This window comes from Urtica dioica, chromosome 6, assembly GCF_054948205.1.
Source record: "Urtica dioica subsp. dioica isolate 48M chromosome 6, U.dioica_male_clone48M_v1_H2, whole genome shotgun sequence".
NCBI classification, from domain to species: Eukaryota; Viridiplantae; Streptophyta; class Magnoliopsida; order Rosales; family Urticaceae; genus Urtica; species Urtica dioica.
Genome location: NC_142761.1, coordinates 8,249,796 through 8,313,521, shown reverse-complemented (window position 1 = coordinate 8,313,521; position 63,726 = coordinate 8,249,796). Strand labels below are relative to the sequence as shown.

Below are 63,726 nucleotides of genomic sequence, written 5' to 3'. Positions count from 1 at the left end.
GTTTTTTTTTTTGTTTTTTTTTATATTTAAAGATAGAGTTTCTATTTATAGAAGAGTCAATCGGAGAACTCTTTTAGGAGTAGTTTCAATTTTCATGTTTCTGGCTGCTAGAGTCAGAAAACTCACCGGACTTGGGACGGTCTCCAGCTTGCTCGTCAAACTCAGGACTCTTAGTCTGACTATACCTAGCTTTGCCGCTATACACTCCAAGTCTGATACGGACTTGGATGCAATGATTGAATTACCGTTACTGGTATTGAATCAGGATTCAGATTTTATGAGTATACCGGAGAATATCGAGGGTTTACTGGGGTATTTCGTGAACGATATACTGTTATCGAATAGACAAATCGATAAATACCGGATTCACCAAGGGGTTTTTAGTGACAAATAATAGGGTCCCTTAGATATTTAGCCTTATGTATAGTTTTAGTTTGTTATTTAGTCAACTTTAGTAAGTTTTTAGTAAATAGGTACGACCAAATATTTACACGCGTAAATTGATTGAAAAGCTCTATCAAAACGTTGATTGTTTATCTAAAATTTACCTTAAACTTAAAAAATGATAAATTAAATATTAAGATATATATAATTAATAATAATATTAAAATAAACTAAATATTATATTTACATACGGTTATCATTTTCTAAAATTAAATGATCATATATAATACAGGTTTTTTTTTTATGTTTGATGAGAAATTATCATATTGTTAATTAATTAAGTGAAAAATTTAAGAGTTTACAATAATTATAAAAAAAAATAGAATAATAACCAAACAAACATTGATAATAATAATAATAATAATAATATAATAATAATAATAATAATAAATAATAATAATAGTAAAGCAGAAGGAAGCGAATATTTATATATATATATATATATATATATATATATATATATATATATATATATATATATATATATGTGTGTGTGTGTGTGTGTGTGTGTGTGTGGAAGAGAATTGTGAGGTCATATATGTTATGTTACGCAAATAGACCAGAAAGCATGTCCATCAGTTTTCTTCACTACGCTTTAAGCTGTCCTTACACAATGCTAGTGGATTTTCAGCAAGATCCGCATCAGGGGTAAAACACCTGCCCCACACACGTGTATATATATATATATGTATATATATACATATACAAATAAGAAGTTAATATGTGTCCGGAATGAGTAAAGTAACAAGAAACAATAACAAATGACATAGTAGTATGCTGCACATTAATTTACAAATGAAAATAGTAAATTAACAAGAAACAAACACAATGACATATTAATATGAGTAACTATTTAAACAATATTAGATATTTAACTACAACTAAATGTTAATTGTGATATGCTGTGATTTATCACTGGAGAAAGAACGTTGAATAAATATAAATTTATCAGTACATTGGAAATAAAGTTAGAATTATGGTGATAGAGACGTTTAATATTGCTCCCCCACCCTCGTCAAAGTCTCTAATAATTTACTATTGTTCCTGCCCCACACACATTTACTAATTAACAACACGTACGACACGACAATATTTTTGTGCATGTGTTATTTGAAGTTTGTATTTTATGCAGTGTTTGTATTTAATTCATTACTGTAACTGAACCTGAGATATTCACACCTACTATTTAATAAATATGGGTAGCTAAATTAGTATAGTTTCATCAACAGATCATCGATACAAGCAAGAAGATACATACTGAACTAATCAAGAGAGAAGATGTACGGAAAAAACTGTTGCTGTATGCGACAAATTCATGTTGAGGCGAAGAGCTGCTGCCCTACCCACCGTGCCAGATATATTACAAGAACAAAAAGAATATAAATTTTGAATATTCTACAACTTTATATATATATAAAAAAAAAGAATATTATTAATCAATGGAGAATGAACGTCAAATAAATATAAATTTAATAAATCATTGGAAACAGAATTAGAACTAATTATTTTATAGGAAAAATGGTATGAAATAGCCAATTCAAACTACGACTTTTGCAAAATAGTCATAGTTTCATTAGGTATAGCAAAATAGCCAATTGAGAGTACTACGACTTTTAATCCTGCCTCGATTAATTTTAATCCAGCCTTCATAAAACTTACATTTTGTCTTTATAGTTCGTTGAGATTAAATTTAATCCAGCCTAGATTAATCTTACTTTGACTAGTTTGCATATAGTTGACAAACTATGACTATTTTGCAAAAGCTTAAGTTCTAATTGGCTATATAGCCGCTTGATCCTATTTTATATTCTTATATGAAATAAATATAAATATATATATATATATATATATATATATATATATATATATATATAGGAGGAAGATAAAAGTTCTAAAATCAAGGTTCGATTTCTAAAACCCAGCGTATTTTATATAAGAAATCGTTTATGTACGTTTGAACGATAGGTATAGTCATAAACTCTTCGTTCAAATGATATGTAAAATAAACGTTGCACTAAAAATAAGTGACTGTTTGAAAGGCAACGGTCACAACGAGAATCACCACGAAGTGTGCTGTTTGTTGATCTCGCTACGATGACGTCTACGTGGTATTGTGCTAAAGTAATGTGCGCCTACAAAGAGCCACTAAAACCTCTGTGCTCGAGCCCAACCCCGGCGTAAGCGTGTTTGAGCAAGCAACGTGCGAGGGAGTGACAAGTGACACTCTCATGAATCCATAATATTTAAAGATTGCTATTTCTTTGAACATATGTAAAAAGTTCACCTTCTTAGTATTTTTTCTATGTGAGATTTTTTTTCCACTTACATATGTTTCATCCACAATATATCGTGCTTGTCTTTTAGTGAACAATCAATAACAAAAAAAACTTCCTTTTCGCAAGTATCACTTTATATTCCCTAATTGTTTTTCCTACAAAATACTCACACGAGGTGAATGTTATTGACGAAGCCAAGCCATTGTGGAACGAGAAATACCCGAGGAAACAACATCAATAAATATAAAAATCGGAATACATATAAACCAAGGTTTGAGTTACCGGGGTAATTGGTGGGTTATCGCACAGTATACGGCTTACTGTTAGATCTCGGTAACAAAACCGTGAAATACATAAAACCGAGGTTTTACCTCGCCGATAGAGAATTCGTTATGCAAAAAACCGGCACGATCCAGTTAAAAACCGGGGTTTACCGCGAGAAAATCGGGGTTTACCGCAATTCTAAATAAATATATAATTAAATATAAATAAAATTAAATAAAAAAATGTATGAAAACTTATTTTATATTTATCTATTATGGAAAATCTAATGATTTCTTTCTCGGAAAACCCATAATAAATCTTTGCGGGTAAGGGATATACTCATAAAATATGAGTCTCGGTACAATAACGATAAATGTATCTCAGAATTTGATATACACGAGTTATAACGTGGTCTAGAGACAGGAGATAAAGGTCCTACGATAGACCATCTTTTTAGTAGGCCTCTTCCCCTTTTATATATAATGGAAGCACACAGGAAACTCTCCTAAACGTGATCGTTACTCAAACACACATCACTTCGTCTCCAAATCCAGTGGACAAGTTCAGTGTCATACTTGTTTAGTGCTTCATAATTTTCTTTTTTCTTGTCTTCACATAAAACATGGACCCAAACTCCGCACCACCGGAACCCTACGTAGAAATCGACATCCAGCCTCTGTCGTTCAACCACGCAAGGCTTGTCGAAGTCATGACGGAGAAGAGCCTCTCTCGGCTCCAGGAAGAATTCGGGGGCGTCGAGGGAGTCGTGGAGGCTCTCGAGACCGACCCTGGGCGCGGGATTCAGACCCTAGGCGGCGAGGTGAAGCGGAGGAGAGATTTGTTTGGGTCGAACACGTGTATGAGGCCTCCGCAGAAGAGTTTCTTCCACTTCGCTTGGAAGGCTTTGAAAAGTTGGACCGTAATCATCCTCTTCATCTGCGCCGTTTTGTCTTTCATCTTCGTCGAGGATGGCTGGATGGACGGCCTCAGCATCATCACCCTCATTCTCATGGTCCTAGTTCTCTCTACCATCAGTAATTACAGGTTAGGATGATTTCATATAATATAATAGTAATTAAACATTCAACATAAATCATAATATAATGGTAGTGATTCAGTTTATACATAGAGAAGGAAAAATTGTGAGTATGAACTGTTAGGCCATCTTTTTCTTATGGTAAAAATGACACCCCAATTGCAAAAACGACGTTACAATATAAAAAGGACAATTTAGTCAAATGCTAAAAATACGCATGACTAAAACCAAGCGCCAAGCGCCAAGCGCCAAGCGCCAAGCACCAAGAGCAAGCGCCAAGCGCCAAGAGCAAGCGCCAAGTGCCAAGCGACAAGCACCAAGCGCAAGCGACAAGCGACAAGCGCAAGCGACAAGCGCCAAGCGACAAGCGCCAAGCGCAAGCGACAAGCGCCAAGCGCAAGGGACAAGCGCCAAACGACAAGCGCCAAGCGCCAAGCGACAAGCACCAAGCGCAAGCGACAAGCGACAAGGGACAAGCGCCAAGCGACAAGCGCCAAGCGCCAAGCAACGATTTTTTTCCTATAAATAGCTCATTCATTCTCAACTCAAAACTCAATTCACTTTCAAGTCATTCTCTCGACTCAAAATATTCTCTCAACCCCAGAATTCTCTTAGCCAAATACTCTCCCAACTTCAAAATTATCCCGGATCATAAACAAAGACCGAGAGCCACCTCTCGACGGGAGGAAGAAAAACAAAAATCCAAGAATCCACTCACATAGCAAACACACTCGCCCTGAACTACGTCATGACCTGATCTCGCAAAGCGGGTACGTAGGCAGCTCACGAAGAGCACGGTCACACCCCCCATTCACCCTACTCGCTCCTCAAAAAACACAAATCCTCTTGAGAGCCGAGGAAACGTGACCCTGACAACAAAATATCGAGACACGTCGCAAGCTCGCACCCCGACACGTGTCCCGTAAATGTTATCCGAGAAATCGCATTAACATGAACTAAGCGTTCTTTAGTTATGCAAAGTAGAATGATGCCTAAGCTGCCAAAGAAAACACCGCTATATGAAATATTCATTGTTCTATTGTTCTGAAGAGACAATTATTTTATTGGAAAAATTAAGAAAATAACCAATTTAAACTTTTGATATTACTAAATAATCAATATTTGGTAAATATTAAGTGAATAACCAATTTCATATATTTACAAACGTAAATTATAAGTAAATAGACACTACCGTATATCAAGTCACGTGTATATATGCTTTTCTAATTTTTCGTTTAATGATTTCTATAGCATTATCTTCATAAAAGTCAGCATATTATGACGAATTCCTTGTAAAATCTTAATATTTCTTAGGTTTTCCCTTTTTTATTCAGACCAAGGTATGTTTTTTTCGTTTTAGTTATGTGTTTTAAAACTCCAGGATCCATAAATGAGTTCAAAAGATTGGAAAATAATACTGTGACACTTTCACGATATCTTTCTTAAAAAATAAAATCGTTGAAAAATTTGTCTTTGTAATTATACCGAGTCATTTTAAGTTGGATACATAAAATTGTAATGACTTTGAATACTCCACCGCAAGACAGTTGACTCAGATGTAATCCGAGGCTCGGAGCCATCTGAGTCCTTCCTTTTAACATGTCTCGGATTCTTATGGAAAAATGATGTATGTAGCCCTGGGTATAAGTGAAATATTGCATTTGTATCTTTAGTTTTCAGAAATGACATGTTTCAATTTTATAAATATGACGACAATAGACTTTAAAATACAAAAGTATACCATATTTATTCATTTTGTTTACTTTTGTTTGGAATAAATGAGACATGATTACGTATTCTAAGGTATAATATCGTCATTTTCATAAAACTAAAAGTATGAACCCGACATTTTTTAAAACAAAAAATATAAAAACCACATTTCACTTAAACCCGAGAGATATATGTACATCATTTTTTTTTCAAGGCCAATATAAGTTCCGAGTCTTCTCATTTTCTCGCTAGTTTGGTTTTCAATCAAAGTCTTCCAAGCAACAATTTTTTCAAAAGCTTCATCTTTTGTTCTAGAAATAAATCCGGGTTTTCCTAGAGAAATCATCTACAAAAAAATATGAAAAAGTGAGACCAATAAATCAGAATGGACATAGTCCAATGTTATCGGCATTCTCAAAAAACCCGAAACATTAAATTTCACGCGACTTGCGTGAAATTTCGAATTCTGATGGGCCGGGTCACTAAAAAACCCATAAATGCCCTCGACGGCTAAGGCCCACACAAAACGGTCTGAAAGCACGAGAGTCCGAGCTCACACACGAAGCAGAGCTCACCGTCGTACGCTCCTCCAAGGAAGCGCGTGCTCGGCGCGCAGAAGACATGACGCGCCACGCCATCTACCCGGCGCGGCGTGCCATTGCACGCTCCAAAATCGCCTCGCGCGCCCACATCTTTGGAAGTATATAACAGATAATATTGGAGAAAGCCACAAGGATAAGTATATTATTGGCGTAATAAAGAAAGAGTATGCCAAAGTAAAAGGGCGAAAAAGATAGGAGCGGACATTTTGCTTTATAGAGCATCTTACACGTATATCTATGATTATTATATCTTAAAAGTCATCTTCATATAATAAACTGTGCTGGAGAGCACAATCAAAAGTAAAAATATAATAGATCCCACTATGGGCGGTGACGTCGAATTCAATGCGATTTCGGAAAGATAGAAGATGCTCGTAGAGGGAAAGAGCTCTTTTTCTGATCGTCCAATGAACTTTATGCATTGAGAAACCCTAGCCAATGACACTCATCTGTGGTGTCTTATAAAAGGAATATTTTTCTTTCTTTGTGGGGTTACACACTTAGATTCGTCATTGCCGAAATACCTGGTCTTAGGTGTGCCTTTTACTCAGAGATATTGACAACCATTGTTAGAGCTTAGTCACATCATTGTTTTGTTGTTATTTTGATTATTGTAAAAACATGTATTGTTATGAACATTGTTTGAAATATTGGCAGCGTGTGTGAGTGGATAGTGATGGGAGTTCAAACCTAGGGGGAGCCTGAGTTAGAAATCACTGGCGTAGTCTTAAAGTTTAAGAAACGTGGAAAGTGATCATCCATGGTTTTCCAAAGTTGTACTTATTCTACCGTATAGTGAAGTTCTCTTTCTACCGAGACTATCAACCCTCAGAAGCAGGCACGATTGGCCGAACTGTGTCCAACTCTTTGTTTCTTTACTTACAGTTTATTTATTCTCTATAATATGCTGAACTACTAAGTTGTTTTATAACATGTTATAACATCTTTAGAAACATCACAAAAAACAGTAGATCTACTTTTTCAAATGCAATTGTGAAGCGGAGAATGACATGAAGGTGAGTGAATTATTCTGGACATCTACAAAAAGATGGGATGCTCAAAAACTCCGAAGATACATGGAGAAGGATGTGGTAAAATTGATTGAGCGGTTGAGAATTTCATATGAACTGAAGGACAATAAGTTGATCTAGTATATTGCGGAGAATCTAGTACAAATTCGGCCTATAAGAAAAATAAGGGGCTAACTTCAATCCTAAAGATATTCTTATGGCGGTTGCGTCATAATAGTTTCTTCACTAGCACAAGGGTTGTTGTCAGTCATTTTCGGAAGACTCGAAAAGTCGAGAAGACACACCGTTTAAAGGGCCGATGGTCAGGCCGGAGGTCCTGAAGAGCGGCAACCCTTCTGGCACGAGTCGACTAGCAAGTCCTCGTGCCGAATTTCGGCTCAACGAGTAGAGTCATTGTACTCGAATCGAGCGTTGCCCCTCAAGTCGAGTTATACCCCTCGAGTCGAGATAACTCCTTGAGTAGAGTCGTGTGTCCACGAATCGATTGCCGGATCCTCGTGTCGACCATGATACCTTATGTTTCACGCGGCTTGCGTGTAATCCCGAGTCCCGAAGGCCGAACGGGCCTGGTCATCGAGGGCCTCCAAGGCCCATAAACGGTCGACAAGTTGAGCCATATGCCCCTCAAAAAAGGGCACGCGTAGGCTCCCTAAAAAAAGACGCACGCGAAGGAACCTACACGCCACCAAGGAAGGGCGCGCGCCGGGCCAGGGGTCTGCGCGCCGCGCACCCCTGAACTAGCGCGTGCGCGCGCCGTCCGAAAGGCACGGCACGTGCGCGTCGCACAAAGCCTCATGCGCGCCGCACACCTCGTGCCGCACCTCCTTTCGAGCAGAGCGCGCTCCTCCTTGAGGGGAGCGCGCCTCCCAGTCCCACATGGACGAAGTACAAGCCTCTTAAGAACATCCAACTACTATAAATACCCCCTCTCATTGAGGGGGAAGCCATCCTATTCATTCCCATTCATTCTCTTGAATACTCATTCTTCTTTTTGCTTCTCTGGATGCCATCTTTGGCTTGAAGTGCTTTCTACAAGTTTTCTCGCTCTCAGAGGTTCCGAAGCACTCTCGTGGACTCTCGGACGTCGCTCCCTCTGATCGAACGCTGAGTTCAGTGCCCAAGCGCGCTCCCAGGGTTTTTCACTGAAAATCCCATGCGCGTCTAGCACACTAGACACGTCCGCGATTTTCGACAGAAAATCGCCTACGCATCCCACGAAGTTCTGAGACGTCGCCGAGGACTCCTCCGCGCTCCATCTCCTTCGTCGAGAACGCCATCTAGGCTTCGCGCCTCATACTGCGTTACATACGTCTTGAAGTACGTTCTGACCTGATCCCACACACGGGTACGTAGGCAGCCTGCACAAAAAGGCACGGTCACTCCTCCTTTCCACCATTTCCCTCCTCTGAGAAGCGCCATCCGAGTAGATGAAATCCAGCTCGAGACTTTCGAGTTCACACCTTTGGCTCGGGTGCGGCCACTGGGTCCGGCCTTGGGTCGAACCGCCCGAAGTTTTCAGTAGTTGTTCATTTTCGTGCGACAACATTTTGGCGCTAGAATGAGGGGTCGAACCTCCGCCTTCCCGACTTCTTCAGCCCGAAATCCCTTCTGTCCACCTTCTTCTTTTCTTTTGAAAGTTCAACTTTCTCGGACTCGGGAAAAGATGAGTAATCAACCACCCATACGTTCTATGGGCGCTAACAACCCTGATAACGCTACTGGGACCAAAAAATATTTCTTGCGCTCCCGAGCGCATGGTGACGAAGAGTCGCTCCTTGAAGAGAGCTCGACCCGCTCACCATCTTCATCTCCAGATAGCAAGGACGACCGCATCATGGAGTTGGAGGAGAATATCTGTCTACTAAAGGCAAAGAATGCGAGGTACCACAGCCGACTGGCTGCGAAACGACCTACGCATAATGCGGTAATCCTTGATGGGGATCCTGAGAACCTCAATGAGGAAAGTCGCAACCGCGACCCTGATTACGAGGGTACTAGCGATTCGGAGGATATCGAGACTTCTCTCACAAAGGAATGGGAACTCCCCGCTGTGAATGAAGGCGGTCCTTCGAACCCCTCGCCCAAGACAGGGGATGTACCTCCGCCCTCCCAAGATGGGAACCCCTCGTCAGGGCACGCGAAGAGCGCGCCATCGTAGACGAAGCCTGCGCCTCCATGTGGCAAGCCCCGATCTCAGGGATCATCTTACTGCTCAACGCAACGAGCGTGGAAATGACCTGAAAGAGTGACTAAGCTCTCGGCCAAACATCCCCCTGGTAGCCCCAACTAACGGGAACCGCCGCACGGGTCAAGGGTCTAATGAGAGGCAATAGATGACTCCTCTCGAACAGGGAGTTACTTAGACTACCGGTCTCGATGTGGTCACTATGATCCACAATCGTCGAAATGAAGTACGAGATCTCCGAGAATACGGAATAGGCGGAAGTGCCTATGGGGTCGTTGAGGAGAATTCCTTGCCTTTCACGGCTCAAATATTGGCCGAGGTATATACGGAAAATTTCAAACTCCCAAACCTCGTCCCCTATGATGGAACAGCGGATCCCGCTTACCACATCCAGCATTATGAAACTTGGATGACGATGCAGGGTGTCGCTCCCGGCCCCATGTGCCAAGCTTTTAGTCTTACCCTCGCCGGACTCAGTTTCGAGTGTTCAAGAACTTGAGGCCAGGAAGCATCCACTCGTTCAAGGACCTAAATGACATGCTCCTAGCACGGTTCGCCACATCTATGGTCCAAAAGAAGACCAAGATGTACATGTGGTCAATCAAGCAAGAGAGCTTAGGCGATACCTCGCCCGATTCATTGAAGAATCGAACAAGGTCAACCGCTTTGACGACGGTGATGCAATTGCCGCTATCATTGAAGGCTTGCGCATAAGTGACTTCCTCAAATCCGGCATCGGCTGTGTCCCTTCTACCATGGCCGAGTTGATGACTCGAGCCAAGACTTTCATGGGAATCGGAGATTACCTCGACGGCCGCAAGGGCAACAATCAAAACTCTCGTTGTCGAGACGAACCTGGCCACGAGCAAGGCGACTCCCATAAAAGACGAAATAAAGGGAGTCAGGCTTCTAATAGCCAACCCCACGTACCCCAAAAGCCGCGACTTGCGGAAGACTTTAAAGGGTATTCGTCGTTCACGCCACTGAACACGACACCGGATCGGATCTTGGCTTTGGCACGTGACAAGTTCACTCCCCCGGATCCAATGAAAAAAGATCCCGCAACTCGCGATCCATCTATATATTGCGAGTTCCATCAAGAATACGGCCACCTAACCTCCGAATGCTACAATCTTAAAAGGCAAATCGAGGCTCTGATCCAACCGGGTGAGCTGAAAAAGTACGTGTTGCGCATGATCAGCACTGCGGGCCCCACCACAGGCAGACCACAGTCTGGCAAAGGAGGAGGAACATCCGCTTCTGCCGACCGAGCCGCAGCTACTGCCGACGCCAATCCGTAAATCCACATTGTGACCACCATACTGGGAGGTCCACAAGATGGAGATTCAGCCCGACAATGGAAGAAATTCGTAAGGGTCGTGGCTCAAGAAGACGCTGCTATGCATGTCAATCTTACTTACAAGGAACCTCCGTCCGTGCCTCACGAGATGATGCACTTCACCAACGAAGAGGCCAAGCGAGTTGTGCATCCGCACAATGACGCAATAGTGCTCAAAGCCCTAGTGGCTAATAACCTGGTGAAAAGGGTTCTCGTGGACAACGACAGTGCTGCCGATATAATCTTCAAGACCACCCTGGAGCGCATGAAGCTCGGGGGGCTACGCCCAACTCTGTCCCAAAGGCCCTTTATTTGGGTTCACGGGGGAGAGAGTCATGACCGAAGGCATCATTGATCTGCCGGTCACCTTCGGGACTCCCGGAGGTATTGAAGTCGTTCACATGGTCCCATTCCTAGTGGTCGATCAGGAGTCACCCTATAATGTCATCATTGGGCGACCCACGCTGAACCGACTGAGGGCTATAACTTTCACGTATCACCTACTGGTGAAATTCCTCACTGAAGAAGGAATTGGCATCATGGCTGGAGATCAATCCCAGGCCAGAATATGCTACGTGCAAGGAGTCGATGGCAAATCCGCCGGAAAAATGGTTAACACGATCTTCCAACTGGAAGACGATTGTCCATGCGACCTAAGGGACGCGAGGAAATTCGGAGAACTCGACCCTCGGGACGAAGTTGAGAGACTTAAAGTGGAAACCTCCGACGATCTCACGCCAGTCGTGCTAGACGAATCTAAACCTGACCAGGTTGTAAAGTTCGGCATCCGACTTCCACTCGCCACCAAGACTCAACTCACCGCCTTCCTCTGAGAGTTCAAGGATTTATTCGCATGGACTCATGCGGATATGCCCGGAATTGATCCTGAAATAATAGTGCACCGATTGAACGACGACCCAAAGGTCACCGAAAAAGTGCAGGCTAGACGAACGTTCAATCCAGAACGATACCTGGCCATAAATGAAGAGGTCGAGAAACTTCTCACCTTGAACTTCATCCGAGAAGCTAAGTACCCCAAGTGGGTCACCAACGTGGTGATGGTGAAAAAACCTAATGGAAAGTGGCGTATTTGCATAGATTACAAAGATCTTAACAAAATGAAACTCAAACCCCAACAAGTGCATGTTCGGGGTTGAATCCGGGAAATTCTTAGGATACATTGTTAGCCGACGAGGGATAGAGACGAATCCCGAAAAGATCAAGGCACTCCTTGAAATGAAGTCCCCAAGACGAATTAAAGAGGTGCAAAGCTTGACCGGTCGGATTGCTGCTCTGACGCGCTTTGTGTCGAAAGCAACCGACAAGTGTCAACTGTTTTTCAAAGCTCTAAAGAAGGCGGACGGCTTTGAGTGGACTAATGACTGCAAAAAAGCCTTTCAAGAGATGAAGGCTTACTTCGGGTTCCCACCGTTTCTCTTCAAACCAAAAGAGGGCGAGGTGTTATATGTATACCTCGCCGTCTCTGAAAGAGTCGTAAGCGCCATTCTTGTCCACGAATAAGATAAGGTCCAATGGCCAATCTACTATGTGAGCAAAGCCTTACTTGATACGGAGACGCGCTACACCGAGATAGAGAAACTTTCTCTAGCTCTTGTGACGGCAGCTAAAAAAGCTGCGTCCGTATTTCCAAGCTCACCCTATCGCAGTGCGAACTGAGCACCCGATCGGTAAAGCTCTTCAAAAGGGAACATCGACTCGCATGGCGAACTGGTCCCAAGAATTGAGCGAGTACAGGATTAAGTTCCACCCAAGAGCGACTATAAAGGGTCAGGCCTTAGCCGACTTTGTGGCAAAATTATCCTACACTCCTGATATGAGAAGAGTGAAAAATGACTTAACCAATAACGCAATGACGCGGAAGAGAAAGGTCGACCCAATGGGTCCCATCTGGGAGTTACACGTAGATGGAGCATCTAATACTCGGGGGGCTGGCGCCGGAATCATTTTGACTAACCCCGATGGGGAAAAGTTACGATACGCCCTCCACTATGGATTCCAAGCCTCCAATAATGAGGCCGAATATGAGGCCTTCATTGTTGGGATAGAGCTAGCCAAAAGCTTGGCGCAAAGAACCTGTGGATACACTGCGACTCGCAGTTGATCGTAAACCAAGTTAAAGGTGATTACACCGCCAAAGAGCCTAATATGGTTGCCTACCTAGCAAAGATAAACTCCAAACTCGATGCCTTCTCTTGGATCGAGATTCTCCAAATCCCGAGAGAACAAAATTCAGAGGCTGACGTACTTTCTCGCCTCGGATCCGGCATTGACGAAGATGGATTGGGAACCATCCCTATCGAGTTTCTTCCATGGCCATCCGTCTCCCGGGATGAAGTCGGGACTATAGAAGATATGCCTCAGTCAACTTGGATGAACCCAATTATCAAATTTCTGCGAAGAGGAGAACTTCGCAAAGACCGCAAGGAAGCAGATAAATTGAGGGTCCTAGCATCCAAGTACACGCTTCGAGATGACATACTCTACAAGCGCGGTTACTCAACACCGCTGCTCCGATGCCTCAATAACGTCGAGTCGACCAAGGTCCTCCGCGAAATACACGAGGGCATATGTGGAATCTCCCTCGCCCTCAAAGCGCTTAAACAAGGCTATTTTTGGCCTACCGTGAAAAAAGATGCCTGTGAATGGGCGAGGCGCTGCGACAAGTGCCAACGCTTCTCCGAAATCTCAACACTGCCGTCGACCCCACTGAGCAGCATCGTTGTCTCACGACCCTTTGCTAAATGAGGCGTTGACATCATTCGCAAACTCCCTAGAGCCCCAAGACAATACGAGTACGCAAAAATCGCCATAGACTACTTCACCAAGTGGGTAGAAGCCGAGCCGCTCGCCAGAATCACCGCAACTTCACACATTACCAACTATTCTTCATGAACTATCGTATCTTCTCTGCGAATCAGCGATTGGTGCCGGTATTGGATATAGATGGAGCTTCGGGTATTTTACCAGACATCCTGGAAGTGGGAAAAGTCTTGTAATTGTCCGAGGTCATATTCCTTCTACAAGCAAATACGACGAACTTCATCTGGAAAAGCATCATATGCAGGCATGGCATCCCTGTCTCGATTGTGACCGACAATGGCACACAATTAGACAACGCGCGAGTAAGAGATATCTTCGATCAACTAAATATCAGTAAGACAGTCTCCTCGCCACGACATCCGTAGGCCAACGACCAGGTCGAAGCAGTCAACAAGAATATTAAGAGCAATCTTAAAAAGAAACTCGAAGATAAGAAAGGCGCCTGAGCCGAAGAGCAACCATTCGTCCTGTGGGCTCACCGGACGATCGCACGGAATGCCACCGGGGAGACTTCATTCTCCCTCGCATACGGGATCGAAGCCGTAGTGCCAGTCGAAACCGAGATCCCCACGTTCCGAGTTGAGACTTTCAACGAAGAAAACAACGATGAGGCCATGCGCCTAGAGTTAGATTTAATCGACAAAAAGAGGTTAGAAGCGCTTAACCGCCTCGCTGCACAAAAGCACAAAGTCGAAAAATACTACAACTCCAAGATCAAAAGGCGAACCTTTGCCGTCGGAAGCCCGGTACTCAGGCGAGTGTTTCAGAATACCCAAGTGCAAGGCGTCGGCGTCCTTGGCCCAAATTGGGAAGGACCCTACAGAGTCCGTAAAGTCATACATGACGGGACCTACTACATCGAACACACGGACGGGACCCCGATCCGTCACCCGTGGAATGCAAAACACTTGAGGCAGTACTACCAATAGCTAGCACTTCCCCCATTTTATATCTTTAATTTCCCATATTCAATACGGCATGCGAGCCAATGTTTTAGGATTTTTAATTTTTCGCAATCATAATAAAGTTCGAGGTTTCTTTTTCAAAATCCGCTTTATTAAGGTTTTCCGGTTATCAAAAGTAAAACTTGTGACCCAAAAAACTTTCGGGCTAGCAACAGTAAGGAAATCCTCAAGAAAACACGCTCCACCAAAAAAAAAACTTAAGTCTCAACCCGAACACAAACGGGAACAAGGACACTAAGACGCGTACATGGCGCACGTAAGACGCCTACATGGCGCAATCAAGTCGTCCCTCGCGACGCAACTAAGATGCCTACATGGCACACGTAAGACGCCTAACTGGCGCACGTAAGACACCTACATGGCACAACCAAGTCATCCCTCGCGACGCACGTAAGACGCCTACATGGCGCAACCAAGTCGTCCCTCGCGACGCACCTAAGACGCCTACATGGCATACCTAAGACGCCTACATGGCACACGTAAGACGCCTACATGGCGTAACCAAGTCGTCCCTCGCGACGCACTTAAGACGCCTACACGGCGCACGTAAGACGCCTACATGGCGCAACCAAGTCGTCCCTCGCGACGCACCTAAGACGCCTACACAGCGCACTTAAGACACCTATATGGTATACGAAAGACGCCTACATGGCGCAACCTAGTCGTCCCTCGCGAAGCACCTAAGACGTCTACATGGCACACGTAAGACGCCTACATGGCGCAACTAAGTCGTCTCTCGTGACGCACCTAAGACGCCTACATGGCGCACATAAGACGCCTACATGGCGACTGAGTTGTCCCTCACGACGCACCTAAGACGCCTACATGGCGCAACCGAGTCGTCCCTCACGACACACCTAAGACGCCTACATGGCATACCTAAGACGCCTACATGGTGCACGTAAGACGCCTACATGGCACCACCAAGTCGTCCCTCGCGACGCACTTAAGACGCCTACATGGCGCACGTAACACGCCTACATGGCGCAACCAAGTCGTCCCTCGCAACTCACCTAAGACGCCTACATGCGCACTTAAGACACCTACATGGCGCACGTAAGACGCCTACATGGCGTACGTAAGACGCCTACATGACACACGTAAGACGCCTACATGGCGTGACAAAGACGCCTACATGGCATGATAAAGACGCCTACATGGCACGACAAAGACCCCTACACGGCACACTAAAAACGCCTACAGGGACGCAAACCATACAATGGTTAGCATATCTAAGGCTAAATCCTGCTAAGGCAGAAGACTTGCCAAAACCACTGGCGAAAGACGCGTATCTACTGAAACATGCCATAGCTAATCAGGGTAAGAATGCAAGACCATAATGAGCAGACGTGTTCATAAAAGAAAATCATGTTCCATAAAAAGATGGCAACCGCCCCAAAAATCCTAGAAAGCAAGCACTAAAACAGGTGCGCTGGAAGGGAATTCCTAGAGAAAGCAATGCGCTAAACACTTGCGCGAAAAAGAAAAGAAAATATTATCAACCAGTAAGCTCGTCACCAAGAGGCTCAACCCCGTCGAGCGGTGGGATCAGAGAGTCGAAGAAGTGGAAGGTTATCCCTCGAGAGACGTTCTCGGTAGAGGTAGCTTCCCGACACTCCACCGCCGCAGCATGCCTTGCCTCCTCGATCCCGACATCGAAGTCGTCTAGCAAGTCAGACGTGAGCTGTTGCGCCGCTGCCTTTTCCGTGGTGAGCCGAGCTACTTCCTCTGCCAAAGAGTCACGCTCGCGCTCCGCCCGGCACTGGCGGCCTCGCTCGACGAGAGTTGACTTTGAAGAATGCTCGCTTCTTCTGTACACGTCTCTAACTGGTGTCGAAGGTCCCGCACCTCGCTCCGGAAAACTTCCATCGATCGAGTCGCCACTTCAAGAGCTTGACGCTCCATCGTCAATTCTCCAGCCATCTTCGTCACTGCTGACTTAGCGCGATCATATTTGCCTCGGGCGACTCCCAACTCCACATGGGTCTCTTGGAGCTGTTCGCAAAGACTCGTAAACTCCGCCTAAGGGCCTCGCTCGGCCCGAGCTAGCTGAGACTTCGCTTGAGCAAGCTCCTCATGGGCGAGTCCCATACGCCGAATAAGGTCGTGTAGAATCTTCTCGTCTCGGGTCGCACGCGCAAGCACCTGAGGAGGTTGAAAGAGCAAGTCAGCAAAAATAAGATTCTAGCGAAACAAAGCGAAAGGATAAGTAGAGGGAAACTTACTCTCTGTGTGTCAGAGACGCCATTGCGGAAGAACTCTACATTGCTGCTTGCCACAATGCCCTTCCACATCTTCAACGGGGACTGCGCGAGCCCCTAGGAACATTCCCCTCTAACTTCCACAGCCTCCGTCTCGATCATCGAGTTCGCGCGCTTCGAATTCGAAGACGTGTCCGGAAGAGCCAAGGAAGAAGATCGCTTTAAAGAAGCACGGGGACCGCTCTTTTCCAAATGATCGGCGTCAGACTTCTCCCTGCCCATCCGTGCCGCGATCCGAGAACGAATTGCGGCTAGTGACTTCGAGTCTCGGGAAGATCTCGCCAAACGCGCGCGAGCCCTCGCCCTAGCTGAGGAAGCTACAAAAACAACAAAGATCAGAACTCTGACTAAAAAGATACTGAAACTGAAAAAGAACAAACGTCAAAGTACCTGGAAGGCCGCTGCTCAAGGGAGACGACACGGCACTATGGGCTTCTTCCGCCCATTTAACATCTTCACGGTCAAGAGGGAAAGGCGGAAACCACCTAGTGAACGCCATCATCTTGGGGGAGCGCAATCGCTCCCCAGCTTTCCGAGCCTCCGACATTCCTCGGATCTCCTTCACGAATTCGAGGTCGTCGGCCCCCGCATCAGCAAAGAAGTCAGTCAGAGGACCGAACCGGAGTGGTGCATCTCCAAAGGCCTCGACTGAGACCCACACCCACGCTATCCTGTTATGCTTCTCCGAATCCGTGATCAGCTTGGTGTTCCGGCGATCGCATGCCATGAAGAAGTTAGGTTGTCCTGGCGCTGGGAAGGCCGCGACAAGATTACGAAAATCGCCCATGATCATCGCCCGCTTGGTCTGGCAATGCCACTCCATGTGACACATCGCCACCATGCGATAAAACACCGGGCTCATCTGACTGGCATGCACCCCCAATCGCGTGATGATCTGCTGGACAATGGGCTGGAACGACAATCGTAACCCGCAATGAAGACTCGCTATTGAAACTGCGTCAAACCCATGACGTGGATAGAAAGGGCGATCGTCCGGCAAGGGACGAAGAAGCGCCACAGACGTCAGAATGGCGTATGCCTCCCTGAGACCAACGAATGCTCGGTAGATGAGCGAGCTCGAAGCATCGATCCCCGAACAATCGTAGCCCTCGGGAGTAGCAAAGCCTTCCACGGGATACCACTCCTTCCTAGCGAGAGACCGCGCCGATAATACCGATTCCGCGTCTGAGACCTCGGACCTGGCACCTCTCAATCCCGGGGAAGAGCCTTCATCCTCAACGGCCGAGGCAATCACCGTTGGCCCCCCAGGACGTTCCACTGTAGGACCCTTGGCTCCCGGACGCGTCTCCGAATCACCTCCGGGATTATCTTACTCCGGCCCGAAGTCATCCACGCAGTCAATCTCGTCGAGAACCGACTCTAACAGGGCCGGCGCGGCCACGCTGGCAACTTTTCCCGACGCGCCTTGAACGTCCAAGTCGGACTCTGGCACATTAGACTAGGGCACGTCGCGCGCCCCCTCGCCAACTAAGTTGATCACGAGGCGAGACGCAGCGCCCCCAAACGCATACCGACCAGCATCCTCGTCCGCGCCACGCCCAATCGGTGTGTGCTCTTCCACTCCCTCTCGAGGCTGAGGTACGGGCGCAGTCGCACCCACCTCTCCTTCTTCGAGCCACTGCTCCATTCCACTTGGATCCTCCTCCACGTACAAAGGAACCTCCCCTAAGCCCGAGAAGAGGTCATTCTCTGCATGCTCAGAGTCCTGAAGCAAGAAAGAGAAATCTATCTCAGGATCCTCAGTTGAGAAGGGTAAGGTAAGGGAATATCCATCATGCAAAAGTGTAGAGAGAGAGAGAAAAGAAAGTGGAAAAACTAGGAAAGTGGTGCCTCTATTTATAGACTCTTTTTGGGGGGGGGGGTAAGAGTCCAAATCCTACTTCCACAACTGAAAAAAAAGGGAAAAACCTGTCAAACGCGTTACCCCCGCGCGCCAAAAAAAATGTGTGTATCCTCGCGACGGTGAGGACTTTGAAAATAAAGCTTCCTCAAACACCCGGCTAAAATGACTAAAAGTTCATCGCCAGGAGACTCCTGGGTGACGAACTTGGGGGGGCTAATGTTGTCGGTCGTTTTCGGAAGACTAGGAAAGTCGAGAAGACACGCCGTTTAAAGGGCCGATGGTCAGGCCGGAGGTCCTGAAGGGCGGCAAAGCCTTCTGGCACGAGTCGACTGGCACGTCCTCGTGCCAACTTTCGGCTCATCGAGTCGAGTCATTCTCCTCGAATCGAGCCTTGCTCCTCGAGTCGATTTATACCCCTCGAGTCGAGATAACTCCTTGAGTAGAGTCGTGTGTCCACGAGTCAATTGCCGGATCCTCGTGTTGACCATGATACCTTATGTTTCACGCGGCTTGCGTGTAATCCCGAGTCCCGAAGGCCGAACGGGCCGGGTCATCGAGGGCCTCCAAGGCCCATAAACGGTCGACAAGTTGAGCCATATGCCCCCTCAAAAAAGGGCACGCGCACGCACCCTAAAAAAAGACGCGCACGAAGGAACCTACACGCCACCAAGGAAGGGCACGCGCCGCGCCAGGGGTCTGTGCGCCGCGCCATAAGAGCTGCACGCCGCGCACCCCTGAACCAGCGCACGCGCCGTCTGGAAAGCACGCCACGTGCGCGCCTTACAAAGTCTCCTGCACGCCGCGCATGGGCTTCTACGCGCCGCGCACCCCACGCCGCACCTCCTTTCGAGCCTCTCATTGAGTGGGAAGCCATCCTATTCATTCCCATTCATTCTCTTGAATACTCGCTCTTCTCTTGGCTTCTCTGGATGCCATCTTTGGCCTGAAGCGCTTTCTACAAGTTTTCTCGCTCTCAGAGGTTTCGAAGCACTCTCGGGGACTCCCGAACGTCGCTCCCTCTGATCGAACGCCGAGTTCAATGCCCAAGAGCGCTCCCAGGGTTTTCCACTGAAAATCCCCTACGCGTCTAGCACACTAGACGCGTCTGCGATTTTCAACAGAAAATCGCATACGCGTCCTACGCGTCCCACGGAGTTCTGAGACGTTGCCGAGGACTCATCCACGCTCCGTCTCCTTCGTCGAGAACGCCCTCTAGTGACCGCGCCTCATACTGCATTACATACGCCTTGAACAACGTTCTGACCTGATCCCACACACGGGTACGTAGGCAGTCTGCACAAAAAGGCACGGTCACTCCTCCTATTCACCCCTTTCGCACCCAAAGATATCATTAGGTGCGACTTTTCCGCACCCAAAAGTCCGCACCTAAAAGTCTTGGGTGCAAAAAGTCGCACCCAAAAGTCTTGACTTTCGGGTGCGACATTTAGGTGCGACTTTCCGCACCTAAAGTCGCACCTAAAAAGTCACAAAAAATGGCGACATTTAGGTGCTTCTCTTCGAGAGGGACCGGATCTCCGTCGCCGCTCCTCGCCGCTCCTCTTGCGACCGGCTCCACAGCTTCCGAACCAGGGATACACACACACACACACACTCAATTACCATACACACACATACACAAAGACACACAAAAAAAACACATTTCTTCTCGGCCCATTCCTTCTCGGTCCGCGCGCGCGTCCAGTGGTGAGTCTCGGTGGTTGGTTGGGTCGTGTGGATGAGGGGTCGGCGATTTCTTCTCGGCCGGTGCTCGGTGGTCGGATCGGAGCCGACGACAGGGGTGCGAGAGGTGAACCAGGTCTATAGACCTACAACAAGAAATAGAGGGAGACAAAGTTAGAGAGAGAGTCGGACAGAGAGAAAAAGAGAGAAGAAGAGGAAACTCACCTGAGGTCCGGCGGCGGCGGTGGGGGCTCAGCTCGGTGACACCGCTCCAACTCGCGGCCTCCTTGCTTCTTCGGGGTCACAGCTCGCGCATGGACAAGAGAAGAAGAAGATGGGAAAAGAGAGAACTCAGAGAGAGGGAGAGGCTCGGGTTGATTTGTTTTATATCATGACCTAGAATTTGGGTGCGACTTTTCGCACCCAATGATCCGTGTCAGTACCTTTGGTTGCGACAAAGTCGCACCTAATAGTATTTAAAAAAAAAAGAGGGGGAAAATTTGACCGCAATAAATTTAAGACATTGGGTGCGAAAAGTCGCACCGAATAGTACTTTTGGGTGCGGAAAGTTGCACCTAATAGTACTTTTGGGTGTGAAAAGTCGCACCTAATAGTATTTCACAAAAAAGAAGGGGAAAGTTGACCGCTCAAATGTTTTAAGACTATAGGTGCGACTAAGTCGCACCTAATAGTTTTGATGAAGAATTGAGTTTGACGGACTTTTGGGTGCGAAAAGTCGCACCTAATAGTATTTCACAAAAAAGAGGGGGAAAGTTGACTGCTCAAATGTTTTAAGACTATAGGTGCGACTAAGTCGCACCTAATAGTTTTGATGAAGCATTGGGTTTGACGGACTTTTGGGTGCGAAAAGTCGCACCCAAAGTTTAAAAAATCAACGAAAATTTTTATATGCTTGTTTCAGTTTTGGGTGCGACAAGTCGCACCTGAAAGACTCATTTGGTGCGAATTTTGGGTGCGAAAAGTCGCACCCGAATGTCTTCCGCACCGGAAAATAGTATTTGTAGTAATGTATTCTTGTTGTAGGTTAGAGGTCGTTCCTTAATTTTCTTTTGTTGTGATTTGACTAAGCATACCTAGTTCGGAGTCTTCTTTGGCTCGTCGCTTGACTTGGACATTGAGTGCGATGGGTGGGAGATGCTGGATAGTTTTTTAGTATCAATCACAACTAGAATGTTATATATAATGAGCAAATATGATTCATTATGATTACAGTTACGATCTTGGAAGAGTTATGGTTTTAGCAAAACCAATGGATCTTCAAAGGTAAAGGTATTCAGGCCCATGTCATGATGAGGAAGAGCGGTTTCATGGTGAGGGAAGCTAAAGAACCACTTTGTTTCGGGAATCAGGGTACGAAGAAAACAATTATTACTACTCGGACTTGGGAGTAGCCAGTGGAGGTATTTATCAAAGTCAACGTTGATGCCTTGTCCAAAGATGGTATTGCTATTGTTATGATATGGATTTATCAAAGTAAATGAAGGAACCGAGCTTTGGATGTGGTGTAGCCGTGTGACATCTAACTCTCCTCAGAAAGCTGAAATGTTGCGGTGTTTTTGGGTTTGTAGTTGGCGAAGTTCTTGCTTCGTTGTTGAGGGAGACAACGAAGCACTTGTTGAACATAACTCTTTTGTAGGAAAAACACATTCTTTTTATTAAGACCACTCAAGAAGAGATTACAAGAGAAAGTGTTCAGAACTCACACTACAAAATCACTCTAGGACTCTTTTGAAGACACATTTTTAGAGACTACTACACTTTAATTTTCTTAGATGAAAAACATGGTAATGGTGAGGGGTATTTATAGTGGTGGTGAAACAATATCAACCACACATTTTCTCACTTTCTAGGAGATTCTAAAAATATCTAGATTTTGTACATACTTGTAGACATTCTAAACACTTCTACACATTACTAAAAAGTTTCTAGTTAGTTGACTTTTACTCCAAGTGGGCTTTTAATTAGACTCCTTGTATAAATGAGCTTGCACAATTGTTGGGCTTTAGAAAATTCCATTGGGCTAGTGTTGATCTTTTAACACTCCCCCTCAGTATTAGCCCCCATTCGTCGCACCATGTTGAGCTGACTGCAAAAGCCCTCACACTTGCTAGTACTTAGCCCTTTTGTGAACAAGTCTGCTACTTGGTCATCCGTCTTGATCTGCCGCATCTTGATTTCCTCCTTCAAAACTTTCTCTCAGATAAAATGATAGTGCACCTCCACACGCTTTGTTATAGCATGAAACACCGGATTTTCTGCCAGGCAAACCGCAGATTGGTTGTCGCAGTGAAGTGACACCGCATAGTCAATTTTCTGGTACAAATCCTCCATTAAGAGTACAAACCACATACTTTCCTGAGCTGTTGCAACAGCTGCTCTATACTCCGCTTCTGTAGTTGACAATGACATTGTTGGTTGTATTTAGGCTTAACTATTTCTAATTTTTAGTTTGGGCTTTTGTTTTTGAACTTACTATCATGTTATCTAGAATTTGCTGAATATGTCCAGAGTGGTATCAGAGCCACAAGATTTTAAAATAAATGGCGAATGAAGATTTACCTTTCTAAATCCCGACTACGGCAATTGAAACATCAAGATTAGTGCATTATTAGGTGCCCAAGATGTGTGGGGTATTACCGAAAAAGGCTTCAAGGAGCAAGATGAAGCTATGCTAATCCAAATAAAAAGATTACCTCTCTAGTTTATAACCAAGCCTCTAATATTTACAAATACTTTCCATAAACACCTAAATTCTTTTCCAACACATAATATATAGTTTTATATAGTTTGTATTAAATGTCACCCAATACCTTTAAAATTGTGTTGAAATGTAAAAAAAAAATATTTTCCTTCTGCATATTTTTTTTTGTCAGCTCTTTTATCGAGCATCACAATAACTTTTTAATAGCGCATCACAATGTTGTAGATTATCAAAAACTCATGGACACTGGAGTTTCAAACCTTGGTTCACTCACTTGATATTAGTCCCGGCTCCATTTAGTTAAGTTCAATTATATTATTTTACATGGTATTGATCGGTTTATTTTTCTTCCTTTTATATATATATATATATATATATATATATATATATATATATATACATATATTTTGCAACAGCCAAAGCCGACAATATGAGAAGCGATGGAAAGTCAGCAAGGACATAAAAATTAACGTCATCCGTGATGATCGCCGGCAAGAAATCTCGATCTTTGACATCGTTGGTGGCGACGTGGTTTTCCTGGAATTCGGTGACCAGGTTCCAGCTGACGGACTACTTCTGGAAGGTCAGTGTCTTGAAGTTGACGAATCAAACACAGAAGAAGGCGACGTGGACTTCCAGGAATCTGGCGACCAAGTTCCAGTAGAAAGACTACTTCTAGAAGGCCAATCTCTTGCCGTGGACGAGTCGAGCGTGGAAGGGGGTGACATGGTTTTCCAAGAATCCGGAGACCAAGTTCGAGGAGATAGAGTAGTTCTGGTAGGCTCGTCGTCTGTTGATCACGTGGAGATCAACAAAAGTCAAAACCCATTCTTGCTCAGCGGGACCAAAGTCACCAACGGCAACGGGAAAATGGTGGTCACCTCTGTTGGACTGAAGACAAAGTGGGGCGAGAAGATGAGCGAGATCACCGAAGACTCTGACGACAAGGAGAACCTGCTCCATACCCAGCTCGCCAACCTGACAATAGGAATCGGAATAATTGGACTCGCATTGATGGTCGTCGCGCTGGTTGTCCTCTTAGTTAAACGGACCGGCGCGAGCGCTATAATCAACGAGGTGGTGGAGATAATCCTGACGGCGATGGTGGTGGCGAACCCTGAGGGACTCCCTTTCGCTGTCAACCTCAGCCTCGCCTACTCCAAGAAGAGGATGATGTTCGACGAAGTCATGGTAGGAAAGCTCTCTGCCTGCCGAACTATGGGCTCCGCCACTGTGATATGTACAGACAAGACCGGGATCCTCACCACGAACAACATGAAGGTCACCAAGTTTTGGATGGGCACCGACAACATGTCCTCATCTTCCATGCCAAGCCCGATCACGGAACTCTGGGGAGAAGCTGTGGTGATGAACATGAGTAAGGCGGCGGTGCCGGGGTTTGAATATGGATGTAATCCGATGGAAAAGGCAATGCTCACATGGTGGGATGAGAAGGTCGGTGCTGAGGTGGGCGAGTTACGGATGGGACGCAGCGCAGTGGCCATCTCCACTTTCAGCTCTAAGAAGAAGCGGAGTGGAGCGTTGGTGGAAAGGAGTTCCGACGGGACACGATGGAGCCACTGGAAAGGCGCGCCGGAGATCGTCCTCGCAATGTGCTCCAAGTACTACGACGGGACCGGGATGGTTAAAGAGCTCGACGTTAGCTCAACTAGAACTGACATCGAGGCGGTCATCGAACAAATGGGCACGGAGAGTCTCCGATGCATTGCATTTGCCACAAAAAAATCCTCAGACGGGCTGAGTGGTAGCAAGATGGAAGATAACGACCTGATTTTGCTAGGCTTGGTCGGGATTGAGGATCCGTGCAGGCCGGAGACGAGGAATGCCGTCGAGAAGTGCCAAACGGCAGGCGTGAAGGTGAAGATGATCACAGGCGATAACATCTTCACCGCGAAAGCCATTGCCGCCGAGTGTGGGATTTTGGACGAAAACTCCGGTGGAGAGGTGATCGAGGGAGCAGAGTTCCGGTCGCTATCATCGGAGGAGCGGTTGAGCAGAGTCAATAGCATTAAAGTTATGGCACGATCTTCCCCGTCCGATAAGCTTCTCATGGTTCAGTGTTTGAAGCAGAAGGGACACGTGGTCGCCGTCGTCGTCGGAGACGGAACCAATGATGCTCCGGCGCTGAAAGAAGCCGACGTGGGTCTCTGCATGGGTTTGCAGGGAACGAAGGAGGCGAAGGAGAGCTCCGATATCATCATCCTCGGAGACAGCTTCGCTTCGGTGGCCACGATTCTCTGGTGGGGTAGGTGCGTTTACAACAACATACAGAAGTTCATGCAGTTCCAGCTCACCGTCAACGTGGCAGGACTTCTGATCAACTTCGTCGCATCGGTTTCCGACGGAGGAATACCCCTCTCAGTAGTGCAGATCGTGTGGATGGACCTAATCATGGACACACTCGGAGCTTTGGCTCTGGCCACAGAGAAGCCCGCCAAAGAGCTCATGGGCAGCCCGCCGGTTGGTCGGACTGAACCGCTGATCACCAACGTCATGTGGAGGAACCTTCTCGTTCAGGATTTTTATCAAACATTTGTCCTGCTTGTTCTTCTGTTCCGAGGGGAGTCAATCTTTGGGGTCAACGACGAGGTAATAGACACGATGATCTTCAACACCTTCGTTCTGTGCCAGGTGTTCAACGAGTTCAACGCGAGGAAGCAGGAGAAGAGGAACGTGCTAAAGGGGATCGAGAGGAACAAGCTCTTTGTTGTTATCGTTGCCTTCACTTTGGTTCTTCAGGTTATAATGGTCGAGTTCCTAAACAAGTTCGCGGGCACGGAGAAGCTGGATTGGTGGATGTGGGGTGTATGCACAGGCCTTGCGTCTCTGTCTTTGCCAATCGCATTGCTCTTCAAGTGCGTACCTGTTCCAAAGAAGCCTTTCTCTGCATATTTCCAGGGCCTTTACACTTTGGTTTGTCCGGTTAAGGTTCTTCAAATGGTCGAGTTTCTAAAGGCTTTCTTCCACGACTTGAAGAGCTTATTCACCTTGAGGAAGCATGAATAGACACATATGTTTCATTTCAGACTTCCAATTCTTCTTTCTTTTTTTTTTCTTTTTTTGGATTGTGTGATTATCTGGTCTATGGTCTCTACTTATGATCATCTTGTCTATGGTATCTACTCAAGTATTCCAGGATTGGCTTGAGTTTATTAAATAACAATGTCTAACATTCCAGGTAAGAAGATGAAATGAGACACGTGCAAACTTAAATTGTGATAAAAATCTAATGCTTTATTAATTTTGCAAGATACTCATTAACAAAAAAATTTGATATTCAAAAATTTAAAATATTACAGAAATTAACTTTGACACGTCAAATACAATGACTATAAATAAAACAAATTTGAAACGTTGGTTAAATAACAATATTAACATTTCATATGGTTTAATCTGTTACGTAATGGTTATATTTTTATTTTTGGTGCATATTATTAAATGAAAAATTCTCACAAATGGAGTGATAATTATTTTTAAATATAAATCAGAGGGCTAGTAACTTAAATTTGGTAGCCACTTGTTGACGAAATAAAATTTAGGAACTTCATATGGGCTTATCATATTCAATTATCTCACATTCTCATTTCGCTACCTCTTGTATCTTTGCACTCGAGGATTTTATCTCATTGCGTTATATATCTCCGATGTGTCTCTAAATTGAGATAGCTCATTGTGAGTTTCTTTCGCCCAATAGCTCCGACCTCGTCCTGATTTGGAGAAGTAGCACCAGTAAGTATAATCGAGATTAGTTAAGTAAGCAATGAAATGAGATTTTTACGATATGGTTGATGGAATATCTATTGTATCAAACGATTCACCCTATAATTATAAACTCTTGCTATTATTTGTATGCATTTTTGAACTTATTAATTAGAATGTTTGAAAATTCGTTTAGCTAAGTCAAGAACCCCCCGACAATATCGTTTTAATTCGTCGCATTTGAGTTTGGTACAAACGAGTCAAATATTAAAATCTATATTCCACCTTATAACAAATTATTTCAGCATTCGAAGGAATTTAATAAGTGGCATGAATTATGCTATTACCAATCATTGTTACCGACCAAGTTGTTTTTGCCAGCTTGTCCGTAAAACAATTATCATTATTATTATTAAAATTAACATAAAAGGATAATAATATCCTCTATAAATAGTTGGTCACACACAAAACCTAAAACAACCTCTTCCCCCTATAATCTTCCACTATAAAAATACAGTGGATGGACACAAAGCAAAGTAATCAAATTTATATTGAAATCAAAATATATAACAATGGCACGTTCAAAGGCTCAACTATCCATTGCCCTAATCCTGCTGGTCAACGTATTGTTGATGAGCACGGTGAGCGCTCGCAGCCACACGTGCGAGAGAGACGCAGTGAAGTTTGGTGCATGTACGGAGGTTCTCGTGGATTTGGTGGGTCTAGTGATTGGGAAGCGGCACAAGTCAGAAGGTTGCTGCGCTGCCTTGGAAGGCGTCGGGAGTGTCGAAGGCGCCAAGTGTCTCTGCAAGGCCCTCAAATCCAATGTGTTGGGCGCCGCCTTTCTCGACCGCGGCGTCGCACTCGCGATGCTCTTCAACCGCTGCGGAAAGGACGTTCCCTCCGGCTTCCATTGCGCATAATTTCAACTATTATAGATCGTTACTCTATTTTAATTTATTTTGTGGTTTCTTCTTCTGTTCTGCTTGGAAAACTCAATGAATAAAATTATCCGGAGATTCCGAAGAAACTAAATTCAAATTAGTCATCTGAATAGGGTGGTTCGAGTCACAAGTGATGATTTTTAACATTTTTTTGTACCCGAATAGATAGTTCGAATAATTTAGAATATTGTATTTTGATTTATTAAAAAAATTAATTTGAGAGAAAACTATATAAAATAGCTTAATAATTATCCTTGAACAGAATTATAGCCGAAACAATGAAATTACCCCTGCACAAAAAGTTGGAAACGCGATTGATTCAAATATTTTCAGAAGTGATTCGCGGAGAAATTTGCACCATATTTTAACTTTACTTTTATAAATGTCACTGATTATGTCTATTTATTTTAAAAAATACTCATATGCGACAAGTCGCGTCTGTTTCTAAGCATCGTAAAATATAGATGCGATCTATTGCATCTATACCAATAAAAATTGAGTGCACAACTCGCATCTATTCTAAAATTTCAAAATTATCAAAGGCGGTAATTTTTGTCCCTCTTATTTTTCGATTCAACAAGTAGACGAGATTAGTCGTGTCAATTTTCTAAATTTAGAAAACCCAAATTGAAATATGCAAGTCCAATAGTTCATAAAAATCAAACTCTCTCTCTCTCTCTCTGATGGGCCTCGATTTATGACGTTCGTGCTCGACAAACGCTGCTGCCACCACCTCTCTCTCTCTCTCTCTCTCTCTCTCTCTCTCTCTCTCTCTCTCTCTCTCTCTCTCTCTATATATATATATATATATATATTATTGTCTACGATCTGCCGTCTACCATATAACAAATTAAGCATGTACTTGTAAGTATATGACCTCTTGAGTTTGAAAACGAATTTTGTTATCCATGTAAAGAGCTACGGCAACATTGATTATTCTCGTATTTCAGTTTGGTATGAAAGGAAGGAAATAAAAACGGATGATTACTTTCAATATTCAAAAAAAAGTTTGGTATATGAATTATTTAATCACCAGTCATTATGACCTGCAATAACCCCAAGTTAATAACATTCTATATATAGTTTTGCATGAACATAAATCCTAAACAACTTTCCCAAATCTCACTCTACATAAAATCCGCTCATGCCATAATTCCCAACGCACAGCACAAGAAAATAGGAAAGTGAAAAAGCAAGACAAGTACTAAGACACATATATATCTATAATATCGGTCAAAATGGCAGGTTCCAAGGCTAAATTCTCTGTTGCCCTAATCCTCATTGTCAACGTAATGTTGGCGAGTTCGGTGAGCTCAACGTTCATGTGCGCAAGAGATACCCTTACGTTTGGTGGATGTGCCAACCTTCTTGGCGATTTGGCGAGCGTTGTGATCGGGACAACGTATAGGTCGGAGAGTTGTTGTCCTCTCCTTGGAGATCTTGCTGATCTCGAGGCCGCCAAGTGTCTCTGCACCGCACTCAGAGCCAAAGTGCTCGGAGTCAACTTGTTCGACAACAACATCTCACTCGGCTTGATCCTCAACCATTGTGGCAAGGGCATTCCTTCCGGTTTCCATTGCAATTGATTATAATTATTACTATTTTTTATCTTTCTATTTTGTTTTTTTTTATATAAATAATTTGTTGGCCATGTTTGTCGAACTCGGTGAATTATAAAATAAATTAATCGGATGTTTGAATCCGATAATTAAATTAGTATATGAATTCAATGTTCCAAATGATGTTCGGAGATTTATATGTAAATGGTTTTTAATGATCTTTTTATTGGAAAGATTAGTGTGAATGACTTTTGAATACAATATTTCTATTTTATTAATAAAATGTCTTATATTGATTAGATACTTGAACAATGTGCTCCTTATAAGTGTGTGACATTTCCCTATTCTTGAGCTAGCTTTACACTTTTAATATGAATTGCGTTTTTCTAATTATTACATTACTTTATAGCTTCTGTTAAGCATATTAATTGGTCTAATTTAAGACACCAAGCACCTTTTACACTAAGTTGATTATTATAGAATATCATATAATTGATTAGAGTTAATCTCCTATTTTGATATTGGTACGTACCGCTTCTATAACGATACAGAACCATTATAGAAACTTTCTACAAGTTGTATATTGCTGTAGAACCCCAAAGTTGCAGTAGTGTGATATTTCAGGTCTTCTACATAAGATGTCGATATCTTCTTTGAACCTGTTAAATAAAAATTTGGTACATTTATGGATGTACTATAGTGCTAAGACGAATATATACAAACTAAATTCTAGTGAAAGCAACGTGCTAAAATTTCTAAATCTAATTTAAGTATTAAATATAAAAAAAAAAAAAAAAGTTTCGATGGGAAATGTTTTTTTTTTTTTTTTTGAAAATCGATGGGAAATGTTGCCTGGCATATCATCTCACATATTTTAATATTGGGATTTACTTTATCTGAATTAAAAATATTTTCGGATCGATGAATCTATCATATTTTAACAAAAAAATTATTACATGCCACAAGGTATATCACCAAACGCTGTACTGGAGAGAATAAAGTGGACGATCCAATTAAAATTCGTAGACATAGTCAAAGCATATATATTGATATCCGGCCAATCTTAATATCTACGAAGAAAAATAATGAGATACAATTGGCATCATGCAGTTCGCTAAAAGTAAGAAAAGTTTCATCTTAAAAAAAAAAGTACTTTAGTTTGTGGAATTTATATGTTATCCTGAAAGCTGTATCTCAATACCTAATTATATATAATCTAAAACACTTTAATCCGCCACTTTAGTTGATGCTAAATCTTTAATATCCCTTTTACTATAGTTAATACACAATTATAAGTACATAAAAAAAATAAAAAATAAACAAAAAAAAAAACTACACATTATGAGATAATTCTCACTACTATACGATTTTATATTTCTCTTATAAAAATAAAATAAAAAAATCCTCGCTTCATCATAAAAAAAACAATAAAAAACTCGCACCATGTCCACCATATTATTATGGTGAGACCTTTGGTTATTAGTTTTATAGAAATGATACCAAGATTTCTATGACTATATGCGTACAAAAGATCTACAGATACATATAGTAAGAGCATCTTAATACAAGATAAAATATAAATTTAAATTGAATTACATCTGACCCTAATTATAAATCTCGTACTATATGCCTTATTTCGACATAAAGAAGAATAAAAGACATAACCGGTTGACCATCATGAATAAAAAAAAAAGTGATTAAATTTAAACTTGTAATGAGAAAAATAAGTAGAGCAAAAGTATTTTAGCATAGTGTCTCTTGGGAACTCAAAAGTATAAGATTTTCCAACACAAAAAGATTTACACATGTGATATGTCATTGGTGTCATTTGTTTTGTGGGGTGGCTTTCTCTCAGACACTTTGTTTGAAGCGATCTTTCTTTTCCAGTGGCCTTAAATCATACTTAACTACTCGGACAAAGAGGCTCTCAACTTGTTGTATGACTATTCCTTCAATCTCCTTGCATAGTTTGTCTTCACGTGCAAATTTAGATTGTACATGGAGCTCCCCTAACCATTTCTTTATTTGGGTATATATTATAATTAATTCATATAAAACGATATAACAAAAAAACAACCGGGCTTCTCTATGTGTTCGATGCATGTTGAGGCAATCACGACTTAATTTCATGCATCTCTCTCTCTCTCTCTCTCTCTCTCTCTCTCTCTCTCTCTCTCTCTCTCTCTCTCTCTCTCACACACACACACACACACACACATTATTATATCCTAAAAGCAAAATGGCATGCCCTTGTCTTTCTTTGACCCTAGTGTGTAATAGTTTAAAACTTTTTTTTTTGTTTGCTATCGGTTATTTCCTTCTAGTTTCTTGTAATGAGATGATCGTTATCTCTAATTTTTTTTAATGGCTAAATAAGTTCAGATTATTGATATATGTGGTGGTGGGATTACTTTTTATAAATATATACCATAAAGTATATATGGATTTATCATGTCCTCATGTAACCATATGATAAAAATATATTCATCATAATATATTATTATCAGCCATGATATGAATTAAAAACTTATGATGACATATATTTTGTAATTTTATGTTTTATTCGCTTTTTTCTTATGTCACTTTAATTAAATTAAATAAAAGACGTCGACGTCATCTTTTAACCAGAAAAATGTAATAAAAATTACTTTAATTTAATTGAACCGACATAAATGGAGACGAAAAAACAAAAAACAAAATAGACAGACGATCTGAATATTGTTTCCCTGAGTTAAAATTGGATTTGAGTTCGTGGATGGCTGTGGAAAAAAATACAAATAGAAGAAGAAAGATCAAACCTACCCACAAAAAAACACACTGAAATGCTTGATCATTAAACTTACTAAAACGTAATAAACATCTTTTGATTCATTTACACAAAGCAAAGACCGATTAGTCATCATCAACCAATACTACAAACTAATTAGACCTGCAATATATAAATAAAAAACAAAAACATAGTTGCGTAAGCAAAACAAAACATATAATTCGTTACACTATTATTATCACAGACACAACGTCCAAATAACGGTCATCCTCTCTCTCTCTCTCTCTCAGGTATCAAACCCCGTCACTGAGCCACGTCACACCATCATCTTCTCCGACGCCATTCCTAATCTCCTCCCACTGAGATTCCCCGAATTCTCCAGCACCGTCTTCGACGACCCTAACGACCCCCAAAACGACGCAGTCCGAAACCTCCACGGCCTCGGCCACCACAACCACAGTCCCTTTCCACATCACCACTCTCCGCTTCCCCTTCCCGATCTCCGTCCGAAACCCTACCCTCTTCGCCGCCAAACTCACCCTCTCGACGGCAGTGTCCACCGTTATCTCTGCCGCCGAAAATTTCTTCTCCGACTTTCGTTTCCCAAACAGCCCCGACAAATCCAGCCCCGGAGACATCGATATAATCTCGAACGCGTTTCTCTCCGCCAGATTCACCACCGTATCCATGGCCTTGAGGTGATGGTGATGGTCCTTGGCCTCGGACGATGGTAGTGATCGCTGGAACCACGACGTTTCAACCAGCCCATCAACTCCGAGTCTGTTAGAGACATAAAGATTAGAAATTTTAGTTAGGGACATAAATTACAGAAAAAAATTAAGTGAAAGTAATAACATTTTTGAGAGGACATCAAAGAAGAAAATTACTGGAAGTTTATCTAAATATCAATATTTTTTTTTTTTTTTTTTAGATATGCGGATTATAGATTCATATTTCATAGTGCTTATAACACGTAAATTTATTTTTGAAAGTGGGATTACGTGTCATAATTTGATTGGAGACAGAAAAACATGCCTGGTGGTAGGGTTTGGATCCAGAAGCCTCCAAACAAGCCTCTTGGCGGCGGAGGACATTTTCTCGGCCGGGAAATCGATGTCTCTCTCCTTCATCCGGCGACACATCGCGGCGATGTTCACTCCGTCGCCGAACGGAAGCTTTCCGGCGAGGAGGATATGGAGGATAACGCCGCACGACCACGCGTCCGCCTTTGCTCCGTCGTACCTCCGTCCGGCCAAAACCTCCGGCGCGGTGAACGCCGGAGTTCCGCACGCCGTCCGGAGCGCGCCGTCGGGGCCGGCGCGCTCCGGCAACGCGGAGAGTCCGAAATCGGAGACTTTTAGGTTTCCGGCGGAGTCGAGGAGCAGATTTTGGGGCTTCAAGTCTCGGTGAACGACGCCGTGTCGGTGGCAGAATTTCAGAGCGGAGACGAGCTGGTGAAAGTACCGCCGGGCTTCGGATTCTTTCAGGAGGTTGTTTTTCCGGGCGGCGATCTTGCGGATGAGCTCTCCGCCGGCGGCGAGCTCCACGACGAGGTAGATCTTGGTTCTCGTGGCCATGACCTCGTGGATTCCGAGGATGTTGGGGTGGCGTCTGAGGCGGCGCATGGCTTCGATCTCGCCGGAGACGAGAGACTCCATTGTTGCGTCGAAGGATTTGGCGGTTTTGTCGATGATCTTGACGGCGACGGTGGAGGCATCGGAGAGGGAATGGGCCTCGTAGACCTTCGCGAAGGTGCCTTGGCCCAAGAAGCGGCCCAATCGGTACCGACCCAGAATGACTCGGTTTGCCGATTTTGGTGGGTCTCTCTGGTTCTGCGACTCCATGATTATCTCTCCGCTGTTTGGAGGGAGAGAGAGAGTTAGAGAGAGAACACGCACAGAAATAATTGTGGGTGGTATTGTGGCTTTATACTCCACTTGATCCGCTTTTCTATTTTATTATTAGGTGGGTTTTTTTTTTTTTTTTTAAACGTCTTAATAATTTAATAAGAAATGAGGGATATAATATGAATTGATAAAATATCGGGTTTGCTATATTTAATTCGATATTTAGTATTAGTACCAAGGTTCTAAATATCGGCGATATATAGGGATATATCGCCGATATATCCGTTTTTTTTAAGGCTCGGTAAAAAAACTGATATAACAGCCTAAATATCGTTTTCTTCCCGATATACCGTTTTTCTAAAAAAAATTCCTACAACAGCCAAAAACATAAACGTTATTCCTGAAATACCTATTTTCATAGCTCTAAACAGATCCAAAATTTAAACTTGAGTTCTTAGGAATATGAAGACTCATTATTGCTTATTAAAATTCATAGAACTACATATGAAGTGATTTTTTTTAAATGTAAAACAAATTCCTACAACAGCCAAAACAGAAAAGTTATTCCTGAAATACCTATTTACATAGCTCTAAACAGGCCCAAAATTTAAACTTGAGTTCTTGGGAAGACGAAGACTCATTATTGCTTATTAAAATTCATAGAACTACATATGTTTATATGGAGTGATTTTTTAAAATTTATTAATTTCATAATAAGGTGAACTTTATTGTTAGCTAAATAAATGTTATATATTCATTCATTACGTATATTTATAGATATAAATATACGTATATATCTATATAGATATGTTATATATATATATATATATCTATTTAAAATATAATTGTTATATGTATCATTAAATTATATATACATTTTATATATTTTTATAGGATTTCTGCCGATATATCCGTCGGTATCCGATATATCATCGATATAATCGGTAGTCGGTATTTAAATTGTTATAGAATATCCGTCGATATATCCATCGATACTCGATATATCCGTAAAATCAGAACCTCGGTATGGGTATCGGTATCGATATTTTAAACCTTGATTAGTACCTACTGCTCCCTTCCCTTAAAAATTAAAATAAAAAAAATAAACCTGCTGCTTCTCTAATGAGATGTCTTTTGGTTTGTTAAGTCAACGCAAACGAATCAGTGACTGCTGATTTCCGAAATATCCTCTATGTTTTTTATTTTCTTTTTCTTTACAGTCATTTTATTATTATTATTATTATATATATAAGCACTACATGCGCGTTGCTGCGTGAGTAATTGATATTTTTTTATCATCATAAACTATATGCGTAATTTATTATACTTTTGTCATAAAAAATAATACGGTTATAATATTATACAATTCTGTAGAACGGATATACAACTACCATCAAGGTAAATAAGAACATCATTTTAAAATTTAAGGAATATAAAACTTATTTGTTTTTGTGAAAGAGATCTGCACTCCTTTTTGGTGAATATTGAGGTCTAAAATACTATAATAAGTCCACCATTTTCACAACAATCGTACAATGAAATAGATCGACTTTTTTTTATAGTTTGGAAATTGATTCTTGTGATGTTAGGGTTTCTAATGGGATTCAAAATTAAAGTATGATATTGAATAAATTTGTTGATTGCTAGTTCGAAGATATCCAAAAATTAGTATTGAATTCCGATAATATAATGCTGATTCCAAATTCTTATATACTGTTTGAATTTTGAAGTCTGAGAATTTGAAATAAATGGGTTTGTTCCTGTTTTTTAACGGGTAAATATATAATGTTAAGTTTTCTTTTATATTTTTCTACAGTTAGTAGAAGTACTAATCACTTCCGCCATTACTATGTTTTTCCCATCTGTGTTATGCCGGTATCAACTCATCTTGTTTCTTTCTTGATCTTTGTCTTGGATGTTTTAGATGTGCTTAGCTCGCATCCACGGTGAAAATTTCACCATTGGAGTCTCTCTCTTCTTCGAGCTTCACTCCATATTTGTTGTTTGGAATTTTGTGTAGAAAAGTTGTGTCCATTGAAACTTGAAGTTTAAAAAAAAAAAAAAAAAAAATTGAAACAATAACTTTTATATTGATAATGATAAAGCCAGTTTTACAAAAAAAAATGAAACAGAGAAAACCCTTCCTAGGATCCCACACTAAACCAACACGCAAATCCGTCGGAGAAGGCCAAAACCGAGACACCACCCAAAAATGCCTCTACATTAACTTTTTTACACACCAAAAGAAGGCTATGTGGACCAAATATACAGTACCAAAAGAAAGGCCTTCCTCCCCTCACTAAGAAAGGCAGAACTACCGACTAAAAGAAGGGGAGCGTACTAAAAACAGAAATATCCAAAAATTAGATGGTGATAGCCTAATCTCTTTGAAGATCAGCCACAATGCGGTGTGCCCGTTGAGATTCTCTTGTAAAGCTTCCGCGTTCCAATCTTTATCTTCAAATATTCATTTGTTTTGTTGGAGCCGAATCGTCCTCAAACCTGCGAGCACCCCAGTCTTAATTGCTGCGATCCAATGAGCATTCTTCAAGTAAAACAAAAAACGATGCTAGTTCTGTCACCTCTCTGTCGGAGAGATTCCTTAGGAAAGAGAGGTTCCGATCCCTCGATTCCGAAGAGAGTGAAAAGGAAGTGAAATACGCAATATGTAACTTATCTGTGGGCATAAACGAAATAGTGATGGGAACCCCATCTCCAAACTCTCTTCCCCGCACCAAATGCCTTCCCAAAACCATATCTTTGAACCATCTCGAGTGACCCACTTACAATGCTTGTAGTATTCTTCTTGAACCGAGAAGATCGATTTCCACGGGCTACGTAGAGTCTACCCCCTGGCTAAACCCGGATCCCAACCATTTGGTTGGAAGCCATAGATGGCAGCAATTACCTTGTGCCAATAGAGCCCCGTACGTTCTCTAACACCAAAGCCACTTGGCTAGAATGGTCTGATTCTTTTTCTTCAGCCCTCCTAATCCCAACCCGCCCTTTGCTTTGCTCTACAACAAACCTCCCACGCCAGTGCCGACTGGCCCTTAGTACTTTTGAAACCTTCCCAAAAGAAACATCTCATGATCTTCTCTAGGTCTTTGGCCACTCCGATTGGCATCTTGAAATGGACATGGAGTATTTGGGAGAGCGAATAAAACGGACCGAATCAACATCATCTTTTCACTTTTCAAGAGAAAACGTATCTTCCAACCCCCCCAATCTCTTAGTTACCTTTGTTAGGACTAGGTCCCAAAAGGATTTGCGTCTTGGATTGTGACCCAGGGGCATGCCAAGATAAGAGATCGGCCAGTCAACCTTTTGGCACCCAAGTGAGGAAGCGAGTCGTTCACACTTATCCCACTCGCTATTGATGCCCACCAAACTGCTCTTCTCGATGTTTATTTTGAGATCGGAGGTTTCGTAGAAACACTTGATGATGTCAAACATGTTTGCCCAATTTTGGTCGTCTAACTCACTGAAAATAAGTGTGTCGTCAGCGAATTAGAGATGAAAGATTTGTAGTTGCCCGACTGATAAAGCGCGAAAGTTTCCTTCCTCTTGCCCTCGCTGAATACGCCTAGATAGAGCGTCTGCCACCAAGATAAATAGGAACGGTGACAAAGGGTCACCCTTGCTGGATTCCTCTCGTACGCGTGCAACGTCACCTATCTTTTCCATTTATGATGAAGGAAAATGATACTGATGAAAGACATCCTACTACCCACTTTCTCCACCTCTCATCAAAACCCTTGCGATCCATCACAAAATCTAAAAAATTCCAATCAACCATATTGTATGCTTTTTTAAAGTCAATCTTTAAAACCGAACCTTTTCTCTTAGCTCTCCGAGTTTACTCTACCACTTCATTCACGACGAGGATAAGATCCAAAATCTGCCTCCCCTTGACAAACGCTCTTTGAAATTGTGATATTGTTTTACCTAAAATGTTTTTATCCTCTCAGCCAATACTTCGGCCAAAATCTTGTATAGGGAATATATGGCTGATTGACTAAAAATCTTTGACCTACACGCGTTAAGTTCTTTTGGGATAAGGCAGATAAAAGTTTCGTTGACGCTTTTGTTGATTATGCCCGTCTCCCAAAACTCGCGAAAAAACTGCATGATATCGAGTTTTAACGTTTCCCAAACTTTTTGAAAAAAAGCCAAAGAGAAGCCATCCAGGTCAGGCGACTTATTCCGAGCACACCCAAAAACAGCCGCCTTGATTACCTCACACTCGATATTATCTCACTCTCACCTAGGCGAGTGACTTGCTATTGCTCGGTAGAGACCCTCAAAGAAATTATTTATCTCTTCCACTATTTCTGACTCATTGACCATAACGGACCCGTCGGATTTTCCAATTTCCAAAGAGCTTTCTTAGCATTCCTTGCACTAAGTAGATAGTGAAACACACTTGTGGTCCCATCTCTGTACTTTTGCCAACTAATTTTTTATTTGAATCTAGCTTATTTTTCTTCGACGAGAAGAATTTCGTCTAGTTGTCCTTTGAGAAAAGCCCTATCGTGCCTTTTTTCCTCCGACCACTCAGCACTACCCTCTATCCTATCCAACTGGGAAATTCCATTTTCGATCCTAAGTTTTTCCCTGAGCCTATTGTTCCTTTGTCCGGCGGACCACTCCTTGATTTTGTTTTTTAGGTTGTGGAGCTTTCCCATGATCCGATGACCAGACCACTCAGCCAAGCCCTGGGCTGGATCGAGCCACGAGCTTTCCACCAAGGCCTTAAAATCTATGTTGTCTAGCCAATCGTTGTCCAACCCGAAAGGACCCGGGCCCCATTTTTCCGGGACCGTGGTGATGAATAAAAGGAAATGGTTGGATACCCCTTGAAGCTAGACCTCTTTATGGCAATACGAGAAGATTCCCCTCCAACCGGTTATGAAAAAGGAATCATCCAAACGCGAGCAAGTAGGGCTTTCTCGAAAATTTGACCACGTGTACTCACCGCCAGATAGAGGATGGTTGATCAAAGAGAGGTCGATGATGATCTCCTTGAAGCGCCTCATACTCCTTCTAGTTTTCACCTGCTTATTTTTCTCTGAAGCAAATCTGACAACGTTGAAATTCCCTTCCACGCACCAATTATCTCCACATATTTCTCCCAATCTAACTCATCCCAAAACCCGTCCCTTCCTCTTGAGTGACAAGGGCCGTATACCCATGTGAACCACAATGTAGAATTCTAGTTTTTCATTTCAATTGAAACCGAAAAGTCACCCACCAAAGAGTAATTTACCATAACCCTTCTTGAATCCGAAGTGATGATGATGCCTCCCACTGTGCCGATGGACGGCAAAGTTACCCACTCTTTGAACCTAGAACTCCAAACACTTCCAACAAAACTTATATCCGCTCTCCCTCTTTTTTATTCTTGTAAAACCAAAATATCCGGGATAGATTAGCATACAGGAGACTTGATACCCCTTTGTTTATCCGCATGCCATGTACCCCTAACGTTCCACAAGAGAATCTTCATAAGATTGACACACTCTTTCCTTTGAGCTTAGATTTCCCAAAGCTCATGTTGATATCCAAATTTCTTAGTTCTCTTTCACTGCCCTTGGATCTGTTTGTCTTACTTTTTTGTTTTCCTGATGATCGACCCTCATCTACAACCTGACTTGACAACATAACCTCTTAAACCAAAGGAACAAATAGAGGTGAAGGAGATACGACCTGAGATCTTTTAGACGCGGCAAGATAAGAGAAAACTTTGTCGGAGCAGAGAGGTTTGTCGGGTCTCCCAGTCTCAGTAAATTCTTCCGATCCAAAAAGCTCGGCAAAACCTTCCAGGCAATCTAGATGGTCGACCCCGGGGACTTCCTCGAGGAACATAAGGTATTCTCAGAGGACCTGGCATACGGGCGAGGATTCCCCGTCTTGACTTTCCGTAAACCGGTCTTGGCAAGGGTCGATCTTGTCATATTCATCCCTAACGTCGATGAAAAAGGGAGGATTAAAAGCCAAATCCGCATCTTGATCTCCGAGTCACCACCTTCTATAGTAAGTTTTTTCTGACCACGCCTTTCTTACGAGCACCCACCTCCGAGTTGCTGAAATAATCAATAATATTCTTCCTAATCTTTGGTTCGTGTTTTTCCCTCGCAGAAAAATCATTCCATCTCTCGACGATGCCCTTCCTGAAGGAAAGTTGTCACTTTGGATGTCGTGTGTTTGTGAAACGGCCTTTGCTTTTGGTCGTTTAAGGGGACTTGAGATTTATTGTTGTATTTTGGGAAGCTGATCTTGGGTTCGAATATGCCACGCTGGCCAACCGAACTTGACTTGAGAGTTTTTTTCCTAATTGGAATATAATCGATCCTAGATCCACAGTCAATTAAATGGATCTTTGCGATCTGATCTGTCAACCTGGAATGAAGGGCAATATTTAATTGGCCTACTTCACAGCCTAAGGGTTTAAACAAGGAGTTGTGTTTTTCAAAGCCCAAGCCAACTATCTCATGCTCATTAAAACCCATGTGCTCTTCCTTATGCGTTTGCCCAACCTTTTCTTCTTCACCAAATATGGATACTTCTATGTCTCTTGCGCCAAATGAGGTGTCAGGAACTCGAGAGAGAATTGACATATCGTTATTCCTCTCCAAACAGTAAAATCCTATTGACGCACATGCCTCATCTCTCTCTAAACCTCGTCGTTCTGACATAGCACCAGAAAAAGTGATCATTACTTGAAACCTTCGGCCGTCCCTTTGCCTTTTTGGCTTGTCTTAAGTTACAGCTACCGGCAAGATGCCAAAAGAGACATACCTTGAGCGTCTAACATTTCCCCTCGTGTATTCCAGAAGAAAGGCCCTCTGGGCGATTCCTCCAAGATGAACATTCCAACCTGAATTGGATAACCATAATAGGCCAGATCCAAACATGGGGAAAGAAGACCGTTTTTAGGCCTGCGAATTTTGATTTTGGCGTATCTTAAATCTGATAAATCCAGCGTCTCTTTTGCAACTTGAATTATCCCATCCACTACTATAAATTTCATTTTTTGGTGCGGAAGGGTATCCGGAGCGAAATGTCGCACCTAAACGGGCATTGGGTGCGACATGTCGCACCGAATACCCTTCCAGAAAACAATTACTATCCAGTGCGACATGTCGCACTTAATAGTTTTAAAAATTTTAAGCGGGCTTAAAATCCCTCCTCTTATTTCACTGTCCAAAAATTGAAATTTTTTTTTACTATCCGGTGCGATAAGTTGTATAAAAAAAAATATGATTTGTACGTTTATATATGTATTTCTAATATTAGACTTGATTTTATATTTCTATTTATATAAGAATTCTAATATGAGAATCTTATTTCTAATTTCTAATTTTGTAAATTAAATTTTCTTTTTTAATTAATTATATAAGAATTCTAAGTATGATTTCTAATCTATAAATTTGTAAATTTATTTTTTTAATTAAAATAACGTATAAGGTGCGACATGTCGCACCTAATAAGTTGGCGGGAAATTAAAATGGCGGAAATTTAAGTATTGGGTGCGACATGTCGTACCCATTACGTTGGCGGGAAGCGTATTAGGTGCAATATGTCGCACCTAATACTTGTCTTCCCTCCATTATTGAGATTTTCTACTGCCAAATAGGTGCGACTTTGAATACGACATGTCACACTATTAGGTGCGACATGTCGCACCCGAAGCCTTTAGCGACGAATTTTGGGTGCGACGTTGTTGCACCTAAAGTCGCACCCGAAGAACATTCGGGTGCGACATTTTGGCATTAGGTGCAATATTTCGTCGCACCTGATGCCTATATATGTAGTAGTGACCGCACTTGGCACAAATCGTCTTTAGAGAGTGAACATTCCAAAGATCAAAAGGGAGTTCTTCTATACCTAACTAAGAGTTCTTGCAGCTCAGTTGGTTATCTTCCCAATGATCGTCCGCCTCCCAACCTTTTCTTCGCCTAAAACCAAGAAGAAATGGTTTCCTGGTGTTGAGTCATCTAAAGCACATCTGGGTACTTCAAAGGGGAAAGCTCTTGCTAAGAAGGAAATGAGAAAATTCAAGAGGAATGGAAAAGGGAAAGAAAAGAAGCGTGATAGCGTTGGTGAATTCTACCACTGCAACATTGATGGTCATTGAAAAAGGCATTGTCTTTTATATTTGACCAAGCTTGAAAACAATAAGAAGAATGTTGTTGTAGTGCCTTAAAATTCATGGTTAAAGATATCATAAACTTGTTTTTTTAAAGATAATTAAACATGAGCATTCATCTTTTGTGTTGCAAAGAAGATTTCATAGAGCTCGATTAAGTCGAGGAGGTTGCTAAACAATGTCAGATTCAAACCCTAATTGTATAAAAGCTCATGCTCCAATTGAAATCCTAATATTCCGCTAGCTTTGTTACTTTCATATATTGAATTAAATTTTTATTTATGAACATCATGATGTGTCGGAATAATAGTCCAAGTTTTTTGGATTGCAGCCATTTTATGTCTATTTCAGAAATTATGAATCTTATCCTTCTTTATGATTTATTTCATTATTTTTTAACAACATGTGTTAATAAATATTTCCTTATTTATTATTGAATACTTTATGATATTGTAATAAGCATGAATGTCTAGAAATATTAAGGAATTGAATGTCCGTTCATAAGTTATCATAATCACAATTTATATTTTCTAATTAATAAATCTCTTTTAGAAATTTAGTTAGCATTTACTGCATTCTTTATTTCTTATGTTGAATGTAACTTTATCATTAAAGTTAAGAACAATTTTAGAGCAATGATTGCATCTAAATTTATATTACTTTAAACATCGATAATGATTTGTGTGAGTGGGAGATATACGGAGACACAAAACCAAGTTAATGTTTATAGTACATTGATTGAGTGGGAGGATCCTTAACTGGAACCTTTGTTGTCAATGGTGCCCACAAGAAGAGTAGTAGTGTCTATTTATGTACATTTGATGTAATATAGTCTCACAAAGACTCTTGCTTGTAAATGCTAAATCATTATTAAAAGTTGAAACGTTCATTCGTTCTTCCTTGTCTGTTTGAAGCTTTATGATAATCTATAGTCTTTAGTCCTTAAGCAAACCTAACAACATATGAAGAGACAAATGTAGATATACATGAACAAACTCTTCATGGTTTGCTTAAAACAATATATTCGCAATCTAACGATCAAAGGACAATTGATCTCACTACGATTGTTATGAGAATCTATGATGTCTGGTTTTGGGACATTGAGAGTTGGAGACTCTATAGTTCTTCTAGGTATCTTCTGAAAGTACTGAATTGACCAGTGCACTTCTAGACATAGAATAAGAACAAACCATTTAACCTGTTATGTCTCGAAGTCACTATGTATGAATTGCATCATGTTTACCACAATCCTGAAATGAGGCATGTCGTTTCATAGCTTAGGTATTCTGATTTGACAAAGTCAGAGTTCGGATTCACTATGTGATTCCGAACAGGGCCTATTGGTGAAGTACTAAGTTATGAAGATTTCATGAGTAACTTTGTAAAGATCACATAAATATGGAATTCATGTACTAGATTGTTGAAATGCAAAGTATATCACCTCATGCTTTGTTCCTTGGAATGTGAATAAAGGAACTGACATGTGTCCAAATTGAGTCACGATTCTTTTGGATGAATCAATGTGAATTGTTAGCTCCTCGTCAATACATTGTTTCTAACTTATTCACAAGCGACAAAGGAGTTGAGGAAATAATAGCTAGAAGGGTAAAATGGTAATTTTGTAAATCCCGACTAGCTGATGATATTCATGAAGGGTAAACATAGATAATATTCAGTGGATCCACTCATCACAATTAAGTTGAATTCTTGAGTAGAAAATAAATTCATTTGAACCGAGAGATTCTCAGTGTCAACTCTTTAGTGGAGTCAGTTGGCATTAAGCTAAACTTGGAAAAGGTTTGTGAACTTTTGAGTCCAAGTATGTTAGCTCAAGCTTTGTTCATTTGGAATCATGAGGTCATTGTCACAAATCATATCGAGTAGGAATAGTTAAACTAGAAGCTAAGTCAAAACAAGAACAAGACAAGTTTTATGAAAATTATCGAAAGGGTATTTTTGTCTTTTTGGATATAGGACGAAATGAATGTCAATAAATTTTTTGACATTGTCATATGATGACAAATGAAACTATATCACATGGCCAAGTTCAAGTTAATTAGGCCTTGAGGATTAATTTCATTTCATAGAATTTTATTTAAAAATTCTTAATGGGCTTTTCTTATGTTGTCATGAACAAATGAAGAAACATCTAGAAGCATGTTCTAGATAGAGAAAAGAGAGTTTATTTTGTTCATTAATGTATGAAGATACTTGCCAAAAGATAAAGAGGAAACAAATTTGCTTCTAGAAGCATAGGGGAATTCGGCCAACTAAGAGAGAACAAATAAGGAAACAAATCCAAGGACTTGTATGACATATCTTGGACGTCCATAATGGAGAAAGAGAAGGCAAATATTTGCTCATGAATATGTGATATTCTATAGAAGAGGAAACTACCTTGTTGAAGGTAATTCCTCTCCTATAAATAAGGTCCTCATTCTCATTGTTTTATCATCCCACATAAGTTAGAGATTGAGAGCTTCTCTCTCTAGACATTGTGGCCGCCCAACTCTCTCTCTCTCTCTCTCTCTCTCTCTCTCTCTCTCTCTCTCTCTCTCTCTCTCTCTCTCTCTCTCTAGTTCTTTTCGTTTTTGTTTTGGCACCTAGGTCCACATTTGGCCAAGTGTTTTAGCTCTTCGTCTTAGACTTGTTCTTGAGTCGTCGTGTTTAAAAGTGCCCACACACTAATTCCTTCTTTTCTCGAGTGATTCATGTGATAGAAACTTTCGTGGCTACTCGAGTTCCCGAAGAACGAAGAAAGACGAGCTGCGTGGGGAGACGAACGTTTCAACCTCCCTAAGGCTTCTCAACGTTCAAGCTTCACAAAGGGTAGTAAACGCGTAATTACTTTTATATAGTTTTAATAATAAACATGTGCTTGCTCTTTGTCTAGGTTAGTAAAATTGTTTTACTTGTATAAAAGAAAATTTTTACTTTCCGCCAATTGCTCGAAGCGTTAAATGTTTTCTTAACCCTAAATCAATTCCAACAACCTTGCCACAATATTCAATATGCGAGTGAGAGCATCCTTGATTAGAACCTTGCCACTATATTTCAATGAGTGAATGGGAGCATCCTTAAATGGAACCTTGTCATTTTTATCAACAAGATCTTTCTCCAAGTAGAAAGACTTGATCGTGAAGTATCACAAAAGATCAAACTAACTAGCAAAAGTCATAAACCCGTTTTTAGTAGATCTATCATTTAAGGCATTAACTTAATAGAAAAAGACAGATCTATAAATAGATATATGAATGTGTTTGAGCTTTAAAACTATTTGGTAAACAAGGGATTTAACCCTTGAGAAAAGGCGTCGGCATCAATCTTGTTCTTCTCTCTAATACCACGAACCAGTTCATCGGGATCTTCAGATAAGAAGATGAACAGTCCACATTGGATAATGTTTAGAAAAACTTATGACACGGATCAATGTAATTATTCTACTAAACTTTTAAAATGAAAAGTTGATCCAAGTTCCTTATAAACCAAGTATAATGATACATAAGGTTTATCAAGAATTGAAATTAGGAGATGATCGATTTGTGTACCTCCTAAATATGTATCATGAATAAAGTCGTTACCATTTAATGGTTGACTAAATGATGACATACGTAAATTGACTGAGATAACTATTTTTATAACTTAAAGATTAGAAACGACAAGCTCTATCCATTTTGTCTCAACTACACTTATGGATATAAGGTATAAGCTTGATTGATGAGGCTATAGATATCTAAATTAAGGTGAGATCCCACGAGTTAAGAATCTTAATCCTAGTCAGAAATCTAAGCCGTGTGTAGTATGATGGCTGAGCTTTAATGATATGAGGAAACTTCCTTATCTTCTCTGAAAGTAGGAGATTGTAAGGAATATTGTCCACTAAAGATAATATAATAAACATTGGATGATTACAAAATATAATAGAAAGTTTGCTTTATTAGTATTATTGATTAGTGAGTTATTTTCTTATTAGAATCAATAACAACCGTTATAGCTTCCGTATTAAACTGAATTACATGTTGGGCATTTAAGTTTGGGCGGCGATCTAAAACGTCATCGGTGATTGATCCATGCCTAGATAGCTAGATCTAAAATCACATATGTGGAAAACAAGAGAAATGTTGATCACTAGGGGGGGGGGGATGCATTTTGCACATTTTTTATGTGTACGACCCGGATAGAAGCATCAATAGGACACACTAACCGGGGTCGCTGTAATGGTCATAGTGAGATTTAATCTAAATCCAGAAGTGGTCACATAATCTAGGTCTTATTACCGAGTTCTTTGACTCATTTGTTTAATGGCTACAGATAGATGCCTAAATACTTATGTTTTGGGAATTCATAATATAATCAGTGCGGAAAGTGTTTCACAGATACGGAATCCAGCCTTCCTTAAAGAAGGTCAATTTTCACTCACCTAGGGTTTGATTTCAGAACCGATTGATTGCACGCACTTTCGTAGTAAATACGTACGAAAGAATTTTTCGCTATGGAAACAACGATGCTTAGGTCTCATATGTATCAAGAAAGGTATAGCAGAATAATTGACCTTTCTTGATAAGAGTTGAACCTGGAGGATTGAGCTCATGTACAATCATATCAATGGATGCTCATGTACAAACTATATCAATGAATCCTCATATACATTGAGTAAAATATAATTCTAGTAATAAGAAGAGTGCAGTCTCAACTCATCTTGTGCAGTGACGCCGAGATTGACGAATCGAATGAATAAGAGAAAACAGAGATTTCATCTATTTTGTTCGTAATCGTTGGAGCTTCAGTTACTAAGTCCACAGTCCCTAAGGTGTCTCTGATAAGATGGATAGAGATGCTCGTAATAATTAGATAAACTCTTAGTACTGCAACTAACTTGCAATTTCTTTCGCATTCGTCATAAAGTATTTTACGGATAAGTTATTAATTGTTTAAGTAACTTTGGAATATCACTTAGATATAAATGAGCTTGTAAAAGTGCAATTTAAATTAGCCACAAAGCCCAATGAGGCTTGTGATAAGCGTGTACATAGAGGTACATGGGCCCTGACTTTGTTTGATCAAAGCCCAATAGGAATTAGTCTTTTTCTCATATAGGAAATAAATATTTTTCAGACTCATAAACGCATGTAAGAGTGCCAAGGGAGCATGGGATATTCTTGAAGTTGCTCGTGAGGGGACTTCCAAAGTGCGTAGCTTGAGACTTCAGCTTCTTACCACTAAGTTTGAGGCTATGAATATGCTTGAAGAATAGACTATTGCTTAGTTCAATGTACTCATCCGTGTGATATTGCTAATGATTCGTTATTACTTGAAGTTCCCATGAGTGATGATAAACTTGTTTGAAAGATTCTAACGGCTCTTTATGAAAAATTTGGGATAAAGATAACTGCTATTGAAGAAGTGCATGATCTCTCATATGAAAGTTGATGAGCTACTTGGGTCTCTCATGACCTATGAGTTGTCTCTTCCTAAACCTAAGAGGAAGAACAAGGGTTTGGCTCTCACAAATATTGTCTCTAATAAGAAGGAGCATATATATTTTGAAACTGATAATGGTGTTATTGACACTATTGTTATGCTTGCCAAGAATTATAATAGGATGGGGACTTGGCAAAGTGTTTGGGAAGAATGTCTCACCTATTGTCAGAGACAATCAGCATCGACAATAGTATCAAAAGGGAAGAAATTCTCAGAGGATTGTTCGTGATGTGATAAATTCAATGGCCAACAATCCCAACAAATCTAAAATAATTCAGTGTCGTGAATGTGAAGAGTATAGGCATATTCAGAGAGAATGTCAAAAAATTATGAGAAAGCAGAGAAAATACTATAATGCTACCATTTTTGTTAGGGACCTCCTTTTTTGCCCTCCAGAAAATATTTGCAAACAGGTCCCTGATGGATTTTGTATGGTTCATCAACCTGTTTAATGTTTACTGGAGTCACTTTACCAAATGTTCGTTTTCCTTCTTTAGGGGAGGGTGGTGGAAAGGCAGGAGAGGAACTAGCCCAAGGATCCTTAGTCCACCACTGGGGATATCAAACTTGCCGTGTAACCTTCCCGTTTGATATCAATGAACAAGTAGACTCATTTTGCTTCTGTGTTTGCCGTGCCGCGTCCCTATGAATGATTGCTTGATTGTTGGCTTGTTTATACGTATGCTTGACATCGTGCTCGGGAATGAGTTCCTCATTAAGAATGGAGGAATTCCCATCCCCGCAGCAAGCGCCCTAGTCATAATGGGCGAACGGCCCGCCATAGTGCCTGCCAGAGTCAAACAGAGTGTAGCGTCGAGACTCATCTCTGCATTGCAATTCAAGAAGGGGGTGCATCGAGGAGAACCCACGTTTATCGCAGCTATCGCCGCCTTCGAAGATGGTGGGGGTGAACCCGTTCCCCCCATGATCCAAGAACTGTTGGCGAAGTACCAAGACGTGATGCCCGATTGCCTCCCGAAGTCACTACCACGAGTTGTCCGAAGTGGGCTTCATCAAGCCCTCCAAAGAACCCTTTGGTGCCCCAGTGTTGTTCCAGAAGAAACAAGACGGGAGCTTGCTGTTGTGCATTGACTACAGAGCCTTGAACAAGCTGACCGTGCGCAACACCTACCCAATCCCCCTGATCGCCGACTTGTTCGACCAACTAAGTCAAGCCATGTATTTCACTAAACTGGACTTACGATCAAGCTACTACCAAGTGAGGATTGCAGAGGGTGACGAAGCAAAGACCACTTGTGTCACTCGATATGGGGCGTTTGAGTTCCTAGTGATGCCATTCGGGTTGACCAACGCGCCAGGTACCTTTTGCACGTTGATGAATCAGGTGTTCAACGGATTTCTCGACAAGTTCATGGTAGTATACCTTGATGACATTGTGGTATACAACACTACGTTAGAAGAGCACCAGAAGCACCTCGAGTTGGTCTTCCAAAAGCTGAGGGAGAACCAGCTATATGTGAAGAAGGAGAAGTGCTCGTTTGCGCAAGAACGAATCAAGTTCCTCGGGCACATAATCGAGCGGGGACGTATCCGCATGGACATGAACAAAGTGAAGTCCATCCGAGACTGGAAAGTCGCAGCCAATGTGAAGGAACTTCGCTCGTTCCTCGGTCTGGCCAACTTCTATCAAAAGTTCGTAGAAGGGTATTCAAGAAGGGCAGCCCTGCTCACAGAGCTGCTAAAGAAAGACAAGGTGTGGGATTGGAGCTCTCGATGCCAAAGTGCATTCAAAGATCTGAAGGAAACGATGATGTATGACCCAGTCCTGGCCCTCCCAGACGTCATGAAGCCCTTCGAAGTGCAAACCGATGCTTCAGACTATGCCCTGGGCGGAGTGTTGGTCCAAGAGGGCCACCCCGTAGCTTACGAAAGCCGCAAGCTATCTGATGCCGAGCGAAGATATGCCGCACAAGAGAAAGAACTCCTAGCGGTGATACATTATCTGCGAGTTTGGAGGCATTACCTCCTAGGTTTGAAGTTCATTGTGAAGACGGACAACTCTTCAGTGAGCCACCTCCTCACCCAGCCCAAACTCACCCCAAAGCAAGCGCGGTGGCAGGAGTTTGTCGCGGAATTCGACTTCCGCTTCGAACACCACTCGGGGAGCACCAACCAAGTTGTAGATGCCTTGAGCAGGAAAGTGGAGTTTGCCACGATACAGATGCTTGCCCCATTGTCTACAAGTCAAGTAAGCATTCCGATCCGAACTCGCATCAAGGAAAATCTCGAGAAAGACCCGGTCGCCCATGCCATCATGACCCTTGTCAAGGAAGGGAAATCACGTCGATTTTGGATTGAAGATGGGCTCCTGTTAACCAAAGATCGCCGCTTGTTCGTCCTAAAGGCGGATGACTTACGGAAGACTCTCTTGAAGGAGTGCCACGACACGTTGTGGGCTGGCCATCCCGGGTGGCACCGCACGCTTGCCCTCCTTAAGCAAGCCTACTATTGGCCTCAAATGAAGTCCCATGCTCAAGACCATACTCGAACTTGCCTTATCTGCCAACAAGACAAGGTCGAGAGAAAGAAGACCCCCGGACTTCTAGAGCCGTTGGCCATCCCAACAAGGCCTTGGGAAAGTATCTCGCTAGACTTCATTACGAGCCTCCCGCACACTAGAGACTTTTCATGCATTCTAGTTGTGGTCGACCGGTTCTCCAAGTATGCCACCTTCATCCCTACGAGCAAGTACTGTGGGGCCGAGGAGACAGTCCGCATGTTCTTCACCCACGTAGTAAAGTATTGGGGCATACCGCAACACATTGTGAGTGATCGAGACCCTCGCTTCACAGGAACTTTCTGGAGTGAGTTATTCAAGTTTCTCGGCTCACAGTTAAACATCTCCACAAGTTTCCACCCCCAGACGGATGGTCAGACCGAACGTTTCAACGGGATGTTACAAGAGTACTTGCGCCATTTCGTCAATGAGAATAAACGGAATTGGCCACAATTACTAGATGTAGCTCAATTCAGCTTTAACGCTCGCAAAAGCTCGGCCACATCTCTCAGTCCCTACGAGATAGTCCAAGGCCAACAACCCTTGATGCTGCATTCGATCCCAGAGTACGTGGGCAAGAATCCGCGAGCCTATGGATTTAGCAAGGAATGGGGAGACAACCACGAGATTGCCCGCGCATACCTAGAGAAGGCTGTGAAGAGAATGAAGAAGTGGGAAGACCAAGATCGGCGGCCGCTCGAGTTCAAAGTGGGAGATCGAGTCCTCCTCAAACTGATGCACGAACAGGTGATATATCGCCAAGCAAGAGACAAACGCCTGTTCCGAAGATACGAAGGCCCGCTGACCGCCCTTGAGAAGGTGGACAAGGTGTCCTACATGGTCGACACCAAACCTTGGATGAAGATGCACCCGGTCTTCCACGTCAGCAACCTGAGACCCTACCGCCCCAACAAAGAAGACGCGTCCCGGAATGAAGACAATCGCCCACCCATGATGGGGCCACGAAGCAAGAAGATTACCAAGGACATGGACACTATCCCCGCAGACCGCTACGTCAAGATCCATCATAAATGGCATTGGGAGCTACTCGTGAAGTGGAAAGACGCAGGAGACGAAGCATCAACCTGGGAGCGTGCAGAAGACTTAGAAGACTTCAAGCACAAGATTGAAGAGTTCAAGGAAGTAAGTCGCCATCTGCCATCGACATCGACAACTCCGGCCATGGGAGGGGGTAGAGTACTAGGTTCTTTCAATAAGGACAAGTTCGTCCAGGGTCGTAAGTAAACCCATGGCCTCTTGCCCATCATTATGTATTTTGGGTAGATTGTATTTAGGATTTCCTTTTGTAAGCCCGATGAGGGCATCGATAGAATTAGTGGGGGTGAATGTTAGGGACCTCCTTTTTTGCCATCCAGAAAATATTTGCAAACAGGTCCCTGATGGATTTTGTATGGTTCATCAACCTGTTTAATGTTTACTGGAGTCACTTTACCAAATGTTTGTTTTCCTTCTTTAGGGGAGGGTGGTGGAAGGGCAGGAGAGGAACTAGCCCAAGGATCCTTAGTCCACCACCGGGGATATCAAACTTGCTGTGTAACCTTCCCGTTTGATATCAATGAACAAGTAGACTCATTTTGCTTCTATGTTTGCCGTTCCGTGTCCCTATGAATGATTGCTTGATTGTTGGCTTGTTTATACGTATGCTTGTCGATATGTTCTCGTGTGTGTGAATGATGTGGTCCCAATAGCTCGTTACAATGTTATTCTGTGGCTGATCATTATCTCATGTTGTCTTGTAGACATCCAATAGGCTGACTTGCTAGCGAAGCGCCGCAAGTACCGCACGTCCCGACTATCTACCGAGTGAAAATAGTCGGCCCGTGACAATTTTAGATTATGAGTAAGAAGAAAGTGAATCTGATCAGATAAGCAATTTAATCCTTGGCTCCTGATCAACGTGTTCTTTGCCTACTCGGTGTAGGAGTTCTTCATCAGGGATGACTACTGCATTTCACGATGTTACCCTTTTAATTATGAACTTATATTAAAATTCTTTTTTGTTTGCCTCCAAAGCAAAGAGTTGCTCTTGCATCTCTTTAAACTGTTATGCCAGACTAGGGCGAGGCATGTACTTAACAAGCTCTTATGGAGTGAGGGACGAAGTGCGGTTGTGGTTTCAATATGTGGATCGATGACGGTGGTGTCGACGTCTCCAGTGGGAGTGGATGAACTAGCCATCAATCTTTAACGCTATCCCATTCATCTAGCTCCAAACTGTTGATTGAAAAAAATGTTACAACAATCGTCTCACGAAGAGTACTTGGTTCCAAGCACAGAGTCCTGAGAACTCCAAGTTTCTAGAAAATATTATCTCTAAATACACACGAATCTAGTAAAATATATGATATAGATGGGGGTGCTTCACAATAGGTAAATCTTTTGGTCGAGGGTTTGGGTGAAAATATGTGAAAATGATATCTCTTCTGCTTCCATTGCTTCCTCCTCTATTTATAATGAATAGAGTCGTATATGTGGGGTGATCATGACCGCGTCCCGGAAGTTATCAGGTAACCGCTATCAAAACGTGTGTAGTGGGTGGTTATTTCCTCAAGTGTTCGGAATAACCGTCGACTTGTGCGTTTTGTTTAAGTCTTTACCTATTTATTTACACGTGTTTTATTTGTTTGCCTAGTCTTTGACCTATTAGCTTTTCTTCTCTTCAAAGTTTTGCTTGGTAGAGTTCGTTCTTTCCTTATGAACGTTCCTTATTTCATATTCCTCGGACCTATTTGACTAGGGCTCGGTGCTGAATTCCTTCTGTTCTCGGAACTTCTGAACCCACGCTCAGAGTGTGCAATATCTGTGAGTAACAATATTAATATTATAAAAATAAAATTGCCTCTAATAAATATTAGTTGCATTTGTTTTATTATTTTTGTTTGAATTTAAGACTCAACTATATATATATAAATAGATTAATCAAGATTTTTTTTAATAAAATCTTGATTAGAGGATTAAGACTAGACTATATTAGTTGCATTTGTTTGATTATTTTTGTTTGAATTTAAGACTAGACTATATATATAAAAAATATATTTTTTTCAAATTATATTTACAACACTATTTTCCTTGTCGTAATGTTCATAGGTCACATCAATTTCCGTCTGCTATTTGCAATTTTCATGGACACCTTTTTTTTTTACTTTCACATTATTTTCGTTGTAATATCACGTTTTTTTATTAATTTTTTTAAGATTTTAATTAAAATATTTAATACAATTTATATATCGGTTATTTTTATTTTTATCGTCGGCCACCCTCAACTCTAACTTCTGGTTTTGCCCATGTATGTATTCGAAGTTTACATTTGCAAGCAGCTTGTAGTAGGGCTGAAACTGGATCGGTTCGGTCCGGTTTCTTACATTTTTTATATCCGAATCCGAATATTCGGTTTTTAAAAATTCGGTCCAATATCCGGTCCAGTTTAGTCTAAAACCGAAATTCGGTTATCCGGTTTCTTAAATCCAATATCCGGTCCAATATCCGTTTTTCAAAATTCGCTTATCCGATTCTTTAAATTTCGGATCCAGTTTTATATCCGGTTTAAACAAACCGGCTATTCAGTTTTTAAAATACATATCTAGTTCTAAAATTATTACAATGATTTAAATACGAGTACAAAACGAGTCATATAAAACTCTAAAATAATAATTCATAGTCTAAAAAATAAAAAGTTAGGTAAAAAATGTTGTGAAGTTTTTTTTTTTTTTTTTTTTCAAAATCATGGTCCAAGTGGTTGTAAAAGACCTATATTTAATTATTTTTAATTTAATTTAAAAAAAAATCGGTTATATAACCGATATCCAAATTTGTCTAAAATCAAATCCGATATCCGGTCCAGTTTTTGAAATCGGATCGGTTATCCGAATCCGAATTTCGATTATCTGACGTGGCTCCAGATTTCGATTTCGGTTCGGTTTGGATATCGGTTTCATCCGATTTTCGGTTCAGTTTTTATTTTTTGTGACTTTTCAAACATAACCCTCTTAATGTTTACGGTTTTGTTTATAACTTTTAGTTACTTAACTTTCACCGAATGCTCTCATTTTTTCATTCTCGAAATTAGAAATCGTGAATATATAATATATATTGAAATTAATGATAGGGATAGTGGAATTTAAGCGCGGGCTATTATGAGCAAACGTTATATTTATACAAGACCACCCACGTTTTGATTTTTTTTTTTAGGTATAAGATTCTTTTTTGTTGTTGCTGTTCTTATTTGTAAGTGTTTATAAGTGACGAATTCATTGATAATAAAAAAAAACATATTCATAATTTTTGAATTATGCATTATGCTGGTATCTAAGATACCTCTTAAGTCTCACCTATAGCACCATGATTTAGGTAGTTGGAGACAGTATTAAAAGAGGCAAAACAAGACCTGACCTTTACCATTTTCTTTTAAATTAAAAGAAGTGGCACTAATTAGCCATCGATATTGTGACAACATTGTCTATATTAATCAATACTAATTACCAAGCTAAGTTTTAAAAAAAAATATCTTCTTTCTGAAAGCGACCCCTATAACATAATTTTTTTTATCTAACCCACACTTAAAAATATCTTTCGATGTAAGTAAAAAAGGAAGGCATAGCATGCATTTCTTCTTTATTGAATAAAGTTTGCAAAAATAACATAAAATATTACCAAAAGAAGAAGGTACTACATAAACATATAAGAAAAAGGAAAGGAAAAAAAAAAAAAAAACAGAAGGAAGAAACAAAAGTCTTGACTGTCAATCACTAAAGTAGAATATACTCTGATATTTAGGATCAAATGAACCGTCTTGGTTTAATTTGGCCCCCTCAAAGTGGGGTCAGTGTAATAAGTAATTAAGAAATAATCATAATGAAAATGTGAGAATTGAGTTCGATAGGAAGGCTTTCTCGTATCACCAATTTCAATAAGATCACTTATTAGCCACGGAATTAGCTGAGTGCTTACTAATTGATCATTACATGGATAAAGCAACTTGATTCCAAAACGGTTCTCGAGAACTTGGCGGGTCCATTTGTCTTAGGAACCGTTGACCAACTCTCTCTCTCTCTCTCTCTCTCTCTCTCTCTCTCTCTCTCTCTCTCTCTCTCTCTCGTATGAACATGAGCTGTACTATTGTATGAAATATAAGGTAATGTCTAGCCCACGCTATAATATAATGAAATTTGATAAAAACATAATTAGATGGTCTCCGATCCAATCGTATTTTTTCACACTATTAAAAAGCAAACTATAATATAATAAAACTATTTACTAAAAACATATAGTAAAACTCGAAATATATAATTACACTATTCACAAACTCTATAATAGAGTTAACATATTAAATTACTTTCATAAAATTCAAATTAATCCTAAAATTATTTCAATTTAGATATATTAACTATAAATAATTATAATAATCATAGAACTATTTTATATGGTAATTAGAATTTGTGTTATTAAAAACTAATTAAATACGGAGTATAGACAAAAAAAAACCTCACAATTAATTAATAAAAATATAAATATCTATTACAAATAAACTTAAAAGTGAATTATATTATGTGTGTGTATATATACATATATACAAAAAAATGTGTCAAACATGTTACATAAAAAATAAATTAAAATATAATAAATGACAAAATGATATGATTTCGCTAGATATATAGCCTTATAAACATAATAAAATTATTATATAGCTAATTTTTCGTAAATTATAAGTAAATAGCCATGTTTTTATTTATTTATTTATAAACATTACAAAATTTCCGTAAATACCAATATTTACGTAATACACAAAAGGTTGTATGTGGAGTGCTCGAATTGTTTAAATAATGACAAATCATCTAAATGACTATTATCTATAATTAATAAATAAATAAAAAAAAGCAAATTGGTTATTTAGTCATTCTCAAACTTTTAGTAACTTAATTACTTAGAAATTTGTTTATATAATATGTTCTTTTGCTGTGGGATATTTGTTACATTTTATTACTTTTTCCTTCTATAGTTTGTGTACTGAGTGCTTATCCATTTTTTTTTTTTATGAATTCACATATAAGTAAGAGTCTACAAAATGACTAGAAACTAAAAAAAAAATTATTGGAGAAAATGTGATATGTATAAATATAATAGATATATAAGCATAAATATTTTTGGTATTGAATATAAGATTTTGCATTGGAGTTAAAAAAATGTTTGATTTGTCATAATCTATAAATTTTTAATTAAAGAGTTCATGATTCAAATGAAAAGATAAAAACCTAATTAGAAAGTATATATACTAACTCTAATATATATATATATATATAGATATATATATATATAGATATATATAGATATATATATATAGATATATATATATAGCGGTGTAGATTTTTTTTAATTTATTATTATTTTCTGCAAACGAATAGTAAGCTCTTACTCAGACTCAGTCACTCAATACTGATGTGGATCAATACTATATAATACACTAGGACATATTAAGTCATTTTCACATCCAAAAGTCGCATCCAAATAATCATTGGATGGGACTTGTTGTATCCTAAAGAGTCACCGAGCTGATCCAAGATTCAAAACCATTTAATTGGGATTATTGACAATTGGATGCGACTATGCGACAGGCGGTCGATAATTTTGAGTGGGCTATAATTTCCCCTCCTATTTGGTTGATTTATCCACGTGTGGCAAAGTTTCCCCAAATTTAATTTTAAAGAGTTTTGGATGCGATTTATCGCATCCGATTGGTAAATGGATACGACATGTCGCATCGAATTCGGCTTAAGATGCGATAATCTTGCATCCATTGTCGCATCCAAAAATTAGGTCATGTTCATTTAAAGACTTCATCTCCTATGCCTCTTTACGAAACCATAATCCATTCTTTCTCTGTCGAACCCTCTCTCTCTCTTCGCGAAAATACCCAAATTCTTTCACTCTCTCTCTCCTTCACTCCGATGTTCGCCAAATCCTGTGTAGACCACCACCACCACCATCTTCGCTAACTTCTCCGCTGACCATCACCATCACCACCATCTTCGCTAACTTCTCCGCTGACCATCACCATCACCACCATCTCCGCCTCCTTCACTCCTCCAAAACCCTAATTCTCTCTCTATTTCTCTTCACTCCGACCACCACCACATACTACCACCACCAGAACCACCACTATATATCTCACAGGCGCCACCACTGAGCTGAACTGAGAACACACCCGAACTGCCTCTCGTTCCTGCTTGAGACCGGCTCTTGCCTCATGTAGCTTCGCCTCGTCATTGCTGACCCGAAGTCGAGCCACAGAGGACGATGCTGAGACGACACCGCTGAGACTGCTCCGACCTCTCTCTCTCTCTTTCTCACCGACCCTCTCAGATTCGTTGAGCCTCTCGCACGCGTCATCGCAAGTCTCATGTCAGATTTTTTCTCTCCCTCTCTTTAGCTGTCTTTGTCTTTCTCTTTCTCAATTGGTCTCTATCTCCAACCCTCTCAGACCGCCTTTCGTCGGTGCCCGATACCCACCGTCGTCGCTTTTCCGAGACCGCCAGTCGTCTCTGCGTTTGTCACTGCTTCGTTGTTGCCCGTCGTCGCCCTCATTGTTGTTGTCCCTCATCTTCGTCGTTGCTCACATAGGTTAGTAGTTCTTTTTCTCTTTTTTGTTTATGTACATTTGTTTAGTAAATTAGGTAAGAATATTAGTTAGTTTAGTCAATGTAATATTGCATTAAATTGGTTAAGAATATAATAGTTAAGTTAGTTTTGTAACAGAATGTAATATGTTAATATGGATTAAATATAAATTAGTTATATTATAGTTTGAATGTTCCTTTTTGTTGTTTAATATTGTTTTTTGTTATAATAAGTATTAATATGTTAGTTTAGTAAATTAATGTTAGTATGATTTAATTAGTCTAGTTTGATTTGAATAGTAATTCAATATGAATATATGGTAATTCATTTAGTTCTATAAGTTAATTAGTAATAATTGGTATATTGTATAGTAACTCAATATGAATATATATGTTAGTATAAATATATTTGTAAAATAGATGCGACAAAGTTGCATCGAAACACATCTTGCCAATGCGCGGAAAATAACTTTGGATGCGACAAGTCACATCTTGTCACATCCAAATGGTTCAATTCACACCATCTATACTTTGGCGGAAACGGTATAGATGCGACAATAGATGAGACTTGTCGCCTCCGGAGTAAATAATTTTTGGATGCGACTTTTGTACCTTTGGATGTCGCATACAAAAACTCTTTTTATCCTAGTGATATCAGTTGATGAGGTTTTAAAAAAATTCGAGTTTTAATTTAAAGATATCAAACCAAAGACGAATCAATTAATGAGTAATTAATAAGAGCAATCATGTATTAATAAGAGCAATCACAAAACGCCAAACGCCTGTAATACTCAACTTGTGGTTTTATAATCTTAATGACAGTACAATAATAATATATAGGTGTGTGTATGGAAGAAGATTTTATGATAAGCTTTAAGCTGGCCCATTAGACCACTAACTTCGTGGCTTTAAATCCGAATCTCGATACCCATGCATTTGTTATTACGAAACAGCGTTCCTACCTCAATATGAGTTTTATTTAATTCCAGTATCATAAATGTGACACTAACTTGATCAGTGCTTAATGCTTGGTTAGGACCGTTGTTTAATGTAAAAAGAGTGTAACAAATTTGTATGCCTTGTTTGGACGAGCATTTATCAGGCTGGACAAAAAATATACATGTATTTCTTTCAAACACCGATCATACGATCACTTGGACGAGTATAGAATGTTACGTTCTAATTTGGCAGGAAATTTTGGCTGGAATTCTGCCGGAAATTAAAATAATAGAATCAAATATCTGTATTGGAAACAAATATTCTAATATCTGCCTAAAAATCGAACATTAGATATATATAAATAAATATAAAAAAGGAAAAGTATAGAATCGAACAGAATTTTGAAGGGTTTTTTTTTTTTTTTTTTTTTTTTTTTTTTTTTTTTTTCTGGAATTGTTATATCCATAATGGAACAGAAAACGTTGTGGTTTAATACAGCCTATCGATACATTTCCATTCATACCATAAATAAATAATAAAAAAAAGGATCGCCGTTTGAGATAAGATAATTTTAAGTTCAATTAGAATTACAGTTACTATCACTTTATAAAAATCTATACTATAAAAATTAAAAATCTATTACAAGTATAATTTGTAATAAAATAGTAGGGGTTTTTTTTTTTTTTTTTTTAAAGTCTATATAAACGTAATTGTTTGCTCCAAAAATACTTTTTCCATAAATAGAAAAAATTCGAAAGATGATTGAGGGGTGTGATTATAAGAATGCTTAAAATCAATATTAAAATTTGTAACGAATTAATGACATTTTGGCCCCTCTACTGTTACACGTTTAACAAGTTGTACCAAGAGCGGAAAAAATTGTATTTTCAATATTTTTTATAGTCAAATTTTCACTTACAGTTTTTCTGTTACTTTTGGTGTTAAAATAAGTGAAAAATAGCAATGTGCATGTCACGTGTTGGGAACCTGAAGGGTATACTTGTAATCTTGATTTTAAAAAGTAAAAAAAAAAAGGTATAAATTATTGATTGTTAAAATAAATTATTGCTAAAATCGTGAGGGTAAAGAACTAATATTGCTAAACAAGTAATAAAAAGCATAACTTAGGGTGATGTAGCTGAATAGTCAATTTAAAGTTATGAATTTGCAAAATAACCAAGATTTATCATAATTTTGTGAAATAGCCAAAATGTACAGTAACCTGGTTTCATATTTTTTTTTACCCCAAGATTAATTTTTTTGAAAGTGATAAAGTGTTATAATAATCGTCAAAAATTTTAATCTTGGTTGTCAAAAAAAATTTGAAAACAAAAATTTATCTAATTTGCTGAAAAGTTGAAATTTTGATTATTTTGCTAATCAATACATTTCAAATAGCTATTTGGTACAATTTTCCCATTTTTTATGGTTTGCGGGTAACTATCACATCAACTTTCCTGAAACGTTGGGTACATGGCATTTTTGTGGGTTTGATTACTTAAAAGGGTATAATAGAAATTACTAAACGTTCATTTTGGTAATGGTTATTTTACAAAATTAACACGTTAGGTAGTAAAATATAAGTTTGTAAACGCGTAGTTTTACTATAATGCCCTAACTTTTCTTCCTAACGTGTTAATTTTTTTTTTTTTGTGAAATAGCTAAATAGTTAATTTAAAGTTATGAATTTACAAAATAGTCAAGATTTATCTTAATTTAATGAAATAGCCAAAATGTGCAGTCATCTGGTTTCAAAAACAATTTGACCCCAAAATTAATTCTTTTGAAAGTGATAAATTGCATATAATAATCGTCAAAAAATTTAATCTTTGCTGTCAAAAAAAATTTGAAAGCATAAATTTGGCTACTCTGTTGAAAAGTTAAAACTTGTGCTATTTTGCTAATCAATAAGTTTCAAATGGCTATTTTGTACATTTTTTCTTTTTTTTTAATGGAATCTCAAATATGCGACTCACATAATTTTATTTTTCTGGTAAAAATAATATGTTTACGTTATTTTGTGAAGATATCGGATTAATTAATTGCTAGGATGTCAATGATAGTGGCATATGCAATACACGAACTGCCATTTTATTACGCAACAAAGAAATATGATGGTAACACATTTAAAATTTCGTCTATAATTTGACAGAGTTTAGAAAAAATGATCATGATTAATTCATTTCAAAGTCTATAGATTGCTTGTTTTCAAATTCTAGACTTGGAATCAATTCTATATAAACTAACAAAAATTATCTTATTTGCACACAGTAAATAATTACACATTTTTTGGCTGTTGGAAAGCTTTTTTTAATTCTAGGGTCCGAGATACCATAGCACTTCAACAAATTGCACACCTTGTTTTTGAGGTGTCAATAGGACCGTTCCAACTCTTTTTTTCTAGTTCAAGAGAGACCCGGACACGGGACGAACCCAAACCATTTTATTAGAGAGGTAAGTTGGGTCGGACCTAAAGAATAGAACCTTAGGTCCAATCCAATACCAAGTCCTTTACCCTCGTTTCGAGGGATAGGTCCGGACCTAGAGTTGTAAAGGGCCTAAACTGGACCTCAAAAGCAAAAACTAAAATCATTAAAAAAAATATATATATTTTAATTCGAAACAAATAATTTTGATATGTGTCAAATTTTTGTTTTTATTGCATAAAAACATAAATCACAACAAACAAACAAAAAATAATTAAAATAGGGTTGGGCTTGAACCCACCCACATTAGCATCGGGGTCGAGTATGGGCTAGACTTGAAGATCTATACCCAAGGACCAGTTCATGTCCTTTAAAAAATAAGTTTGACCCGACCATTTTATGGAAAAAGATAAGGTGACTCAAAACCTTAAAAATAAAAATAAAAATAACCAAGCCGTTAACTAACAGCCGGGCCCAATTGATACCACAATTTCTATATTATGAATAATTTTTTTTGTAAGGCAAAGTCCATTTAGATTACTATTTTCTAAATTTAATAACTTTCTTTAGCGGGGAGCATTAAGTATTAGCTAAATAAGGCGTGCGTTTAGCCAAACAAGAGAATGGAACAAGCAAGAGACATGTTGTGTTTGTTTATGTTTTTATAGCCACAATTATGCAACATGAAAGTTTATATATAACGCTACACAAACTGCCATTTTATTACCCTACAAGACAAAATACGATAGTCACACATTTAAAATTCCGTCCAAGCTCATAAATTGACAGAGTTAGACAAAATGATACAGATTGTTTAATTTCAAAGTATATTGATTGCAAGTTTTCAAATTCTAGTGAGTCAAGTATGTGTAAATAAATAATAAAAAAATTATCACTTAGGTAAATAGTAAATTGTTTCGAACTCTCTCTCTCTCTCTCTCTCTCTCTCTCTCTCTTTTAATGAATAGAATCGAAACAAACTTATGAAATAAGATTCGTCTGTCGTGTCTCAGAGTGAATAGAAATATAGCCATAGAATTCCATCCATCAATTTCTATAATCGGGTCATAGGTTTCTACTAAGGTTCGCCATACCGTACCGGTACTTCAATATTAGGGGTGAACCGTTTACTGGAGTAGAAACCGATGGGTATTCAGACAACAAAAAAGAAACCGACATGAAACGCTTACCGTAGAGGAAACCGGCAAATAATGTAGAAAACCGAAGGGTATTCAGACAAATATTTTACAAAAATAAACATACTTTTAATATTTTGCAAAACTAAACATACTTTTCATAGTTCATCATACTTTAAAGTCAAACCAAGATAAAGTTCAACATAAAGTTCAAAGTTTCAAACCAAGATAAAATTCAACATAAAGTACCATAAGTAGAATATAAAATTATTACAAAACATACGACAAAATATAAAATACACTAATTAGCAATTAATTATATGTGGAGTGTCTCGTTACTTGTAAAGATCTTTCATGTTCAGGAATTGATGATCAGGCGACTTGACTTGTTAATGAAATAAAAATCGGTCAACGGCTTTGGCCAACTTCTTGACCCCGGGATGCAATATTCTTGGATCAGAGGACCCTAAAGATCCACCGGGACCTTCGTCTATTTCTTCGTTAGAGTCCCCTAGACTTTTCCGGAGGCCGGCTTGCATCGACTCACCTAAACTCTCATGTTGCTTCTTCTTTTGAGAGTGTACGTAGACTAACTCTCGCATTTCCTCATGTACTTCATGAGGAACCTTCTCGCACATCTTCCCACTTTTTGTCTTGTCCATGTTTGTCAAGTGGTTTTTCAAACGAGTGACTCCACCACCGCCTATGATGTACCTGTAAAATTTGCATTTGCTTGCATTCGGTCGTATTTTGACGGGCTCGCAATACTTCCATGCCGGGTCGGATGCCATACTTCATTATCATAATCATCAATTCATCATCATATTCACTTTAAATCAACATGTTCATTATCATAATCATCAGTTCATCATCATCATCATCTCAAATCAACATATTCATCATCGTAATCATCAATTCATCAACATATTCATCATCATAATCATCATCTTCATCTCAAATAAACATATTCATCATCATAATCATTAATTCATCAACATATTCATCATCATAATCATCAATTCATCATCTTCTTTATCTCAAATCAACATATTCGTCATTATAATCATCAATTCATCATCATACTCATCTAAAATAAACATATCCATCATCATAATCATCATCACATTCATGGATTAAAACACAAAATTAAGAAAAAAATGAAAGGAAAAAAAACCCCAAATTCGAGTGACTTACCTCGCGGATACCTTAGAAATTTGAAAATTGTGCTTGAGACGATCGGAATCCAACGGGTAGCACGACAAATGTGAAGGAAACGGGGAAATTTTACCGGAATTCGAGCAGATCTGCTCTTGGAGAAATGAAAGCCGTGAGCCTAGGGTTTCGTCAAAATGAGGATCGAGAAGCTAGGTTTTCCAAAAAATTAGA

General features: G+C 40.4%; 2 protein-coding genes and 2 pseudogenes across 2 annotated transcripts; 3 read left to right on the top strand and 1 right to left on the bottom strand.

The window, feature by feature from the left end:
• The first annotated feature begins 3,615 nt into the window (after nucleotides 1-3,615).
• Nucleotides 3,616-26,289, top strand: LOC149393266 (calcium-transporting ATPase 12, plasma membrane-type-like). Its single transcript, XM_089617790.1, has 2 exons — nucleotides 3,616-4,028; nucleotides 23,637-26,289. Exons 1-2 carry the CDS (start codon nucleotides 3,694-3,696, stop codon nucleotides 26,245-26,247), a joined length of 2,946 nt encoding a protein of 981 aa, XP_089473916.1. The 5' UTR covers nucleotides 3,616-3,693; the 3' UTR covers nucleotides 26,248-26,289.
• Nucleotides 26,290-27,512: 1,223 nt separating this feature from the next.
• LOC149393265 (putative lipid-binding protein AIR1 pseudogene) lies at nucleotides 27,513-27,863 on the top strand (annotated as a pseudogene).
• A 1,259-nt stretch (nucleotides 27,864-29,122) lies between these two features.
• Nucleotides 29,123-29,470, top strand: LOC149393264 (putative lipid-binding protein At4g00165 pseudogene; annotated as a pseudogene).
• Nucleotides 29,471-32,242: 2,772 nt separating this feature from the next.
• CIPK7 (CBL-interacting protein kinase 7) lies at nucleotides 32,243-34,131 on the bottom strand. Its single transcript, XM_089617335.1, has 2 exons — nucleotides 33,246-34,131; nucleotides 32,243-32,990 (listed from the first exon to the last, which is right to left on the bottom strand). Exons 1-2 carry the CDS (start codon nucleotides 34,052-34,054, stop codon nucleotides 32,504-32,506), a joined length of 1,296 nt encoding a protein of 431 aa, XP_089473461.1. The 5' UTR covers nucleotides 34,055-34,131; the 3' UTR covers nucleotides 32,243-32,503.
• Nucleotides 34,132-63,726: the final 29,595 nt, after the last annotated feature.

What these genes read in the sequence shown, in the direction of transcription:
- LOC149393266 (XM_089617790.1), top strand. Translation starts at nt 3,694, where the DNA reads ATGACGGAGAAGAGCCTCTCTCGGCTCCAGGAAGAATTCGGGGGCGTC. An exon ending in TCTACCATCAGTAATTACAG is followed by an intron (nt 4,029 to 23,636) that starts GTTAGGATGATT and finishes ATTTTGCAACAG; the next exon opens with CCAAAGCCGACAATATGAGA.
- CIPK7 (XM_089617335.1), bottom strand. Translation starts at nt 34,054, where the DNA reads ATGGAGTCGCAGAACCAGAGAGACCCACCAAAATCGGCAAACCGAGTC. An exon ending in GATCCAAACCCTACCACCAG is followed by an intron (nt 32,991 to 33,245) that starts GCATGTTTTTCT and finishes TGTCTCTAACAG; the next exon opens with ACTCGGAGTTGATGGGCTGG.